This window comes from Monodelphis domestica, chromosome 4 (assembly GCF_027887165.1).
Source record: "Monodelphis domestica isolate mMonDom1 chromosome 4, mMonDom1.pri, whole genome shotgun sequence".
Lineage (NCBI taxonomy): Eukaryota > Metazoa > Chordata > Mammalia > Didelphimorphia > Didelphidae > Monodelphis > Monodelphis domestica.
Window position 1 is genome coordinate 316,632,078 of NC_077230.1, and position 72,089 is coordinate 316,704,166.

At 39.1% G+C, this 72,089-nt stretch overlaps 1 protein-coding gene and 1 non-coding gene across 2 annotated transcripts; both read left to right on the forward strand.

Annotated features, from left to right (window-relative positions):
• Positions 1–568: 568 nt before the first annotated feature.
• Positions 569–40,148, forward strand: TMEM272 (transmembrane protein 272). The gene is made up of 5 exons (XM_056794817.1): positions 569–1,483; positions 13,134–13,215; positions 17,550–17,609; positions 21,742–21,824; positions 36,014–40,148. The coding sequence occupies exons 2-5, from the start codon at positions 13,158–13,160 to the stop codon at positions 36,374–36,376; spliced, it is 564 nt and encodes a 187-aa protein (XP_056650795.1). The 5' UTR covers positions 569–1,483; positions 13,134–13,157; the 3' UTR covers positions 36,377–40,148.
• On the forward strand, positions 16,410–16,517 carry LOC130454099 (U6 spliceosomal RNA). The gene has a single exon (XR_008911783.1). It is a non-coding gene; the product is annotated as a U6 spliceosomal RNA (small nuclear RNA).
• Positions 40,149–72,089: the final 31,941 nt, after the last annotated feature.

Sequence of the window (72,089 nt, forward strand, 5' to 3'; positions counted from 1 at the left end):
AAGGAAGGAAGGAAGGAAGGAAGGAAGGAAGGAAGGAAGGAAGGAAGGAAGGAAGGAAGGAAGGAAGGAAGGAAGGAAGGAAGGAAGGAAGGAAAAGAAAATACATGTAATGATTGATTAGTTATAAAGAACAAGTTGGTGAGGATGACAGGAAATTTGATAATGATTGACAGGAAAAATAATGACATCCTCAACCATGAGAGATCATTCTTTAATATGATGTTACAAAGGAAGTTTGTTCTCAGCTCTTCTCCCACTCTACCTTTCTGTGCCCTTTACTTCCTTCATTTCTTTTTTCCTCACTCCAAGGCAAAATGTTTTCATGATTTCCTTTAGCTGTTAAGAATGGAATAGAATAGCATTCCGGTCTGCCCACCCTTGCAGTGCCCCATATTCTAAAATGATCATTCTTCACCATCAAAACTCCCATTTCCTTCCTTCACTACTTTTCCCCAAAGGATGGCAGTCAAGTTGACTACTTTACACTAATGTGTGAGTGGCTCATATCAGTTTATTCAGAGACTTCCTTTTTTTTATTTTATTTTATTTTATTTTTTAAGAACACCTAGAAGCTCATGCTGGAATGGAAAGAAACTAATCTTTGGAATACGTGAAACTATGTATAGGCTGGTAGAAATGTTGATCAGAAGATTTTCCTTGGTTACCCCAAATTATATCACATAGTGGATCATTATAGTGATATTCTCAGAAGCATGATTCTATTAAGGTTCAAAGCATTTACTATGTTTCAGTTACTCGGGATACAACAATGAAAATTAACCATCTCCTTGCCTTTGTGCAAAGATACCACAGGGATATCAGGATGGATTAAGAAAATGGCACAGTATCAGGGAATGATGAGTCCAAAGATCATTCACCCTTCATTTTATAAATACGGAAATGGACCCAGAAAGGTGAAGGGACTTGCCCAAGGACATGTGGCTAGTAAAACAGAGTCTGGAGAAGAGATTTAGTCCTTGGACTCCAAATCCAATGCCACTGTGCCTAAAGACTCCTGGCCAAGATGAAGAGATCCAATTGAGAACTTCTCTATGTTCTATTTCCAAGGTGTTAGTTTCCCAGTGTAATTCCCAGCCTCCTCTGCTGCCCCCTCCTGGCCCTGTAGATCACTGCTGGGGGCATTAAAACTGAGGGGTTGTGCCACATTCAGAAAAGTGGGAGTGGGAAATGCAGATTATCAGCTCTCCTGGGGACTGGAAGCAGCTGGGTTGCTATCTGTCTGCAGATGAGAGAACTGAAGAACGGAACAGAGAAAGAAAGTGTGTGCCTGGGAGAAAGAACCTGAAGTAAAAGCAGGCTTTCGATGCATGCAGCAGCAGCAGCAGCAGCAGCAGGTGGAGCCCCCGGCTGCAGTGTGGGCAGTAGCTCCTGGGAGATCCTGACTTCGGTGACTTTCTCTTGTTGAAGACAATACTCTTTCACCCAGAGGTTTCTCTGTCTAACTCTTCCATTGGCTCAAAAGGTGAGTGAGGACATCCTTGGACAGTACTTGAGGGCAAAACTAGCGCCTGGAAGCTCATTTCTCCGAAGCCTTAGAGGAGGGATGACAATGTAGGGGCTTCTCCTCTCAGGGCAGAAAGTGACTGCATTGAGGAAGTGGTTTTCATAATAGCGGGGAGAGAAAAGAAAACCTTAACCTTCATTCAGTGGGAGCAAAATGCTTTTTCTGACTAAGCAAATGGCACAGGGGCAGAGAGGTCATGTTGGGCTGTCAGAATCTGTTCGGGATGCCAAAGAGGAGTGAATTGGAATAGGAGAAATCGGCCAAGGGTCTCGTTTGTTGTGAAACTTGGACTTGGCCATCTAAAAAGTGCCTGAGGCACCTAAAGAGAGTGCAGTTGATAGAGATGAGATAATAGAGGCAAGAAGAGGGGAAATGTGTGTTTATGGAGGGGGACAGAGAGGATGGAGAATAAAGAAGAGGCAGAGAACTCCTGGGGCCAGCTGGGTGTATTTGTGCCTGTGTCCTGGAGGGCTGGAGCTGAGGTGTGCTTATGTGCATGTATGCCATAGGAAATGTTCAAGGCTGCCTTCTGTCCAACATTGGTCTATGTAGAGACAGAAATCCTCTAGTTATTATAAGCCAAAACACCATCTCCCTCTTCCTCCTCGTCTCACCCTTCCCACGTGAACTGCTCCCTTTTTCGAGTCAATCACACAATATACATTTGTGAAAGAGAAGCCGTGTTCACCATTAGGTTGAGTGCTTTTACGTGGAACCTTGACCATGCTCGGGCCACCGTTGGACATTGGTTTGTGTGATCAAATATCCAACAGTCAGAGGGAGCTCAGCCAAAAATCAGGGACACCCAAGAGTGGCCTTCCGGTACAGCAGGTAGCTTGCAAGGTAGGCGAGACACTCAAGCCTGTAAAATTCTAACGCTTATCTCTTATGTATGATTTACGTGGATATCTTTATAAAATTATAAAATGGAAAGGGCTTGGCAAGCTTCTTTGGCTTCATTTCTATCATTTTAGAATACTCAGAAGTGCTTTCCTGTGTTTTGGTAGCCCAATACAACTGGAGTTAGAGGAGCATGAGGGCTATTGTACCCTGTTTGAAGATGGGGAAAAATAAGGGCCATGAAGGCATTAAACTGCATCAGTCCCAATAATGCCCCTGTGCTCAGGGCTGCATTTACAAGGCCCCGAGCTAAGGGGAAGGAGCAGCTCTCACTGCCAGGGGCTGTGGGGGTGGCGCTCCATGTACTACTGCTACTCTCTTCATACTTCACAATAGTTCAAAAGGAAAGAGATAAATTATAGTGCAATCAGTCAACCAACTATTTATTAAGCTTTTACTATATACCAGGCAAGCTGTTTTAAGTATTGGAGATAGAAAGCCCCAAATTAAACAGTTCCTGCCTTCAAAGGGAAAGATCGGTGTTTAAATCTTGTCATTGTTGTTGTGCAAGTGTGTCTGACTCTTTGTGACCCCATTTGAGGTTTTCTTGGCAAAGACACTGGAGTGGTATGATATTTCCTTCTCTAGCTCATTTTACAGATGAGGAAACTGAGGCAAATAAAATTAAGTGACTTGCCCAGGGTCTCACAACTAAAAAATATCTAAGGCCAGATTCAAACTCAGGAAGATGAGTCTTTATGACTCCAGACCCAGCATTCTATCCACAGTGCCACACAGCTGCCTGTTCTTTCCTTCTGTAGTGAATGAAGGCAATATTATATATCAGCCTATAAGAATTGTGAAATACCTTACCTCTTTATAATTCCTTCTTTGTTGTTCAGTCATGACCAACTTTGTGACCCCATTTGGGTTTTCTTGGCAAAGAGACCAGAGTGGTTTGCTATTTCCTTCTCTAGCTTATTTTACAGATGAGGAAACTGAGGCAAATAAAATTAAGTGACTTGCCCAAAGTCTCACAACTAATAAGTGTCTGAGGCCAGATTTGAACTCAGGAAGATGAGTCTTTCTGACTCCAGCTGTGTCACCTAGCTGCCCTGTTCTTTCCTTCTCTAAAGGTAATATTTCTAAATCAGCCCATTGGAATTGTGGAATGCCTTACCTCTCCACAATTCCTTCTTTGTTGTTCAGTTGTGACCAACTCCATGACCCCATTTAGGTTTACTTGGCAAAGATACTGGAGTGGTTTACCATTTTATTCTCTAGTTCACTTTACAAATAAGGAAATGGAGGCATATAGGACTCAGTAACTTGTCCAGGGTCACATAGCTAGTAAGTGTCCGAGATCCTATTTGAATTCAGATCTTCCTGACTCGGTGCTCAGAGCTCTATCCATCCAGCCAACTAGCTTTCCAACCTTGACTTAGACACAACATACTAGCTGTGTGGACTCTGGACAACTTCTCAGTGCTCTCAGGCGACTAAGAATATAATTCATAGATTTGTTGCTCATCTACACTGGTGGGACAAATTTATGAACCAGGAATTCTCCACCCTTACAAAATCACTGGTCCGTTTCAGCCCTGACCTCATAAACAAAAGGAAGAACCCTGGTATTTTTATTTTCTTGAGGATCCAAAAGGTCAGAAGTTCTCCCATGGCTTTTTATCACCACCATCTTATTACTCGCCAAATACTGCCAATAGATATCTTGATTCTCTTCTCGATTTATCTTGAATGCCTTTATTTCTATCACTTCCATTTGTCTGTGAGCTCCCTCTTGGCATCCCCTAGCATTTAGCTCAGTGCCCCCCTGGCACTTAGTAAAACCTCGATAAATGTTTGTAGACTGAATCACTGGAGAGCCCCTAGAAAGTATAAGGAAGGTGCAGGGAGTCCCTTCCTGGCTCAGGAAAAGATTCCTGTAGTTAAATGCAGGAAGACGTGTGCTATTGAGTTAAATGGGGCTCTATCTCAAAAGTATAACTTGTTCATCAGTGCTGCTAATGTTAAAGTAAGCTGTCACATGTGGCCTTTGTTACATTGTCATTTTTTTAGCTAAGTGACATCAAATGTCTATTTTGTGGATTTGGAATGAAGCCATATTGACAGAATGTTCAGGGAGGGGAAGGAAATACTTCTGCCCACTTCACATCACCTTTCCCCTCTCTGGGCAGCACCATGGCTGAGGTGAAGACCGACACTTTGGAGATTTTAATTTTGTTGGCCTAGCCAGAGAGTTCTAGCTATTTTTCTCTTGAGAATTGAAAAGAAAATAAAAATCAACAAGCCTTTTTAAAGGGCCCACTATGAGCCAAGTACTATTCTGGGTGCTAGGGCTATAAGGACAAGAAGCAAGGTAATTCCTCCCCTCAAGGAACTTACAGTCTATTGGGAGTGATATGACATATTCTACAATATATAAATAAAAGATACTACAAAACAAGTGCAAGGTAATTAAGGGGGACACTATTAACTGGAGAGATCAAGAAAAGGCTTAATTTGGCCCAAGGTGGCACTTGAGATGAACTTTGAAGGGAACTAGGGGATTCTTCTTTTTCTTAAACCCTTACCTTCTGTCTTGGAATCAGTATTGTTTATTGGTTCCAAGGCAGAAGACTGGTAAGGGCTAGGCAATGGGGGTTAAGGGACTTGCTCAGGGTCACACATCTGGGAAGTACATGAGGCCAGATTTGAACCCAGGACCTCCTGTCTTTAGGCCTGGTTCTCAGGCCACTGAGCTACCCAGCTGCCCCCAGAACTAGGAGATTCTTAATGACAGAGGTAAGGGAGGAAGCATTCCAGGTAGGGGGGCCATCCTAGACAAAGGCCCAGAGAGGGGATAGAATGTCATGGGGGCTGGGGGAGGGAAAGGGTGTATCAAGAGGGCAGTTCAAAAGAAACATAAAGTGTTTGATGGGGAGAAATGTGTCATCAGGCTTGAAACATAGTTTTAGAGCAAAATCAAACCAAACCAAAAACACTTTTGTCTACAAATGAGACTTTGACAAGGAGTTCTGACAGCTCTGAATTCTAACAATGGCCTCCATCCCAGCTCCAGTGACTAATAGATATGAAAGATAATGCTCCCTGTGGTAGAAGTTAGCAGTTCTCACATTTTGGTTCTTCTCAATTACCTTGAACATTAAAGGAAAAATAAATTAAATTATTAAAGAAATAGAAATTACTCACTTTTTTAAAATGGAAACAATGCTGTGACCCACATTGATTTTTTTTTTAAAAACTAGTTGCTATAAGCTGGATGCATCATCCACCATTCTATTTTTTTTATTGTTTTATAAAATATTTCCTTTCCCTGAAGTACTCTTCTGAGTCTTCCTTATGGCACAGAGCTGACACTGGGCCAGTGATCGAGAACCTTAGAGACCAAGTGCCCAAATTACAACCCTTATGCCACATGTGAACTGCCCACTTACCCCAGACAGGGGAGGGAGGAAGTTTTCCCATTGGGCTGCTGGGCAGAGGGGCAGGTGATGGCAGAAATGTTCTTAGGCAGGATGAGGGGAGCATCCCCTTCCAGCATGCTCCAGCATGTGTGCCATAGGTTCACCAACATGGCAGTAGGCTAACCCTTCAGGTTGAACAAATTTAGAAAAAAAGGCTTTGCAGATGCGCTCCTGCCCAAATGGCCACCAGGTCATGGAATTTTCTGTCACAGCAATTTGTGAAAATTGTGTCCTCAATCTGCATTAATGGGAGGAAAGCCACCACCAATGCCAAGTCTTATTTTTTTGAGGTATACAAGTAAGCATAAAACATTTGATCTGTTCACTCACATTGTTACCATTATCCTCATCATCTAACTAAAATATAAAGTCCCTGAGGGGAGGTGCTATTTTGTTTCTGTCTGTATCCCCTCAGTATTTAACATAATGCCTACCTGGTAGTTGGCTTAATAAATGCTTGTTAACTGAACCAATGAATATTATTTTATTGTAAAATTGCAGATGGGGATGGTGTGGGCAGAGGGATTTGGCAAAGGCAGGAGACTGAAAGGAGTATCCTGTTTGGCACTCTGGTTGGGTAAAGGGTGCTCTCATAGGTGAGAAATAAGGCTACAACTCATTGTTCTCCAGGGTTCCCTATGTGTGCACCAGCCCCAAATACACACACTCAAGGTACAAACTAATTGTACTGTTAAGTCAGACACACGCCCAGTGCCATTTAGTCCTAGCCAGCTCTTTAGTAGGTTGTTGTTGTTTGCCTTCTCAATGAGGGGGGAAGAGAGGGAGGAAGGGAGAGAACTTAGAACTCAAAATTAAAAAAAAATGTTAAAAATTATTTTACCTGTAATTGGAAAAAATATTTTTAAAATAGCCAAAAAATAATTTTGGTTATAGAGAAGATAGAAACAACTTGAGCGTAGTGCTTGAAAGCAACTTAGGTGAAAGTTTATCGTCAGAACTGAACACAGTAGTGGGAAGAAACTAAATGCTTAACAAATGTCTTTTTAGGGCAGGTAGGTAGCCCAGTGGATAGAGAGCCAAACCTGGAGACAGGAAGTCCTGGGTTCAAATCTTACTTCAGATACGTCCTAACTCTGTGACTCTGGATAAATTGCTTAATCCCAAGTGCCTAGCCTTTACTGGTCTTCTTCCTTGGAACGCATGCTTACTTAGTATTGGTTCTAAAACAGAAGGTAGGGTTTAAAAAAATGCTTTTTCATTCATTACTAGCCTTGTACAATTTGTAGAGTGCAGTGTTATCTCAGGGACAAACAGAAAATGGTTACCATGGAGAAAAGAGTAATCTGTCTCATAGGCAGAAGAATTGAAGTTTACATCTACTGTGAAAAAAATTCCATTCATCTTTAAAAAAACAAACAAACAAAAAAACCAACTCATACCTTTCATCTTACATTCAAAGCTATTTATTGGTTCCAAGGCAGAAGAACGGTAAGGACTAGGCAATTGGGGTGAAGTGACTTGTCCAGGGTCACACAGCTAGGAAGTGTCTGAGGTCAGATTTGAAGCCAGAACCTCCCATTTCTAGGCCTGGCTCTGAATTCTACTAAGCTACTTAGCTGCCCCCTATTTGTATTTTTAAATCTGCCTATGGATTGTTTAATTGGGGGCATCTAGGTGGCATGCTGTGCCTAAAATAGAGATCTGTATGTGAGTTCATTAGCCTGGGGAAGTCCTACCTCCCTGGTCTTAATCATTACATGTGTTATGGGAGAAATATCTCTTCTCTGAGTTCATGTGATGGGTAACTGCTACCAAATACATATTTATCAAAAAGCAGAAATTATGATGATAAACTCTAACTTTTATTATTATTCTCAAACTTAGGTTCAGACCTCCGAGGAAACATGAACCATCATGAGTATTCTGAAAAGGTTTTTTATAGTCAAAATTATGTCAGAATGACAGAGAAATAATTTGTTTACATATTGTGATTTTGTACATTCCTCTTAGGGCATAAAAGTTAAAGGGGGGGTACAGAGAGGTGGCTCAGTGGATTGAGAGACAGACCTAAAAATTGGGTTCAAATCTGTCCTGAGATACTTCCTAGTTGTATGATCCTGAGTGAGTCATTTAATTCCCATCACCTAGCCCTTACCACTCTTCTGCCCAGGGACTAATAAATATTAATTTTAAGAAGGAAGATAGAAGGTTTTTTTTAAAAGTTAAAGAGAAGGTAGATCTATAATCCCATACTTTCTTCAATGTCATAAAAACTGAACAAACTTAAACAGAGTCAGGATCTCAGACACTTCCTAAGGAAACAAATTTGTCAAGAGTTAAACTAACACAAGGTTCCAGATTAAACTACATTTAGAGTATTTACAATAGACTGATTGAGGAATAAGATTTACATGTTGCCAAAAAGTCAGGAACAGTTGAGATCCTTCCTCTGCCTTCTTATCTAAGGAACATTTAAACCTCATTTTTATATCCCATGGGACAACTTTTGGCCAGGTGAGGTTAATTTTAGCCAAAAGGTACAAGAAGAAATCTTGAAACTCCTGTAATATAAGGCACTTCCATGATAGTAGAAAATCAAAAGATACAAGAAATTAGGATTCTCTGGCCTGATAAAATTGCATGCAGGATTGCTGGAGATCACCACTGCCCAGCCAAGAAAGGCCAAGAGGCCAAGATTACCTGGAAAAGTTTGTATTTTTCTAAGTTATAGACTTGTTCACATCAAAGCAGAAAAAGGAATGTGTGTCTTTACCACCCTTAAGTGTCTCCTGCTGTAGAGAGCATTATACTAGGTGCTACAGGAGAAAAGGAGTTTTGTTAAGATTTGATCCCAAGCAACCTCATGAAATGTGTTTGGTCTAGTAGCAGAATAAGACACCAATACAAATAACTAAATAGTATACAACCAGTGAATTAGAGCGTTTAAAAGGAAAATATAGTGGGAAAGCTAAGCAGAGAGGTGGACAGATGGGTGAGGATGGGAATAAAGGAAGGCTACTTAAAGAAGGGAATATTTAAATGTAAGCTTTAAAAAAAGAACAGGAAGTTAATACATGTGGACATTTGAGGCCAAGAGGTCATTGCCTTAGCAAAGGTAGATAGGTGGGAAGAGTGTAGTGAATAACTGGAGAACCATTTTTTTTCCCTCTACAGTAAAAGAATCATAAAAGAAAGTTAAAAGTGAAGCAGCCTATTCAGAAGACCCAACAAAGTAATCTCTCACTGACCCAAGACCCCACGAGAAAGGACCACATTCTCCTCATTCTTTTAGCCAAAGGTGATTTTCCGTGGGACCCCAGTGAGTTTTTCAGACAACCTTTCTGTTCTTAGAGGCTTTGATTGAAAGGCAGTATCTTTAGTAATCCACCTCATTAAGTGTACACAAGAACAATCAAGCTCCAACCCTCACAATAGCCACCTAGATTTCCCAGCTGGCATCTTTTCTTTTCAAACAAACCACTGGCACCTGCTAACCTCATTACCACTCCCCAGAGGTCTGGCTCTGGTTATACTCTGAACAGTGAGAAAGCAATGGAGGAATAGCTGAGAAGAAAAGACAGACATCCTTTGGAAGGATCTTCTCCTACAATCTCTCACTGACCTAGCTGGGGAAAGTGAAGATTGTGGCAGATATAATAGAAAGGGGGACTTTAAGGATAGTCTGAAAGTGGAGAATTAGCCTTAGAAAAGAGATGGAACAACTCTTAGAAAATAACATCCATGAAAAGTTATAGGCATGATTGATAACTAGCTAGATAAATGGATAGAGGGACAGACGGATACATACATACATATGTACACAAATAGAGAGAGAGAAAGAGAGAGAGATGATGATGATGATGATGATGATGATGATGTATGGATAGATAGATGGATAAATTAATAGATGGATAGATAGATAGATAGATAGATAGATAGATAGATAGATAGATAGATAGATAGATAGATAGATACAGATTATACCCTTATTAAGTGCTTAATATTCTTATATGAGAACAAGAGAGGAAAATTTCATTGATTCAGCATCATTTAATTAATTCCTTTAAAGAGCTATTTGTTTTGTCAAATTGTTTTTCAGTTGTGTCTGCCTCTTCATGACTATTTGGGGTTTTCTTGGCAAAGATAATAGAATAGTTTGCCATTTCCTCTTCCAACTCATTTTACAGATAAGGAAACTGAGGCAAACAGCGTTAAGGGAGTTGCCCATGGTCACACAAGTAGCTAAGTGTCTGAGACCAGATTTGAACTCATAAAGAGGTGTCTTCCTTAGAGCTCCAAGTCAAACACTTTATTCCACTCCACTACCTAGCTACCTATGCTTTTGTTGTTATCTTAACCATTTTGTACAGAAATCTTTATTAAATCCCTTACACATTTCCCTACCCCTTAGAAGGATTATTTGTTCCTACACTAAATGGCTACTTTTTTTGTCCTCTTTTGTTCTATTTTTCAGTTTCTCTGTTTCCTTCTCTATTGCCAGGCTGTGAGATGTCTCTGTTCAATATGGAGCCCTGAGACTTTACCTTCCCTGTTCTAGTATCCTATTGGTTAGGAGGGGTAACAGAAGAATGGCATACTTAGAGTCAGAAGAATTCGTTTAAGGTTTTACTTTGACACTTACTGGTTGTATGACTTCACAGACAAGTTACTTGCCCTTTCTGGGCTTCCGTCTCCCTATTTTTTAAAAGGGAGCTAATAATATTTATTCCCACTTCAAAAGGATATCAGAAGAAAGTAAATGTCAAGTACTGTATAAATGTGAATTATTAATAAATTAGATATAAGGCTTCTGGAATTTGTATGTAAGATTCAAAAGGCTATAAGAGGAGGTACCTAGGTTGTTCAGTAGATTGAGAGCCAGGTCTGAATTCAACTTTGGCCTCAGATACTTCCTAGCTTTGTGACCCTGGACAAGTCACTTAACACAAGTTGCCCAGCCCTTATCACTCTTCTGCCTTGGAACCAATGTTTAGTATAATTTAAAGACAAAGGGTAAAAGTGTAAAATAAAATTTAAAAAGGCTATGGGAGGAATTAAGAGTTTCTCCTGGGAATGTTTGTGAGTTTTATGATATCTAACCTTCTCATTGACTTCTTAGAAGATTGTTGCACTTACTTTCAAGTCTTTATCAAGCTGGATCCCAGGTGGTCAAGGTTTCTGAAAATAGGACATTACTTTTAAAATGCATTACTTTAACTATGATGAGAATAATGCTACAATATTATTATTAATATTAACCTTCTTGTACATATAAGCATGTTCCCCTAGTTCTAGTTTCCTCCCTCTCAGCCTTTAGAGTATAATTCAAGTGCCACCTCCTCCCTGAAGCCTCTCTTGATTTGTTTAACCAGCAGCAACTTCTCCTTCCTCAGCTCTCTCACAGACACACTCCTTGGTACCTATAGTATTGTCATTTATACAATAGACTTTATATACATATCTTACCTACCCTTCTTGTTATTGTTCAGTGCCTCAGTCTTTTCCAACTCCTTGTGATCCTATGGACCATATGGTCCACAAAGTTTTCTTTATCTCCTCTACTAGAATATGGACTCCTTAAAGTCAGGGAGTTTGTCTGTCAAAATCGGACCCTTCTCTGTACCCATTTGATGAAGGTCTCATGGGCAGGAAGACATTCTCACTCTGTGGCTACAAGAATCTTTTCCCCCAGGACTTGTATCCAAATTCTCCTCTTTTCCTCTTAAAACTAATCCATAAAATTTAGTCTATCCCTTCCTTCCTTCCTACAAAAGCGAGTCAGAGAAGAATGAATTGGTTCCAATCACTGTACTCCATCTTTTTTTCTCCACTTGTTCCTGTTTATTTCTCCATCTAGTTGTGTCCTACCCAGCACCACCTAAGCAAAACCTATTTCATGGCATGTATCTTTAGATGCTCCAGTTTAGGGATTTTAAAAATGTCTCCAGTAGATTAGGAAACACAATGTCTTAATCATTCTTTAGTATGGTATAGAACTGATGTTCTGTACAATGGGGGAAAAATGAAAACTTTGGCTGAATTAAGGGAGATATAGCATGAGGGAATGAGGTAGTGACAGTTCAGCTCTGCAGTTTTACGTTTGCTTCTGAAAACCCCACAATAGGAAGAGTATGAATAAGCTGGAGAATGTTGAGAAGAGCCAGTGGCCTCAAGATGGTGAAGAGAAAGGTATGGAGTTCATGCTATATGAAGATCGCATGCTGGAAGTTAAGATGGTGGAATAAAGGATGTTCCACTCCTCTAATCCCTACACACATACCCACGCAAAGGAAATAGATTGCCTCAAAACATATGGAGGAACATATCTCACTGGGATAAGAGAGAAGAGTGGCCCAGGCAGCACAGCATCCTTGAGAAGTGACAGAACTTGGAGAAGCTCAACATGTTGTGGCTCCCCCATTAGCAAAGAAGCTATAGAATGGGGATAAACCCAGCCAGAACCACTCTACATGGGTATAGAAGTCAGAGAAGGCAGGGAACCTGCAAACTCTCAAGTGAGCAGTGGAGTCCTGAGGCTACAAGGAAGCAGAAAGGGGGAATTGGAACTGCAGGAATCTATTCATTCCAACATGGCAGCTGAGTCCTTGGCCTACATGGAAGCAGAGAAGGGGTACTAGAACTATAAGAGCCTTATCACTCCCATATGGCAGCAGAGTACCTGAGGCAGTGGAGTCCAGAATGGTAATTGGTCCAGTCCAGGATACTGAGCAGGAGCTGGTTCATATTTCCTTTAGTCATTGGAAAGATTAAGTGAGGCAAGAGAAGTTAGTTTTCCCAGAGTTATACAAATTCACCATGGAGCAGTGCCCGGGATCCAATTCTCAGTCTTGGACTCCATTCCCATCCTTGATTATATTTCCTCTTTCTTATGATTTATTATGGGCTGCTAGGTAGCATAGTAAATAGAATGCTGGGCATAGTGTCAGTAAAAATATCTTCATGAGTTCAAATCTGGCCTCAGACACTTATCAGATGGGGGACCCTGGGCAAGTCACTTAACTCTATTTACCTTAGTTTCTTCATCTGTCAAATGAGCTGGAGAAGGAAATGGTGAGCCATTCCAGTATCTCTGACAAGAAAAGTCCCCAAAATGGGTCATGAAAAGTTGAACATGACTGGAAATGACTGCACAACAACAATAAATCACATGGTAAGTGACTGGCAAAGTGACTCTTAAAAGACTCCTAAAACTCAAATGACATACTTGCCACTAGTCTACACTACTGCTTTCAGCAAAAATGGTTGATTAAATCACCCAAGACATTCTCCTGGTTATAATGATTTTTTTTTTTAATCCTTAGGTCTACTTTTGAGAAAACTTAACAATGTCTGGTGGTCTGGAGAAGGCTTGTCACCGGTGCATTTCTAAGATCGCAAGTAATGGTAAGGCTCTATTCCTGCAAGGCTCTTCCTCTCCTCATCTCTGTCTTCTGATTTTCTTCTAGTCCCAGCTAAAGTCCTACCTTCTATAAGAAATCGTTCCCCATCCTACTTAATCTTAAGGCTTTCTCTCTAAGACTACCATTCTCCAATTTTACACACATTCTGTTTATAAATAATTTTTTGCATGTTGTCTCTCTTACCCCATTAGACAGTGCACTCCATGAAAACAGGAACTGTTATTTGCCTTTCTATGTAACCCCCAGGGCTTAGCACAGTGCCTGGCACATAGCAAGTGCTTAATAAATGCTGGTTAAAATCCTGCATATTTTTGTATATGTATACCTGTGTATGTCATACAGCCTCCTCTTTCTCCCTTAGGAGCATAAGTTTTTTGAGAGGAAAGATAGTACCTCAGACAGTGCCTTTCACTTAGCAAACACTTTTTTTTTAAAGAAAGATATTTAAAGCTGCTGAGTATTCCTACCACTCTCTAGCCCTCTTTTCTTCTATAGGTGGGACTCCTCTGCTGGCACAAAAGGATTTTTTGAATTTTGAATTTTGTCAAAAATATCTTTAAATATACTCATAAACCCACCTTTTAGATGGAAATTTTAATGAGAAAATAAGTTTTTAAGGAAGTCAACAGCCATTTATGGATGTCAGCCACAGATCCAAAGTCAAAGCCCAGGACCTCTCAGTGACTGTCAGTCCAAACTGAAACAGCATTATGGTTCTTGTGATAGCAGTTCAGATCCACCCCCCATCTTCCAGTTGCCCATTTCTCTCATTTCCCTTCTGCCAAGCAAGAACAGCTATATTCAGTGTGCTTTCCAAACCCCTAGAGGATTTCTTTAATATCTGGGAAGCAATGAAATATTGATAAAGGCATCGGAATGATGTGTGCTTCCTTGTCTAGCCTCTCAGGGATGCCTCAATTAAATCTCATAAATGCACATGGCCATAGCCACATGTTCAGATGAGGGAAGGCTACATTTTGAAGTTGTCAGTAAAGTCCTGAGGAACTTTTCCTTAAATATATATAAAGAGGGAGAGCTGGAGGGTCTATGAATGAAAAGGGCAAAGGAGCCCACATTTCACCTGCAACTATGCCTTACCATTCAATAGCATTTGCAACAAACTTGTGAAGTAGGAGAATGAAGCCCGTGGTTGTACTGAGTAGATAAGGAAATTATGTCCTTGAATAGTTAAAAGAGTGGGTGATAGAGGTAGGTAAGAAAATCTGGAGGCCTTGGAATCTGTGATCACAATATAACTTGTTGGTATCCCAAATTATAAATGACCAAAATGAAACTATCCCAGGAAATTCCCCAGCTCTTCCCCTCAAAAACCAATTCTCTCCTCTTGACTTCTCTTTTTCTGATAATGGCGAAGCTACTCTCCCAGTTATCTACTCTTAAAACCACAAAGTGATGATCTTGGGCAAATTACTAACCATACTGAATCTCAGTTTTACTTTCTGGAAATTGATGGCCTCCAATGTTCTTTATTCATTTGGTATCTCAAGCCATCAGTGTCCTGTGGCCACTAACTGGGCCCCTCAAGGAATAGAAAAAGCACCTTGGCACCTTCCTGTGACTAAACTTCCTATACCCAACTGGTTCTGTAAAGATAATTTTAGTGTTTTGATTTAAAATCTAAATAATTGATCACCAGGGATGATTCCCAAATAATAAAATACCCAAGTCAGCTGGGAATTATGGAGATTTTAATTAATATAGAGAGAAGGAATTAAGGAAGAAAAAAGAAAGAGAGAGAGAGAGAGAGAGAGAGAGAGAGAGAGAGAGAGAGAGAGAGAGAGAGAGAGAGAGAGAGAGAGAGAGAGAGAGAGAGAGAGAGAGAGAGAGAGTTTTCCGGCTCAGGCTGAGCCAGGCAGTAGTTAAAGGCCTTGGCCAAAGTGACCTCCCTGAGCCTAAGTGAAAGGGAGTCAGTCTTATCACTCACCACGAAACCATCTCCAAGGAAGCTCCAGTCCTCCACTGAACTCAATCCCCTGAACTGAGTTCCGAACCATCCTGAACTGACTTTTAGCCTCCTTTTAAAGAGAATTTTCTCTTATGTCACCTTCCCTAAATTTTTATGTCTACCAATCACAGTAGACACTTTTTTCCAGGACTGCCCATTCTTAGTTCTCACCACTCTTTAGTTCTCACCTTCTCTGGTTAGATTATATCTTTTGAGTACTTCACATTTCTTTGTTAAGCTTACCTTTTGTGAGTTACTTGACCTTTTTGTGATTAATTTAAACTTTACAGGTACTTAACACCTTTTTTTATTAGATCTTAAAATAGACTTAGCTTAAGGTTCTAGCTTCACTATAAGGTATGAGTTAAGTAGCTTCATTGTTCAATCAGGAGTTTACAACATTATCTTCCCCTAAAGTATGTCTAAGTATGGGTGGAGTAGTGTAAAGTTCCCAAGACATTCCTAATTCTGTTAGACTAAGTATCTCCATTGTTACAATAAGGAAATAGCTAAATCAAATCTTCTAAAGTACAGTCTGAGTAGTTTTTAAGATTCACAGTTCCTAAGTCCTGGCTGTGCTTCTCTGTAATATCTCTCAAAACCATCTTCTTTCTGTTGCCACTGACATTCCCTTGTTTTCCTGGACTATACCAGAAGCTTTCTAACTTATCTCTTTGTTTCCAATTTTTCTCCTTTTGAATCCATCTTCTATATTCCCAGCAGAGGACCTCTCACTGGATTGGGTGTATCTTCTCATATTTCTTCATTCAAAGTTTGCTTGATCTTGATTATTTTGTTACATTTATTTTTTGACATGGGTTATTCTTTATATGTACGTTGTTGTAGGTATAGTGTATATTATTTTCTTGGTTCTACTTCAGTATGTATCAGTTCATGAAAATCTTTCTAGGCTTCTCTGTATTTATCATGAATGACATTTCTTACTGCATGGTAATATTCCATTATATTCATATGATACAATTTGTTTGGTCATTTCTCAATTGATGGTTTTCTACTTTGTTCCCAATTCTTTGTTATTGAAAAAAATGCTGCTATAAATATTTTAATTTAAATTTATTTGTTTGTTATATTAAAATGCCCAGATAACTCCTTCTCTCTCTCTCCCCTCTTTCTATTAGAAAAGACATCATTTGATAAAAAGATATGCATATTTACATTAAACTATGTCGTATTTCTATTTATCAGTTCTTGTGCTTACTTCAACAGCACATATACTAAAATTTAAACAAAACAGAGAAGATAAGCATGGGCCCTTGTGCAAGGATGACACACAAATTCATGAAGTTATAAATATTTTTATGTAAATGGGGACTTTGTTCTTAGCAATTTCTACCTTTGAATATAAGTTCAATAATGGAATCTCTGGTTTAGTGAATAGGGGCATTTTAGTTGCTTCAATTATGGAATTCCAAATTGTTTTCCAAAATGGTTGTGCCATTTTGCAGCTCTATCAACAATGTATTAGTGTGACTATAATTCCATTTCACAACTTCTCCAACATTGACTATTGACATTTTTGTCATTTTTACTAATTTTCAGTGTCTAAAAGAAGAACTTGGGGTTGTTTCAATGTGTGTTTCTAATATTATTAATGATCTAGAACATTCTTCCATGTAGTTGTGAATACTCTGTGATTCTTTTTTTTTAATAACTGTTCATATCCTTTGACCACTTATCTATTAGGGAAGAACTATTAGTGTTAATATAAATTTTAATATATATTTTTTAATTGCTTCTATCTCTTATTCAAGGATGTACCCATATCTCCATATCTTTGCAAACTATTGGATGTGCTTCCTTGGGGTTTCTTTGGCAGAAGAAAGGTGTATTTATATTAGGACCTCTAGAATTGGCCACAATTATCCCAAATTGCTGTTTTCACTCTCACATAAGAACTAGGCAATTGACTTGAGTTGATTCATATATTCCTAGGTCACAAAGGGAGAGGAAAGGAAAAAGTATTGATGTAACACTTACCACATGCCAGGTACTACACTAAGCACTTTTACAAATATTATCTCATTTGATCCTCACAACAACCCTATGAGGTAGGTGCCATTATTATTTCCATTTTACAAATGAAACTGAGGCAAAGCAAGATTAGATGACTTGCCAAGGATCATATGATTAGTAATTGTTGAAGCAAGATTTGAACTCAGATCTTCTTGCCATCAAGTCCAGAGCTCTATCTATTGTGCCACTTAGCTGTCATTATTATAAAGGGGAAGAAGTCAACTTTTATGTAATACAATGAATGATCAGCAATTTTCAACAGAATGCAGTGATTGCGTGGCCAGCTCAGTAACCTATCATGCTTTCTCTTCCCACAGCCTGCTTCATTTTTGCTCTCCTGGCTTTTCTGGCACTGCCCTTGTCCATGGCTTTCGTAGGTAAGCATGCTGGCTGAATTTCTGGACCATACCTGGAGGTCACATATTTGTCTAACAAGCCTAGAGCATCTTCTCATCCTCCAAACTTCAAAACTAAGGTGCTGAGGGGTCAGGAAAAAGAGCCTCCAAGGGTTCTTTTCAAGCCCTATATTTCTCTCTGAAAACTTGATCTGTATTGGAAGAAAAAGTTAGTCTGCTGATACCCCAACACATAAGTATTCAGTAAATGTTTTTGAATGAGTGAATAAACTGATCCAGAAGTTACTTACTTAACAAATTGAATTGTCTAGAACCAGAGATCCCAACCATATACCTGGTAGGTAATAGAAGCTTATATAAAGAAGTCAGGGAGTATTTTTAAATATAGTTTGATATCTCATTATTATTACACACCAGCTTTTAAATTCTATTTATAATGCCATAATTCATCTCTTTATTTTGTTTCTTATGTAAATATAAATGGTAAACTCCAGAATTTTTTTCCTATCACATTGACTTTATTAAAAGACAAGAGTTGCAGGACTAAAAAATATTGAGTACCTGATCTAGAATACAGTTAAGAACCAACAAAGAAATAAGCCTCCAAAGCAAAAACAAATGGAAAAGTGGAAAAAATAGATGCCTCAAAATCTTTTGTGCATACACCCTGAACTTTTATTCACAGAAAAATCTGTAGGCTTTCTCTGAGAACTTATGTATGCTATACATGTTTAACAAAAAGCTTGGTCATCTTATTTTTTAACCTTCAGCAGATTAAAAGGAGCATATAAAAGTATACAGTGTCTCCCTTTGTTCTTTAGCAGGGGGTGGTGGGTCTAACAGATATGAAAATTCTTTATAGTATTGAATATTTTTCATTAATTGGTATCTGGTTTTTCTGAGTTTTTTTCTCTTCCTCTTTTTTTTCTTTCCTTTAAAAAAAATCTTTAATAATGAGTGACTGGGAGTGAGAAAGGAGAACTATAGGCGTGAATCTAAGCAATATCAAAACCAAAAAATCAATAAAAAATCTATTTTAAAAAATGTTTGAGAAGGGAAGCTGCCACATGGAGGCATTCTGACAGACAAAAATAGGGATAGATGATGGGAGGTGGAAAGGAGATGGAAGAAAGTTCAGAAGAAGAAACTAACCCAGAACATCACAGCCCCTATAAGTCTGGGGCTATTTAGTTCAGGGGCAAATAGGCCCTGCCTCACCAGTCTCTGAGGTTTTTACTTCCTTATAACACAACACAATAATTGATGGTTATAATCATGATGCTCAATCATTTCTATCAGTCCTGATACTGAGTCATTAGGACACTCGATGGCCAGAACCATCTGATTCATTTTAGAAAGGTTTTCAACCAAAATGAAATAACAACAAAGACAACAGTAATGATGATGATGATGATGATGATGATGATGATGTTGATGGCATTGGTTCCTGAAAACACTCAGCTTTGCAGAAAATTCAGTTATGTGAACCAAATCATTACCCAATATTGCCAGATAAATGGGGCTTACAACTTTATGGGTATTTATTAGAATCCTTTTAAACTCTCTAGAAGGGATCTGAATCTCCACTGAACAGTGACTGCTTTTAGTCATTACAAAAAAACAGGCACCAGAGACATTACTCAGTGGTAATCTCACAGCTGGGTTTGGGGTTTGAAAAAGGAAGTTCATATATAACCTAAAATTGACCTTTAACATACTTGAATTTAACCCTTTGTTTAAAAAGTTATGCTGCATTTTAGTATCTATTTTCCTTAGTAGCTTCTTCTGGGGGAATTCATTACAAATTTACAGAATTTAAAGCAATCAGATACTTTGAAGACCATATATGATTCCCTTCCCCTCACTGGAAGTATCTGTCTTTGGATTTGAGTTGAGAATCCTTGGACACATCCCACCTAGATAGCTTTGTGAATGTCACTAGAACACAGTGTTGTCCTAGGACAGTGATAGTGAACCTTTCAGAAACCTTAGAGACCAAATGCCCAAACTGCAACTCTCACATCCCATGTGAGTCTCCTGCCTTACCCCAAACAGAAGAGGGAGGAAATACTCCCATTGGGCTACTGGACAGAGGGGAGGGTGGAGTGAAAAAAATGTCCTCAGGTGCACATGGAGAGGGGGAGGGGAGTAGCTTCTTCTAGTATGCCCTGGCACATGTGCCATAGGTTCACCAACATAGTCCTAGAATAATAGTTTTCTGTGTCTACTTAACTACTAAGGCAGTTAATAAGAAATGAAATGTCATTGCAATGATAATTACACATGCTGGAGACTCTGATCCTGCAATAATTCTCTTTTTGGAGTCCTGTTGGAATAGCCTCACAGTCATTGGACCTTATAAGAAGTGTTATAGGTAAATACCTGGCCTCAAAACCAGGTGGGCTCTAGACCTGAGTCTAACACTACCTGCTGTGGGACCATGGATGATCATTTAACTTGTCATTGCACTAGAAAATAGATGTCTAAGACTATTACTGGTAGAGAAGGTGCCAACCTGCATTGTTTAAAGGAGTTTCCTTATCCTGGCATGCCCTATAGTAATGATGGGGCCACTGAACCATATATAATGATCCCATGGACCTCACATTAGCAAAAAAAAAAAAAACAAGCCCACAGAGTGATCTATGTTTTATTATATTTCTATTTATTTTGTTAACGATTTCCCAATTACATTTTATTCAGGTTTGAGCTGTACTCAGAATGTTTGGGTTCACATGTAGCCCACAGGCTATGTGTTTGATACCTCTGCCTTAAATCAATGATATCACAGTCACCATCCCTTGTATTAAGGTGAAGGAAAGAAAAAAATAATAGTAAGGCAAGACAAGTTACCTTTAGGAAAGGGATGGGAGCCATGAGTGCACTTTGGTTTGTTGTCAGAATAAATCAGATTCACAGGATCAAGGATATAGAACTGGAAGGAGATTTAGAGGTCCTTTATAGATGAGGAAATGGAGGACCAAGGAAGATAAATGATTTACCCAGGGTCTCGCAGATTAGAAACATCAGAAACATGACCTGAACGAGGGTCCTCTAATTCCAGAGTCAAGTGTCTTTTCATTCAGAAATTCAGTCTCTTTTCATTGTACCATGAAACTTCTGGATCACTAGTGTCATAACCTAGATGGACATAGATGGAATGTTGTCAACTCAGTCTTGAGAGAGTTGCCTGTAGTACTGAAAAGGAAAGTAATTTGCAGGAGTCCCTATGGCTCTTGTGCCAGAGGGGGCCTCTCCCCTCCCCTTATCCATGTGTGCCTCTTATCACCTGCTCCTCTGCCCAGCAGCCCAATAGGAGATCTTCCTTCTTCCCCTGTCTAGGGTAAGGGGACAGCTCACATGTGGCATGAGGGTTACAATTTGGGCACTCCATCTCTAAAAGGTTTGCCATCACTGCCCTAGGCAGTTATGTCCCCAACCCATGATTTCCTAGTCTCAGCTCTCCCTACGTTGTACTGTTAACTCCATGTTTCAGTTTACTTGGGCTTTTTAAAGAAATCCTACAGTGAATCTTTCATAAAGCGAACAATTCTAATGATGATCTTCATAAGGTAGATTTGCTTAAAGCAGTTGTTCTTCCTTTGTAACTGCAGGATTGATTGAGCTTTTCTCTACAAGTGAATTTTCCCCTCAATCTCTAAAAAAGCTCACCCTCTAGCTATAGCCCTTTCTTGATACTTGCAGCTTGTGGTAGAAGGGCTAATCAAAGAACCAATTATGCATTCAATCAAGCAACAAGGACTTATTAAACTCCTTCTAAGATATGTGCCAGTCATTGTGCCAGGAGCAAGAAATTCAAAGACCAAAATGAAACTGCCTGACTTCAAGGAGCTTCCACTAGACAGGGAAAGATAACATGCACATACAAATATTTACAAAATGTACAAAAGAGATAAGGCAGTTTTTGTGTGGAGAAAGCATAGAAGCAGCATATTTCTCTCCTCCAACCCTTTCCTATCTCATTTGTTTTAAACATTCAAGGTATAAAGTAGATGGTGTGTATGGTGAAGAATGTAACCCTTGCCTGGCACCTAACTGGTATATACCTCTCCAATTCATTCTTACAAGACTTCCTCCTTTAGGGTGTAACTTTCCATCCTTGCACATTTTCTGCATCTTTTCCCATGTCTAGGAATGAAGTTTTTGGAAGACTGCCCTACTGAGCCACTCATTCCCTTATACTTGCTAGTGGGTGGGATCATCGGCAGCCTGAAGGTAATGTATATTTTTGTATGTTAACTTTTCATTGAAAAGACCTGAGCTGAGGTGGTAGCTGTTGTTCAGTCATTTCAGTTGTATCTGATTCTTCATTACCCCATTTGAGGTTTTCCTGACAGCAATAATGGAGTGCCTTGCCATTTTCTTTTCTAGTTCATTTGACAGATAAGGAAACCAAGGCAAACTGGGTTAAGTGATTTGTCCAGGGTCACACTGCTAGTAAGTGTCTGAGGCTGGATTTGAACTCATGAAGATGTCTTCCTGATTCCAAGTCCAGGTCTCTATTTACTATAATATCTAGCTGCCCCTAAGCTGAGAAGACCCTCTAAAATCTCATTTAAGTGTCTGCTGCTCACAGAGGAGTGTGAACAGCTTTTTACTGCAAAGCTTCAGTTAGCAGAGAAATGCTATTAAAACAGTAGTTGTGACCATGAGACATTGAACCCTCCCTACTGTGCTCTGAATACCAGGGTAGAGTGGAGATATTGATTTTCTAGGCAGAAGCTGGGAATCTGCTATCAAGACTTGGTAAAACCGATTCTTTGCTTGCTTTTTACTCTGCACAGCAGATGTTATCACCTGTTTGGTCTGATAGCTGCTGGAAGCCCTGAAAGCTGATTAGATCTTGAAAGGATGGACAGCAGCCAATAGAGGCACATGCCATTCACATACATCTAGAGCTGGTTCTTTTTGCCTCTTTCTAAAGGGAAAAGAGTCTTCAACTTGGTGAATGAGGTTTTACAATTTACTCTGGCTGGGTCTTCTCTGGCTTATGGACCAGCACACACTTCCCAAGATCTAGTTATCAGCTAAAGCCTAAATTCGGCCCACCTGCTCATTTTATGCACGTGAGGAAGACAGTCAAGTATGGAGGATCCAAACTTTGAATACCAGCTGGTACTCTTGAGCCCAGTTACCATCTTTCTTCCATCCCAGGGTTTGGCTCTCTGGTTCCCTCTGCTGATCATTGCTGTTACCACCCCTCTCAGCTTCCAATATTCCAGGACCCTGCTTCCTCCAGAATCAGCACAGAAACCTCCCAGTTTTGTTTTTATATTTTTATTTGTTTTGTTTTGTTTTTTAAAGGATGAGATTTTACTCTCAATTATTTTTTTAAATTTTATTTATTGGTTAATTAAGAAAAATTTTTCCATGGTTACAAGATTCATGTTCTTTCCCTCCCTTCCTCTCACCCCCTCCCATAGCCAATAAGCAATTCCACTGGATCAAGACCTATTTCCATATTATTGATATTTTCACTAGGGTGATCATTTAGAGTCTATATCCCCAATCATATCCCCTTGACCCATATGATTGAGCAGTTGTTTTTCTTCTGCTTTTCTGCTTTCACAGTTCTTTCTCTGGATGTGGATAGTGTTCTTTCTCGTCTCTCTGCATTGTCCTGGATCATTGTATTGCTTCTAGTAGAGAAGTCCATTGCATTCAATTGTGTCACAGTGTATCAGTCTCTGTGTACAATGTTCTCCTGTTTCTGCTCCTTTCACTCTGCATCAGTTCCTGGAGGTCGTTCCAGTTCACATGGAATCCCTCCAGTTCATTATTCCTTTGAGCACAATAGTATTGTATCACCAACAGATACCACAATTTGTTCAGCCATTCCCCAATTGAAAGGCATCCCCTCATTTTCCAATTCTTTGCCACCACAAAGAGCACTATTCTCAATTATTACAGAGGAATGGTAAGAAATTTAAGTTGACAATAACAAAAATTTATAAAATTGCAAGAAATTGTAGACACTAGATCAGATGTTCTAGGTATAAATATACTGGAAAGGAGGCCTTGATCATTTGTAATGAAATAGAAAAATAAACATTTAGACCTTGAGAGAATCTTAGAGATTATCTAGTTGAATGGTTCTTATCCTTTTCTGTGTCACAGATCCCTTCTTGGAATAATTTGCTGAAATGTATAAAGTAAAATACATAGGACCATAAGGGAATCCAATTACATGGGAAAACAGTTATAAGAATTTTTTAAATTAGGAAACAATAAAATGTAAATGTGATCAGAATAGTAATAAAAAGTAAAAGTTAATTATATTGCAATATAGTTATCATAATATTTTACAAAGTTAGGAAACCAATTATGTTGAAATCTAGTTAGAATATTTTTTAAAACTTAGAAACTAGATGATATTGAAATATAGTTTTATGAATATTTAAGAAACTAAGAAATTGGGAGCATCTGGGTGGCTCAGTGTACTGAAAACCAGGCCTAGAGACAAGAGTTCCTAAATTTAAATCTGACCTCAGCCACTTTCTAGCTGTGTGACCCTGGGCAAGTCATTTAACCCCCATTGCCTAGCTCTTACCACTTTTCTGCCTTGGAACCAATACACAGTATTGATTCCAAGATGGAAGGTAAGGGTTTAATAAAAAGAAGAAACTAAGAAATCAGTTATATTGAAATGCAATTATCAGAAAGTTCATGCACCCTAGAACCCACAATCTAGTGTCCAACATCCTTCATTTTATAGTCAAGGACAAAGTGACTCACTAAAGACTATGGAGGTCTCTGTCCGAGTTCCTTTTTTATTTTGTCTGTAATCAGTACTGCCCAAATGGATGGAAGGTTTTTTAAAATTCACCTCCCCTCATGGCAAAAAAGAATTCTCAACTTCTGCTTATCTCACCTCACTCTATTTACCTGTAAGTGTCCCAGATGGTATTTGCCAAAGTGGGGCAACAAGTAATGGTTTGATAGAAAGAAGCCTGGGCATAATTGCATCTCAAATTAAAAAAAAATTCCTCTAGATTCGTGGTTTTCCAAGTATGGCTTGGGGACCTCTAGGAGTTCCTGGCTCTTTAAATGAATTTAGCAACGTCAAAACTGTTTTTCATAATAATGTTGTTTTAATTTCTAAAAGAATAAACATTGAGAGATGTAGCTCACATAAGCTATCTAGTATAAGATAAAATTTATAAGATAAAATTTATTATCAAAATATTTATTATTCAGTTCCATCTTGGATTCTGTTGGAGCCCAGGAGCCCCTACGGCCCTCATTAGAATGCAGCCTTCCCTATAATGGAGTCCTATGGCCAGAAATATTAAATATAATTCCATAAAGAGACTAACAGGCTCAGAGGAACTTGTTAACTATGGAAGACTCACTTGCTGAGCCATTTGACTGCTGAGTTGGAATTTTCCTTCAGAGGCATTAGAATCTGGGCGGTCTATTCTTTTTAATAACAGCAAAGTTTTCCTTTAGGAAAGAAACCGGAGAAACTGGAGTCATTTCCCTTAATGAACAGCCTAGGACCCTAATAAACAACAGTGATGTTTTCTTGCCTAGCTAAAACCATGCAATAGCAAATTAAATTTTGATACTCATCACCACAAGGTAATTCACAAGAAGTCAATAATCATTAGCTCCAGTAGGGAGTATGTTTTTAAGATGAACCAAATATAGAATTCTATTAGCCATAATAACACAATATTAAGCACCATCAAAGGAATGCATTTGTATTCCCATCATCTCTGTGAAGTGGGGCATTAATCCCATCATGCCATTTTATTGATAGAAAAATGGAGGCAAGATGAGTTTACTTAGTCCAGAGTCACTAAATAAAATATGACTTGGACTTTGTTATCATCAGCATATCAACAAATAAATCATCAATAGGCATGCCCTAAAATTGTGCCAGGCACTGCATTAGGCAATGGCCATATAAGATATGACATCAGAGATACTTCTACCTCGTGACTTGGCCTTTTGAGTGGACTGTGATGCTGGGATAACACAACAATATCCACATTACAAAGGCAGAAATTTCTTTTTCCAGTGATTGCAAAGAGTGGAAGAAGGTAGTGTACCATTTAACATTTTAGGGGTATGATAGAGAAAGAACTCAAACCAAGGTCTCTATTGACTTCTGCTCTGACATATTAGAGTTTGGAGGGGTGGAGGTTAAGAGGGAAAGTCACTAATGAGTTGGCCCTCAAAGTCAGCAAAGTCTTGAGTTCAAATCCTGCCCTTAACACATACTGGTTCTATGAGCTTGAGCAAATTGTTTAATAAATCAACTGTTTCAATTTCAGAGAAAATACTATTCTCCGGCACTGGGGAACACCTTTAGCCCTTGAAAGGGAATTTTTTGGGAATCAGGGAAGTAGGGTGGGAAATCTTGAGTTCTCCATCCCTCCTTGACAAGAAGAAAACCTTACAATCTTCAAAAGGTCAGGATATTTGGACTTCTGTGGGTGGTAATAACAATATCCCAAGAACAGCACTGAGTAAAGATAAATTAGACATACTCAGAAATGACAGCTTCAGGACTCTACCCCTAACTCAGGGACTAGTGGAGAATTACACAAAACTCAGAGGAACTTCATGAGGATTCTAGGAAGGGGAAGGGTAGGAAAGAGAAGGCAACATGCATTTATTAAATGACTACTATATGTCAGGTAATGTGCTGCGCTTTATAAATATTATCTTGTTCAATCCTCACAACAACCCTGGGAGGCAGATGCTATTTTTCTCCTCATTTTATAGTTGTAAAGGTACTCTACATGCCTTATCTCATTTGATCCTCACAACAATCTTGTGAAATAGGTACTATTCTTCCCATTTTACAGATAAAGAAACTGAGAATGAGGAGGTCAATGAAATTGAGGTAGACAAAGGTAAAATGACTTAATAGGGCCATACAACCAGCAAACATCTGACAGTGGTTTTGAACTTAGATCTTCCTGACTCCAAGTCTAATGCTTTTATACACTAACTCTGTCCTTCATCCAGGAGCCAGCCATGAGTTATCCCTTGCCACTAGTGCTCTGCACATTTGAGCCTTGGATTCTGTATCTCCTTATGGGAGACCACATCCCAGAATTGATGGGGAGTGCTTTGTACCCATGACTTTAAGGATGATCTCACCCTCCCAGGGATGGTTTACTGCAAAGGGATGAGTATGCCCCCAGTTTAGAGGCATGTGTTTGTCCTTTATTCCTTGTCATACTATCTCAGTAAATGTCCTTTTATAAAATGATGATGATATCATAGAACCAAACTGCCTACCATGGAGGTTTCTGCCACCCCTGCCACACGGGACAAGGGGTGGATTAGGTTCCTTTGAGTGGCTGCCCATGTCTCTAACTATCAACCAAGGGAATGGCTCTTTTTCCAGCACTCTTTGTAGGCTGGTTCAGTTCCCATAAAGCACAGCCCCAGTTTGGAGTCCAAAATCCTGCTGGGACTCGAGTCCCTGGTATACTGGTTTCTCTGGGCTGACTGTGCCATTTGACCTATAATCCCGACTCTAACGTCCAGTGAGGATAACATGAAGAACCCCAAACTAAGGACCTCAAACCATATAGAACAGAAACATAAACAACCCCAGACCCATTCCTCAGAAAGGGAGTAAAAATGGGGAGCAGAGGAAGGAATGCCTTTACCTCTTAGCTATTCAGTTCTTGGGAAGACTTGGGCACTCAATCAAAGGAAGCCACCCCCACCCATTTGGGAAGAGATGGACACAGAGGTCTCCATGTTAGGCGATCCAGACATGCTCCCCGGACTGCTCCAGGAGGACACTTCTTGGTTAGGCAACACAAGTACTTACATATGGGGTTCATTAAGGTATGACAAATACTCTACATGCCTTATCTTGTCTGATCCTCACAACCACCTTGTGAAACAGATACTATTATTCCCATTTTATAGATAAAGAAACCGAGAGTGAGAGGTTAATGGAATCGCCCAGAATCAATCATACAACCAATAAATGTTTGAGTCAGAATGTGAACTCAAGTTCTCTTGACTCCCAAGTTGAACATTATTCATGATGTCACCCAGCTCCCGATTAATGTATTAATATCAACTGGTTAATTGATATTAGGAGATATAAACTGGTTGGTTGATATTGGGAGATATTATCTGGTTAATTGATATCAGGGCAAAGCAGATAAAACTTAGGGAAGATCATGTTAGAAATCAATCCCAATTCCTCGGGGCTCCGGTGAGAATAATGAGGGGAGAGGGGGATATGTAACCCTCGGGGATGCAATCTGACAGTGGGAGTAGAAGAGCAAGCCCAGCTCCTATGCCAGAGGTACATATATAAGTGTATTTCCCTTGAAAGCCCTATTTTATGTACCTCCAGTGGATTTTGAGTTTATTGGAGAAAGACGGTTTTCTGTTTGTTTTTGGTTTGGTATTTGTATCCCCCATGTCCAGAACAGTGCTTGGCTCATGGAAGTACTTAATGATGTTTATTAATTGATCAGTGGATATTGAATTTCATCCAAGCTCTTAGCTTCCCTAGTTTCTTTCCTGCCTCAGCTCAAATTCCACAGCGCCTCCAGCTGCCCATGCCTTCCTCTCAGAGATTACCTTCCATATGGCTTGTATGTACCTAGTTATTTGTATATCTTCTCTCCCTTAAGATGAACATTTCTTGAGGGCAGGATTCCACCCCTCCCCCCCCCCATCTTTCTTTGTATCCTCAGGATTTAGTACAGCATCAACCCCCATAGTCAGAGCTGAGTAAGTGCTTGTTGAGGGGCAGCAAGGTGGCTCAGCAGATAGAGAGCCAGGTCTGGATATGGGAGGTCCTGGGTCCAAATCTGACCTCAGGCAGACCTGGGCAAATCACTAGCTTCCTAAGATAGAACCTAAGGGTTTAAAAAATATAATGCTTGTTAACTAACTATCTGACTCTCTAGAGTGAGCAAATTTAGAGAAACAAGTTCAACTGGAGCCAAGAGTATAACCTCAGCATCAAAGCCCAGAGCAGCCATAGAACTGCTTTCTTTAGAAGTCTAAAATGCAGTGAATGCTTCTTCCTAACTTAGATATTTCTTACGAGGATACTGGTGAATCATTTTTTTCTAGACTAAAGCAGTGGAGAAAATACAGCTCAATATATAGCCTGTGCTTTAGGGAGAAACATCTGGTTGGCATAGGATGGAATCCTAGATTAGTTAAGGGTTTTCTCTATCCTAAGAGAACATCTGGACATGGGGTTCCTACCCTGTGGAGGTCTGCAAATTTGTCTTTTTTATAAAATTGATAACTATAACAATATAATCGGTTTCCTTTGTAATCCTAGGTATCTTGAAACGTTATTCAGAGAAGGGGTCCATGAGCTTTTCCAGATTGGAGAAGGATATTATTTTTTAAAGGTTAAGAACCTTCCATTTAATTGAAAGGGTGGTTTTAACCTGAACTACTTAGATATTTGCTCATTTTAAGCTCTCGATATTTTAGCTGTAGAGATTAGGCTGATGTGTTAGATAACTTTTAGATTGATTTTGTGGATTTAAGACTACTATGGATCTTGTTGCTGTTATTCAGTCATTTCAGGCAAGTTCGAATTATCACGATTCCATTTTGGGTTTTGTTGGCAAAGATTCTGCAGTTTATTTTACAGTTAAGGAAATTGAGACAAAAAGGGTTAAATGATGTACCGCCTCGCTGCCCAATAGAGACCTTAGAGGTCATTTATTCCAACCCCATCATTTTACAGGTATAAAAAACTGAGATACAGAGAGATTCAGTCACCTGCTAATACAAAATAATAATCAAGTAATCCATATAGCGCTATGTCTCAGGCACTGTGGAGGTGCTTTATAATAATTATCTCATTTGATCCTCACATTAGTATTATTATTATCCCCATTTTATGGATGAAGAAACTGAGACAGAAATTAAGTGCCTTGTTCAGGGTCACCCAGTTCCATAACTTTCCAAGACAGTGTTCCAAAACTGCCAAATAATGGATGCCAGATGCCAAATTGGTAAAAACTTCAGAAGAATCAGGGATTGTGTTGGAAGATTCAAAAAGCCTATCCTTGTTGGGATTGAGGGTTGTCCGGGTTATCAAGCCCAGAGCCTTTCCCATTCTGAATGCCAAAGGATAATTATTGGACATTTCCTGGCATGTGAAGGGAAAAAGAAATCCCATTATGGTCCTGTGCTGGACCATCTCTTCTAGCTAGGATAATTAGATGGATGTCTCTAGACTGAGAGACAAAGGTAGAACTGTACCCAAGATAGATCCGAGTTTGATTTTCACTTACTGTGTAATCCTGGGCAGATTGCTTCACCTCTCTGCTCCTCCTTGCCTAATCACAAAACAAGAATAATCTCCTATCTCCTGTGGCTGTCATGAGGATCTAACAAGATAATGCATTTAAAGCATTTTGCAAACCATAAATCGCTATGTAAATGTAAGCTTTTATGGTTGTTGTTGTTCAATTGTTTTTCAGGCATGCCCAGCTCTTCCTGACCCCAATTGGGGTTTTCTCCAGCAAAAATATAGGAATGGTTTGCCATTTCTTTCTCTGGTTTATTTTGCAAGGCAACTGAGGCAGGCAGGGTTGAATGACTTGAGCAGGGTCACATAACTGATATATGTCTGAAGCCTTATTTGAACCCAAGACCTCCTAACTCCAGAGAAAACACTCTCTCCACTGCACCAGCTATTACTTAAAGCTTCAGGGACAGACTTTCTTGGCAGCTAACGTGCTAGAGTAGTTCTAGAAGAGTTTGTTAAAAAATCAGCTAGGTCCCAAGCTAAAGGGCTAGGCATGGAGGGGAATGCCAAGAAATATAAGACAGTGTCCCCATACCCAGTTAGCTTGAGTCTTGCTAGAGAAGTTCAAGAGATGGTCAACTACTTGACATTGATTAAAAAGCTGACTGATTTATTGATTCATCCATTCTGTTGAAATATCTATCATATATCAATAGATATGAAAATATCTGTTGGAAGCCTACTCTGGCTATGCATAGATAGTAAGACATGTTCTTTGTATTCAAGGTACTGATACTCTTAGAAACTGCCCCATAGACAAAGAATGGTACAACTGTGAGATATTTTGTAAAAGTGGCAGAGCATTAAGCCTAGAGTCAGAAAGACCTGAGTTCAAATCTAGACTCAGACACTGCCTAGATGTGTGACCCTGAAAAAGTCACTTTGCCTCTGTGTTTTCCTTGGTTCCTTCATCTATAAAATGGGTATAATAAAAGCACCTACCTCCCAGGCTTATTGGAAGGATCAGATGAGATAATATCTCTAAGGTATTTTTTAAAGTGCTCTGCAAATGCTAGCTATTAGAAGTAGTATTATAGTTAACATCATCATCATTATTATTATTATCATCTTGTCTAACCCCTTAATTTTATAAATGGGTAATAATCTTATTTGTAGCCAGCCTGCGTCAGGAATCTGTCTCCTAATTCCTCTTTTAGTAAGATAGACTTCAGATAGATTGATAAATTAATCAGCTATATGTCCTCAAAAGGAATGCATTATATGGACATGAACATAATATTGTTCAAATGATTTTTTATAGGAAGAAAATTACTTGATAAGAAGTCAAAAGTTAGGTGGCAAAAATCAAGGGATGCACAAAGGGGCAGATTATTGGATGTTGGGGATTAAAAAAAAACATGTCAAAGGGATCACGGCTGTTCTTTTACAGGGCACTGACTGTCTCTCTGGCAGGTATGAGTTGGATATTCTTAATGAAAAAAATGGCAGGTTCTTGTAAATTACTTCTGCCTGCCCTTGAGGGACTGAACAAAGCCAGGGAAAATGCTTCCATGTTGAAAGAAGAGAGAGAAGTATTGAGAGCCTGTAGCATATGGTAACCAGCTCAGCTTATCTGTCAGCTCTGAGAGGAAATCCAAGAGCATTTAGGATGGTAGGCAGCTCCTACTGTGTCAAGCCATGTTTGCCCTGGCCCCTGTGTCTGCGGGGCTCAGCCAGTATCCAGGACTTGGTCCAGCCACTGGAGGGCAACAGGATTCTGCCTTGGAGGAGACAGATGATGTCACAAATAACACATGAGCCCATTATTCCCTTTCTGTTCTCATCTTTATGATACATTTTTAGGAAACTCTCCCAAGAGCAGGACCTACCAAATGTGGGAGATGTACAAATATGGAAACCAAGTCACAGAACCTGGTTGTAAGGGAAATCTTGCTAGCCAGGAGATTCTCCAGGTTAAGGATTCTCTTAGAAGTCTGGATTTAGTCTCTTTTTCTACTCCATCCCATATCCACCCAGAATTTTCCTGCTCTGAGCCAAACAGCTAGCTGCCTTCTTGAATTATAGAGGAAAGAACCCGCCCCCCTCCTCTCTTTCCTTCCCTCTTTTCTCCTCCCTCTCTTCATGTCCTCTCCCTTCCTGGATTTTCCTGAGGTTGGCAGCTTGTAAAACTTTAGCTCCCCAAATTTTTTTCTAATACTTTAAAAACAGCTCAGGACAAGTCACTCTACCCCAATTGCCTAGCCCCTTGTTGCTCTTAGAACTGTCTTAGAATTGATAATAAGAAAGAGGGTAAGGATGGGTTGTTTGTTTGTTTTAATTAACCCAGGAAAGTGTCAGTTGTAAGGCACAGGAATTACTCCTAGGAGAGTGGAGAGGTAAATCACCATTGTCAGCTAGTGGCAGAGTAGATAGAGGACTGGACCTGTAGTCAGGAAGACCTGAGTTCAAATGTTACTTCATACACTTACTACCTTGAACATGGACAGTCACTTTACTTAGTCCCCTCCACTCTAATTTAGGGATAATAACAATGTGTACCTCCCATGGTTGTTGTGAAGGGCAAACAAGATATTTGTTCAAAGCACTTAGCACATGTTCAATCACATCCAACTCTTTGTGATCACTCGGACCATAGCTATCCATGGGGTTTTCTTGACAGGATGTCGGAGTAGTTTGCCACTTCCTTCTCCAGTGGATCCCTTTAACACATAGTAGGTGCCGTGTATAGATTTCTTCCCTCCCCTCTTGTCCTAAGTAGAGAGCTACGTTTCTTTTCTCAAAACATCTGAGATTGCACATAGTTGATCTCTGGTATCCCGATTATATACAGCTATTTTTATAGTCCAAAACTTGGTTGCAGAAGATGCTAAATTGGAACCAAAGGAGAGATGAGTTCAAATCAAGTTACTTCTCTTGGCCTCAGTTTCCTATTCTAAAAAAGAAAAGAGTAGGAGTAGATGATCTCTGTGGTCCCTTCCATCCCTACGTCTTTATGATCCTATTCTGTCTAGCTTCTTAGAAAGAGGATTTGTACTGAGAATATGGAAATGCTAGCTTCCAAAGCTCTCTGGTTGAGCAAGGGCCAGCTAATAGAGTACGGTTCGTACTCTGACTCATTCACAATGGAAATGCTGCACATTTCTTAGTGAAATGCTGCACATTCCTTGGCCATCATTCTATATTAAATTACCCTCTTTGTGCCTCATCCCATCTCCTCCCCCTACCCTGAGGGACATGCCTCATTTAAAAACTACATAACAGCTAGCCATCAAACTCTGTGGTTCCATCTGGCATGACTGAACAGTACCAGCTCATCTGGGAAGAGACAAACCCTGAATTCTGACATTCCTCTCTCTTCGGCTTAAGGTTTGCTGGGTTCCAGCCGCTTGGATTCCAACCATTACCACATCTTTTCTATGTCATTTCAGGAGAGATATTCCTCATTCAAATTTAGGTCTTTAAATGCTGTAATGACCTGTTCTCCATATTTAAAAACACACACACAGGCCACTTCTGAAATGCCGCTGGTCCGACAAATCAGGGTGGAGTGAGAGACTTTTTTTAGTTATACTTTGTTCTTTCCAGTCATCAAGCAATCATTTTTTTTCTCCCCACCAATCTCCCTCACACCCAGGAAAAAATTAAAAGAAAGATCTTTTAATAAAAATCCATGTCTCATTCTGCATATTTAGTTCATTATCTCTGTCAGAATGAGGATTAACATTCTTCTTCATCGAAGGTCCTCAGGCATTTTGGTTGATAATCATGCTGATAGGCTTTCTTAAGTCTTTCCATTTTTTATTTGAATTTTTTAGAAGACTAGGTTTCCCTACCTCCCCCAGGCTGTCTTGATAGGTAAGATCTCCCTGTCAACTGGCATGATAGCTTGGATCTGTTGCATTTTTTACCTCCTTGGGTAACTCTACAGTCCTGAAGGAGGGTTCCCCATATTGGTCCTATATTTAGAGCAGATACTTAATTGGCATTAGCCCTACTGAAGCTCAGAACTCCCAACTCAAGTAACCCACCAGCCTCAGCCTCAGCCTCGCCCAGCAGCAGGGATTACATAGGTGTATCCACACACCCAGCAAAATAGTTCTCCATGACTTTATGGTATTCATTGTTCTTCTGGTTCTTTTCTCTTCTACGTTTAATTTTAACTACTTCTTCAGGAGAAAGTAGCACACTGAATTCTGACAGGCCCCTGGGGGCTCATAATAAACATACTTTAAGAGCTGAGTATTAGGTGGAACAAAGCTAGGCATGTGCTTTCCAACTGCCCAATTCCCAATTTGGTACAAATCATTTGCAGAGAAAATTACCAGGACAACTTGAGGCAGGAGGAAAGTCAGATGCCAATGATGGTTTCCATCAGAGCTGGCTTTATGAGCAGGCTTCCTCTGTGATTTGAGATACCCACAAATGACTGCATGCCTGCATTTTGTTGAGTCTGAAATTCCAGTTATTAGTCCATAAGGAAGGGCCCCCCTGTTGCAATGGGGAAATAGAGATAACTATTAGCACCTTGACTTGAATTAGCTTTATCAGATTAGCTAACAGAGAGCAGAACCCCAAGGGAACAGGACAGAGAATGGGTCATTTTTGATTGGGGGGGGGGGGTGGAATGGCAGACAGTAGATGGCTCTCACAAACTTATTTCATCTAGAATTGGCTCTGGTTTAAGTCCTTTCCCCTCTGCTATCGTCTTCTCTTCTAGACTAATCTCTCCCTTTCTATCCTCTCCACTCTGCAATCTTATTCTCCTGCTAGGGATAAGCAGAGCCTCTATTAATATAGTCCCCAAACTCTCTTAATTCTAGCACCTTCCCTCTTTTATTTCTTGTTTATCTTATATATAGCTTATTTGCTCATTTTTGTTTCCTTGTTGTCTCCTCCCATGAGGCTGTGAATTCTTTGAGTACTGGGACTGTCTTTTTCCTCTTTTTGTATCTCTAGTGCTTGGCACAGTGCCTGGCATGTGTGACCATAAAAATGTGGGTTCAATGACTGTGAATTGCCAAAACTGTAAAAATAATTTTAGTGTCTTGATTTTATATCAAAAATAAGTGGTCGCCATGGGAAAAATTCCCAAATATGAAATACCCAAGTCAGCTGGGTTTTATGGAGATTTTAATTAATACGAATGAAGGAATTAAGGGAAGGGAGAGAGACAGAGTAAGAGGAAATAGTAAGAAAAGGCCTAGGTCCTAGGCCAAATGGCCTAGTATGGGTGTATGGGTGGAGTAATGTTAAAATTCCCAATACATTCCTGATCAAGTACCTCCATTGTTTAAATGGGGAATAGCCTTAACCAAATGTTCCAAGGTAGAGTCTGAGCAGTTTTAAGATTCACACATGTCAAAGGTGCTTAATAAATGTTTAATGACTCACACACACACACACACACACACACACACACACATACACACGGAGAATAAATATTGCAAAATTACAAAGAACAAGCATAACTCCAAAAAAGAGATATGAGAAGACATCCCCACTCCACTTCTTTACTGAGGTGGATGGTTCACAAGTGTAATAGATTGCATATATTTTCAAACCATTTTGACATATTGCTGAGTTTTTTCCATTTTTTCTTTTCTTTGTCTTTAAAAATATTATTTGTTATATGAAATGGCTTTCTGGGAGGGTGAGGGGAATATAGTTATATAAAAAAGCAAAAGATATTAATACAAATTTGTTTGAAAAATATGAGGGGATTGATGATGTAAAAAATATAAAATTATTTTTAACAAATATGAAATGGGGGGAGACAACTAGGTAGCACAATGGATAGAACACTAGGCCTGTAGTCAGGGGGATCTGGATTCAAATCCAACCTCAGACATTTCCTATTTGTATGATCCTAAGCAAGTCACTTGACCTCAATTGCCTAGCCCTTACTGCTCTACCAATACATAGTATGAATTCTAAGGTAGAAGGCAAGGGTTTAAATTTTTTATTTTTTTTTAATTGGATGACTTTCTGGTAGGGTAAAGGGAAAATATTGGGAGAAATTTTAGTGATGTAAAAGACCAAGAGATATCAATAGATATTTGTTTTGTATAATTAAATGATTTCTATTGATCTATCATCCTCTTCCTCTCTTTCTCCCTCCTCCTTCCCAAATCCTCCTCTGTCTACCTGGGTCTCTCTGCCAATGTCACAGGTTTCCCTTCTGCTCTACGACTCCACGAAGATGAGGCAACTGCTCTCCAAGTCTGTTGTGATTGATGATGATGATGACGATGAATATCCCTGGAGACAGAACGCTCATAAATACTACATCCACCTCATCCTCAGTCTCTTCCTCTTCATCTGGTTCATCCTGGGCAACTATTGGGTCTTTTCCATCTACCTGCCCAATTTTATTCCTCCTTTTCACCAGCCTCAGGATTACTGTGATAAAACCTTATACCTCTTTGCTGTTAGTGTCCTGGTTATAAGTCATTCAGTGCTCTTTTTACTTGTCTTTTGTAGCTGTTGTATATATGTCTTTTCTAGACAAAGATATACTGCAGAGGAAGACTAGGACCTCAGTCATTCAAAAAAATAAAACAATGAAGAAGCCACAGAAATGCCCTTGTGAATGCCTTCCTACAGAGTGGGCTTTCTTAACATGGGGGGTTGTGAACCTGTTTTAAAAAATATTTTGATAACTATTTCAATATCATTGGTTTCCTTTGCAATCCTGCTTATTTTATTTTTTGCATTTGAAAACATTATTCTTAAAAGGAGTCAGTGAGGTGGTGCAGTGAATAGAATACCTGGCCTGGAGTCAGGAAGACCTGAGTTCAAATATTTTACTTATTGTGTGACCCTGGAAAAGTCATTTAACCTTATTTGCCTCAGTTTACTCATCTTTAAATGAACCTAGAGATGGCAAACCACTCTAGTATCTTTGTCAAGAAAACCTCAAATGGGATCAGGGAAAATTGGATGTGACTGAAACAACTGAACAATTTTCCCTAAGCTTTGACAAATTTCCAAAAGGGCCCATCATTCAAAAAAAAAAGTTTAAAACCTCTGTTCTACACAAAACTTACTGATTTTGTAGGGAACTCCGCTTTTTCCTTTTTCATTCATGTGAGACACAGTAGCTTGGTGCTGACAGAGGAAAGTTCAATAAGTCAGCCAATAAGTATTTATTAAATGCTTACTATGTGTCAGACACTCTTCTAAGCCCTGAGATTCCAAGAAAAACAAAAATAGGCGTCTGCCCTCAAGGAGCTTATGTTCTAATAGTGATGGAAAGGAAACATCACAAATGGAAGGGATCCTTTTTTGGAGATTAGTAGCCATGTGGTATTGTAAAACTGTTGTCTTGGCTTTGAGTTTATACTTCTCCCTGCTCTCTGCTCTCCAGCCCCTGTCTAGAATTTAGTTGATGGATATATTGTAGACAGTGATATCAAACTCAATAAGAAATGGTTATCTATCTATCTATCTGTCTGTCTGTCTGTCTTTCTGTCTGCCTATATATCTATCTCTCTTTCTGTCTATCCATCTATATCTGCCTTCCTATCTACCTATATGTCTGTCTGTCTATCATCCATTCATCCATCCATCTATCCATCCACCTACCCACCCACTCATCTGTCCATCCATCTGTCTGTCAACCTATCTATCTGTCCATCCATCCATCTATTTACCTAACTACTTATTACCTATCTATCTATCTTCTGTCTGTCTATCTCTCTGTCTATGTGTCTATGTATGTATGTATGTACCTTTCTCTCTGTCTCTCCATCTGTCAATCTATCTATATATGTAAGAATCTCTGTGGGCACATGCTGACCTATAAAACCACATATTGACATTATCTATGTTTTATTGCATCTTTATTTTCCAAATTATGTTTTTATCTGGTTCGGGCTAATAAGCTACCCGTGGGCCACCTATTTGATACTTTTATTGTAGACAACCAGTCTAAGTGAGCCTGTGGACAACCTGCATGTATTTGAGGCTGCTGTCCCTAAATATACAGTGAAATGAGCACCTTCTTAACCTGGCTGAGGTTGAACATTGAGCTTAGTATACCTTTATCCTTTTTTGGTATCCGAGGTTAGGTTAACCTTCTACCCAAGAGAGTGGCTAAAGGATAGATGTTTCTTCGGAGGCTTGTTTTCTTAATGAATAAGGTCAGAGGGGATGCTAATTTCATAATTTACAGAAATAGATCCTGTATAAACAGAGGGACCCAGATGTATATTACTAGGTGTAAAATGGGATTTTTTTCTTCTTTCCCAATCAGGTACATGTGCTGTACATATGCATGTTTTTATGGTGCCTGTCTCAAAAAAAAAATGCCTTCCAATACATTCTAATCTAAACCAGCAACAGAGTTGCAGTCACTTGGTGGCACACTACCTTTTAGAAGAACTATCTGGGTTATTCAAAAAGCAGATTCCCTTCTATAGTTTCTTCACTGAAAAGCACACATGGTTCTCAGGGAGGCATACTCTTCAGTCTTTCTAATATTGTCATGTATAATGCATTACGAAATCATGGGATTGAGATGTGGAGATGATTTAGTCCAATCCTCATTTTGAAGAGGAAGACTGGTCCATCTGGGCAGCAAGAGCAGTTCACAGAATCACAGACTATTGGTGTCAGTCAACAAATAATTATTAAGCTTCTACTATCAGCTAGATGCTGTGCTAATTAAGCAGTAGGGATATTAAAAAAAAAAAAAGACAAAAGTAAGTCCCTGCCCTCAAGAAGCTTACATTCTAATAAGGAAGATAACATGCAAACATACATGCTACATACAGGTTAAGTAGGAAATAATCAGCAGATGGAAGGTGTTAGATGCTTTCCATCTTCTGTAATGTGGAGTGCCTGGAATTGAACATAGTACTGCAGATGTCATCTAACTAGGGCAGATTATCACCTTCATGCCAGATGCTCTAGACCTCTCCTCATGCAGTCTAAAATGGCATTCCTTTGCTTGATTTCTTTATCACACTGTTGACTTTTAAGTTGACTTTATCACACTGTTTATTTTAAGCTAACAATACCAAAAACTGCCCCAATCTTTTTCAGGTAAATTTCTATCTAGTCTCTCTAGCTTGTACCTGTAGAGGTTGGTTTCTTGAAGCCAAGTGTAAGACCTTTCATTTCTTGCTAGTTTGATCTTACTAGATTCTACCCAAGTTCATTTCTAACCCTAAATTTGCTTCTAACCTTAACTCTAGTTCAGAGACTGGAAAACTCTGGATTGGGCCAAATTTGAATTGTTTCCTTTTTTATATGGCACATGAGCTAGGCATGGATGTACAAAAACAGGGGGTAGGCTGGATTTAGCTCTCACGTGATAACTTTCTGGCCCTTGTACTAGCCCATTGAGCTCTTTTTGGATCCTGACTGTCTTCTTGTGAGGACATCTCATTGATAAAGTTGTCAAGCAGATAAAGCCATGAAGATATATCAAAGGGTTCCCATTTGGAGTTGATCTTGTAAGTTGACATCGAGTCATTCATTAATGGCTAATTTTTTTTTGTTCAGTCCTTCAATTAGTTCGAAATCCACTTAATTGTACTCTATTACCTAGCCCAGCTTTTTCAATCTAATCTATAAGGATAACATGAGAGATTGTAAAAAATGCTTTGGTGAAACTTGAGTAGAGTTTTCATTGCTTAAGGAACAATGCTTAGCAATGCTTTCTTGGTTGGGCAGAGGGGAGAAAGTCCTTGCTTTCTCTTCCTTTAGATTTCATCCATGCATTAAGGAAGTTTCTTGCTGGAGTATATAGCAGTGGCTGTTATGGGATTATGAGATTCTTTCCACTATTTGTAATCCTATTGGTCTTGCTCCCAGAGAGCAAAAGTATGTCTCCTCCTAGGGGAAACTCAGTTCAAATGGGCATCATGTTGATATAAGACTGTTCACATTATCTAGCTAAGTTTCAATGCAATATGGTAGAATTGGAGCCCCTGAAAGTCCTGGTAGTTCCAATTAACACTTGGAAATCTACATCATCACCATCAATGACGAATCTCCTGGAAGGACCAATTTCTGCTATACCTATTGCAGTCATCATAGACTAAAGTGAGGAAGTCACTTGGTGTGTGTAGACCTTACTGTACCAGTAGAGAAATTTGCTGTCAGTCCCATTTACAAGCCCCATGATTTTATGTTACTCCTGTACATTGTGCTATGCGACAATAGGATTATATTTTAGCATGAGATGATGCAGAATGATAATTGATTTATGTATTTTTACAACTGTTGTAAACCTTTGCTATCTTTATTTGTAGGTCTTTTGTTTTTCTAACTTTGAAGAAATAAACTTTGCACAAGCAGTTTGTTTTTCAGGTCTTTCTTTGAAAACAAAATGGTAGTTTTACCACCATTCACAGAGTCCATCATTCAGTCATTTCTTCATTGGCTTAGATAGTACATCTTAGTTCTTGCCCTAAAGACATAAGGCTGTCAAGAGTCTAGCCTGCTCACGAGTTCCTCCACAAATTCATACATGTGTAGTCACCATGTGTCTCAGATTTCCTGGGACAGTACCAATTCCAACATGCTAAAAAGTATACTTTTAAACAAAAGTATTTCTCTTTTCTCCCTCTCACTTAACATCTCCTCAATAGAACAATGGAATAAAACCCCTGAAATTCTCAAAATAAATGTGTAGTACAGCAAAACAAATTCCCACATCAGCCACCTTCAGATTTGCATTCTCGTCCTCAATATTAGTCCATTCTTTCTCTGCCAGAAGGTGAGGGATGATTCATTTTCAATCCTTCGGATTCATGATTTATAAGTGCATTAATAAGTGGTCCAAAGCCTACCAGAGTAGGGTAGCTAGGTGACTCAGTGGAGAGAGCCAAGCTCATAAACAAGAGATACTCAGTTCAAATCTTGACTCACACTTCCTAGCTCTGTGACCTTGGACAAGTTATTTAACCCCCATTGCCCAGCCTTTATTATTCTTTTAACTTGGAACTAATATATAGTATTGATTCTTGAATAGAAGGGGTTTCTTGAATAGAATAGGGTTTTTAAAAAAAAAAAGTTTGTCTACCATAGTTGTTTTTCTCTATATTGTTGTTATTATAGGAATTGTTCTAGTACTGTTCCCTTCACTCTGCCTTAGTTCATACATATCTTCCCAAGTTCCCCTTAAACTACCCATTTCTTCAACTCATTTTGGCACAATAATATTCCATCACAGTCATACCTTCTTTAGCCATTCCCCAGTAGGTGGGCAGTTTCCACTTTGGTATCACAACAAAGAGCTGTTATACATGGTTTTTGTATATATAGACTCTAAAAGTATACTTTTGACAAGCCTTTAGAAGTAGAAAATATTTTGTGGGGCAGCTAGGTGGCTCATTAGATAGAAAGCCAGGCCTGGAGATAGAAAGTCCTGGGTTCAAATGTGACCGTAGATATTTCCTTGCTGTGTGACCCTGGACAAGTCACTTAATCCCATTTGCCTAGCCTTTACGACTTTTGTGCCTTGGAACCAATATTTAATATTGATTCTAAAAGAGAAGGAAGGAAGGAAGGAAGGAAGGAAGGAAGGAAGGAAGGAAGGAAGGAAGGAAGGAAGGAAGGAAGAAAGGAAGGAAGAAGGAGGAGGAGGAGGAGGAGGAGTTAGGTCACATGTCAAATAGTATATAGATATTTTATTTATTAAGCACCTACTATGTACAAGACACTGGGCTCCATGAGCAGGTATTGTTGAAATGATTGAACGGGAAATCTTTTTTTTTACTCTTCTTGTGTGCAGAATTGAAAAGGGAAAAAAGAATCTGTCGTCCAAGATTTTAATTCAAAGGTTAAAATTCTTCTAATTTTACTAGGTATTCTAGCTGTGTGATGTAGAGGATTTTGTGTCACAAGTAGATTTATTGCTACTAGAAGAGGAAGAAAGAAAATTTATTTTCCAAAGAAACATTGTACTGCTCTCTGGCAACCCTCAGATGCTGGCTCAATAAGCTATTTGAGATGAAATATTGGTATATTCAATACATTCAAATAGGTAAATTATGGAACACAGTATGATTGCTTTTCTGCAACTTAATTGAAGTCTAGGCTCAAAATCTAATTGGTCAATTGGAGAACAAGCATTTTTTCTCTTGTTACATGTTTAAATTTTTTTTAATTGTTAATATTTTATTTTTTAATTATATGTAAAAACAATTTTTAACATTTTTTCTTAATTTTGAGATCCAAATTCTCTCCCTTCTTCTCCCCTTCATGAGATGGCAAACAATTTGATATAGGTTATACATGTTCAAATTTTATTTCCATATTAGTTATATCATGAAAGAGAACATTTTTAATGAAAAAAGTGGTGTTTTTTTTTTAAATAAGCTTTGATCTACATTCAGATTCCATCAGTTCCCTCCCTAAGGGTGGAGAGCATTTTTCATCATAATCCTTCAGAACTGTCTTAGACTACTGAAGTAGTGAGAATAGCTAAGTCATTCCCAATTGATCATTGTACTTTATTACTGTTATGATGTAGAATATGCTCCTGGTTCTTCTCATTTCACTTTGCATCACTTCATATAAATTTTTCTAGGTTTTTCTGAAAGTGTCCTTGAGCAAGCATTTTTAAAGCATTTCCTATCGCCAAGTATGGTGGTGTCAAGTACTAGGTAGACAAAAAGAAGAACAATCCCTGCTCTCAAGGAAGTTATAGTTTATCAAGAGAAACAACATGTATACATATAAGTACATAAAAACACTAATAAAATATAAGTTAATTTGCTGCCTTAGTTTAGGTCTTTATCACTTCTTACCTAGATTATTTATTAGAAATGCCTCCTACCTGGTGTCCTTGCCTTGTCTCTCCCCATTCCAGCCCATTGCTTCCAAAATAATTTTCCTTAATTGCATATCTGGCCGCGTGACCCCCTTACTCAATTCCCATTGGATTAGCTTATATAGTTCTGCAATTGTATGGGGCAACTAGATGGTGAGTGAACAGAGTATTGAATCTGAAAGAAAGATTTGAGTTCAAATCCAGATTCAGACACTTTCTAGCTGTGTGATTCTGGACAAGTCACTTCATCTCTGTCTGCCTCAGTCTCCTTAACTGTAAAATGAGGTTAATAATAGCACCTACCTGCTAGGGTTGCTGTGAAAATCAAATGAGATTATTTACAAAGTGCCTGGCACATAGAAGCCATTTAATGAATACTTATTCCTCTCCTGCACAATTTAGCCCCAACCTATTTTCCCACCTTCATTTCTCCTCTTCTTGCTTTCTGTGATTCAACCAAATTGGGCTTTTCTCCATTCCTAACACATAAGACTCCATCTTTTGTCTTTGTGTTTTTATCCTAGCTCTCCTCCATATGTCCAGTCAACTCGTATTTATTAAGCAGCTATTACATGCCAGGCCCTGTGGACTAAGTACCCAATATACAAAATAAAGGCAACAACTATCCCTACTATCAGGGAACTCACAATCTAATGGTATGTGAGTGTGGGTGTGGGTGTGTGCATGTGTGTGAGTGTGATGTGCTTCCCTCTCCTGATAGAATTTGTAAGGGGAAAAAAAGGGGGATTAATTATATAAAAAGTTTGGACTGGGTATATTTAAAAATAGGGTAATCAGGAATTTATATTAATTCCAAGGTGATTTATTTACAAAATATGGTAAGAGTGAAGTAAGAAAATCAGAGAGAGGACAGGGTAAGATATCTAGCCTAAGCACTAAATAATTTACTCCCAGCCCCTGGCTCAACCCAGTAGGGAGAGTTAATCCTTAGGCCGGCCTTGGCAAAGCCAAGGACCTGGGGAAGTCTCTCTCAAGAGGTAAGTCTTTCCTAAGGCTAGTTTTTTCAAAAAATCCAGCAGTTAAGAGTCAGCTTTTCACTCACCATGTGTCAGTCCAAAGGAAGAGACTTTAGAACAGCCTCACAAGGAATAGGGTCTCAGGTCCAGTCAGCAGATTTTCCACCAGCCTCCACTCCAAAGAATGAAGAACTGACTCTCACAGGAAGTTGTAATTCCTTTTAAAGACACTTTCTTTTGGGTCACTTCCTGTGCCTTCTTCCACTTTTAATGTAGACAAATCATAGTCTAAAGCCTTGCTTAGGACTGCCTAGGAGGCAGGCAGTCAATTCTGATTCATCACCCACTATTGTACATGTGGGTCACAGAACTCCCACTTAATGATTAAGTGGGATATTTATACTTTTGGTGATTAGATCTAAAAACGGGCTAGGGGTTACAATTTAATCTTCACAATCAGGAGAGAGTTAATTAATTTCATTTTCACAGTCAGAGGAGAGTTCAATTTAATCCTCACAAATGTAAGTTTCTTGTGAGAGGAGACATGAGGTCGTCCATCACTGAAGGCTTCAATATTTTCAGTAAAGCAGAGAGGTAGAGGCTATCTTCTGAGAGAGAGAAGAGATGGGATGTTGTTGAAAGGCACGGGAAAGGAAGAGGTTTAGAACATTAGCTATGTGTATTGTGATAGAGAGTCAATAAGAAATGAATAAAAGGATTGCCATGTGATCACTGAGTCTGTTGTATGACTATTTCCATTCCAAACCACTTGTCTACCACTACCTTTCTTTTTTCCCCTTTTTATTGTTTATTTATTTATTCATTCATTTTAACTTTTTTTATTTTAAGTTCCAAATTCTTTTCCTACATCTCTCCCAACATCTTTCCCTTTATCTGTCCCCTCCTCCACCAATTGAGAACATAAGCAATATGATGTTAATTATACATGTGAAGTCATGTAAAACATATTTCCATATTAGCCATGTTGCCAAAAAAAAAAACCCAAAAAGCAAGGAATATAAAGAAAGTGAAAAAGTATGTTTTTGTGTCTTTGCTTTTCAATTGTTCTTAACTGCTCTTTTGAAATCTATTCAATTATTTGCAATACTCTCTTCCATCCTTATTAGTCACCTATTGATCTCCAACTTTTTAAATAAGATTCGTACCTGGATTGTGGTCTGCTCTGACACCTCATCCTCTGCCATCATCCTTGAGGACCTCAATACATTCATGTTGTTAATCACTCTAGCAAACTGACGCCTCAGTTCCTCAACCTTGGAATTACCTTTGAGAAATAGTATGAAGCAGTGGACTTGGAGGTAAGAATCTCAGACTTCAAGTCCTTCGGATACTAATTATGTGACTTTTGTCAAGTCACTTAAATTCTCTATCTTAGATTCTTCAAATGCAAAATGACGTGGGGTAGGGTGGAGGGACAAGGTTTGATCTTGTTGGCCTCTTAGTTTCCTTCCAACTCTAACTCCAAGATCCTATGTCTTCCCTCTACCTTACTTTTTGCATTCGGTTACTAGAAATTCCATTTCTCTAGCATTTGTCTCCTTATTCACATCTAGAGCCAGGATCTGGTTTTAGGCACTTCTTTGTTATCCTCCTAGGCACTAGATGGTGCAATGGATAGACCACTAAGATTGGAATCTACCTAAATTCAGAAAGACATCCTCCTGAGTTCAAATCTGGCCTCATATCCTTACTAGCAGTATAATATTAATCAAGTCACTTAACCCTATTTGCCTCCATGTCCTCATCTGTCAAGTGAGCTGGAAAAGGAAATGGCAACCCATTCCAGGAACTTTGCCAAGAAAACTCCAAATGGGTCATGAAGAGTCTGACATGACTTAAATGAATGGACAATAAATTGCCATCCCTCTAGACTATTACAATAAGACCAGGAGTGTTACCACACCCACTCTTTTTCTACCTCAAATGCTTCCTTCATATAGCTGCCAAAATAGTCTTTTCTGAGCATAAATCATGTCATACTTCTGCTCAAAAACCCTCAGTGGCTCCCCATTATCTCCAAAGTAAAGTTCAGGCCCTTTTAAATGTGGGTGCAGTCTAGTAATACCAAATGGCCAATCTAAACTAAATAACTCTCTGCTCCTAGAGCACACTTATATATCTGCTTTTGTTCAGGCATTTCCCATTCATCAAAGGCTCCATCTCATAGACTTCCTGATGATTCTATAGACTTTTTTTCTGGAGATTTTACTTCTTTCATCTGAGGATAGGCCTCCCCAGACCCTCCTTGTCTCCTGATTGGTGACTGCCTTTCCTAGCCTAAGACCACAGCCACTTCACTTCATTCCTTACTCCTTGGCCATCTTCTCCACAAGCTTGACAGCTTCCTTACCTATAGCTACCATATATATTCCTCATTAAATTCCATAGCCATAATCAAATCAACCACCATTATTCTTGGAAGGGATGTGTTAATTGTTTCCCACTCACCATTAACTTTCCCCAACCCCTTTATAGGTATTGTTTCCCTGTCATTAGGATGTAAATAAACTCCATGAAGGTTGGAACCATCTTTGCTTTTACATTTTAATTCCTAGCACTAATGCATTTAACATGTAATAATGTATATTATGGCTGTGTTGGAGTCTTTTCCCCTTCTTTGTTTGTGAGCTCCTTGAGAAGCAGCTAGGTAGTGTCTTTGATGGAGTTGGGAAGATGAATTCAAATCTGACCTCAGACCCTTACTGTGTAACCCTAGTTGAGTCAACTAACCCTTTTAGCCTCAGTTTCCTCATCTGTAAAATGAGCTGGAGAAGGAAATAGGAAAACATTCCAATATCTGTCCCAAGAAAAGCCCAATAGAGTACATAAAGAATTGGACATGACTGAAATGAGTGAGGAGAAGAAGTGTATGGATATGAACACAGAAGAAAATTGTTGATTGATTAATAGTGGATTGAAGTCATCACCAGGGTGAGGGATTGGGGAAAATGGAAGGTCAGGATACTGGTTGAAGTAAAGGTGAGGGAAGACTATGAGCAGGAAGGGGAATTTCAAGGCTAGGATCTTTGAGGTGGAGTAGCTTCAGATGAAGTATAAATGTAACCACCTTTGTGTCTGAGGTAGAGTTGGAATGGAGGTCATGGGAATCGAGGTTGCTAAACAAGAAAGATGTGGTATTAAGAGAGTTAGTGATGTAAACATAGAAATGATTCCCTGTTACTTCCAGGATCAAATATAAATCCTCTCTTGGCTTTCAAAGCCCTCCATGACCTATCATTTGAGCCCTTCCTACCTTTCCAGTTTTCTTACATCCTATTTGTCCCCTCATACTCTGTGATCCTGTATGAGCATGAAGGAGAGTTTGAGGCTAATGAAAAGTTCATTATTGTTGTTTTTATTATATGGGGAATTGTATACATGGATGTGATGGGATGTTACTGTGCCATAAGGTACAACATATATGAAGCATTTTTTAAAAGGGTACCTACATGAACTATTGGTGCAGAGTGAATTAACCAAAAGCAGGAAAATGATATACATAATGATTACTACAATGAAAATGGAAAGAACAATAAAACTAAATGGAATGGCTATGTAATGATAATAACAAATAGCTAGCATTTATAGAACACCTCCTAAGTGCCAGACACTGTGCTAGAAACTTCATAAATATTATCTCATTCGATCCTCACAACAACCCTGAAAGATAGATGCTATTAATTTCCCCATTGTACAGTTAAGGAAACTGAGGCAAAAATAGAAGTTAGGTGACTTGCCCAAGATCACACAGCTAATAAGTATTTTAGATTATTTAATTAATTAATTTAGAATATTTTTCCATGGTTACATGATTCATGTTCTTTCCCTCCCCTCCTCCTACCCCCTCCCATAGCCAACAAGCAATTCCACTGGGTTTTACCTGTCATTGATCAAGACCTATTTCCATATTATTGATATTTGTACTATGGTGATCATTTAGAGTACTAGTAAATATTCTGAGGGCAGATGTTGTGTAATTATAAGACCTAGGAAAATAGTTGAGAAAATCTATTTCTTTCCATGTACCTTTGGGGGACTGTGCATATGGAATACTGTATATATTGTCAGATACTATAAATGGGTTGGTTGCTTTTACTGAACTGCTCCCTTCTTTCTTAGTCACACTGCACCTTAAGGGCCAAGGGAATTTTCTATCTATCTTGCAGCTGAAATCCTCCCCATTAGAATGTGAGTTACTTGATATTTGGAACTAAGTTCCCGGGTAGTTTCGTGACTCAGTGGATAGAACACTGATTTGGATTCAGAAATGTGCTTTGAAACTCAGCTAATTGCTCTCATGGAGGAAGGAACTTTTCCCAGTGCAGGTCAGCTTCCTCTCTTTATCAAGTCTTAGTTGGAGCACCAAGGACCCTTGCTTAGGGTGATCAAGCAAGTCTGTGCCAAAGGCTGGTCTTGAACTCAGGTCTTCCTGGCTCTACAACTGACTGTCTATTATGTCACTGTGCTAGGGTTGCAAAAATGAAAATGAGACAGTATAGATTCTGAAAGAATGATCTCTACTCAGGGTAGGTGGTAGGGTAGGTCTATCCAAGGATATAGGCATCCCCAGAGCCCAGCACATAGTAGGTGCTTAATTAATGTTTGACAATTGATTGATCAATACAAGCTAAATAGTTTGGGTTGAGCCTTACAAGGAAGATAGAGATTTTAAAAGTTGAAGAGGGAATACATTCCAGACTTGAGGAACACTCATGTGTTCCTTTCAGGAGCTTCTTCCTCTCTATACCTCTTTGGTTTCTTTAAGGTTCTCTTCAAATTCTACTTCCTCTCAGAAGCATTTCCTGAGTCTGCCCTAGTTGGTAATGGCCTTTCCTTTGCAGGACTTCACATAATACTTTGCTTTGAACTTCTCTAATAAACTCATATTACTTTGTATTTTAGTTGTTTGTGTATGTAATAATAAGTAGTTAGCCAGCACAGATATAGCACCTACTATGTGCCAGGCATTGTGCTAAGCACTTTACAATTGTTTTCTTATTTGATACTCACAACCCCAGTAGACAGGTGCTATTATTATACTTGTTTTCTAGATGGGGGCACTGAGGAAAACAGAAGTGCTATTATTATTCCCATTTTACATATGGGGAAACTGAGGCAGACAGCCTTTTTTTTTTTTAAGTGACTTGCCCACTACATCCTGGGCTATCACTGGTTGACCTTGATTTTGTCTTGCCACTGGATTTTAGTGACTCTGGAAGAGAAGTTGACAACTTCGTACAATTCTGTCTCACAAATCCATTTCATTCAAAAGTCAAGATATCACTCTGTGACATCATTGGTCCTCTTCAAAAATGAAGGACAAACAACAAAGACACTGAATTCTTCCACTTCTCTACCAGTGTGACCTTGGATAAATCACTTCACCTCTGGGGCTACCACTTTCCATCTATAAAATAAAAAGGTTCCATCTATTAAAAAAAAAGACACTCCAAGTGGAGTGTCTATGGCTTTCCTGCAATATGGAGATTCTCTGACAATAGCACAGCATATCAATTAAATAAATATACACAGTAGCATAAATGATATTGCTAAATAATATATAACAGAGTCATAGAATACCTAGGTATATCTCCTCTTTAATTGGGTCTCCCAGGAGGAAAGCCATTTCCACTCTTACTGATTTATTTACTGTTACTAGTCAATCAACACTATTAATCCAAAACAAAAGTCATATAAGTATTTAATGATAACATAGTCAGAAAACTAGCAATGATACATTTCTTACACAGACCTAGGAACACATTCTTCCACAGACACACATACCAAAGTGGGAGGAGTAGACCTACTAAGGGAAAATTGTCAAGAAGCACATAGAGGGAATGCATGTGTTCAGGGGGGCACATGTGGGGAGGACCATATGTTTAAAGAAGATGTGGCCAGAGCACCTATGAGGGAGAAGCAACTCACATCTCTGAGGTTGCAGAGTAGCCAATATCTTCTCTTGATGTCATCACACTGCTCCCTATGCATGTCTCGTGTGGCACGTACTTTTTCTGGGCGGTTCTCAGTCTGTCTCGTTGTTGCTAGTAGGCATTGTTCCACTAGGCACATAGTTGTGGAACTGGTCTGCTCTGAGTTTTTGGCTCAGATGGAGTCTTCAGCTGAAGTGCTCCTTCTTTCCCACAAAAGGAAGAGTGGGCTCTGCCAATTTTCTTTTAGCTTTGAGCCCATATGTGTAAGTTTTAACTCTATTAGTGAGGGAAGCCGGTCTTTCTCACACTCAGTATGGGATTAGGGCAACACTTTCAGCTATTTAGTCTCTATAAGAAGTTTACCTATAAGTTCCCAGTGTCTTAGCTGTGAATGTTTGTTTTTTTCTCTTTACTTCCAGGGACAAAACATTTTTGGAACTCAAAACAGTCTCCTAGCTAGTCTGAGACCACAAGTACTTTCATTCATCTTTTATTCTGACTTATTCCTGCTCACCATCACTATCCCAAACCTCTAAGGATCAAAAAGTCTTTTCAAACATCCATCAGTTTCTGACTGCCAACCTGTACCTTTTCACAAACATTTCTAGAGACTGTCTTTCAGCAAAATTCCCAGAGTATGCTGAGCCTCAGGCTCCATGACTTTTTCACTCTCAAGATTCTTTGGATCGCCCATTCAAACTAAAAGGAGAGGGAAGAGTAAGAACATTAAACAGCCAAGATGAGCATCAAAGTTTAGCCAACAGTTCTTTGCTCCAAGTGTTATCATGGTAGGTGCCTTTATCATGGGTAGATGACTATGAACAAGCTTTTCGGACTTTGACTAGCCTTCTGTATGTATAGCACAGTAATATTTGATATATAGGGAATCTTCAATGTGTTCATGAAGTTTATTTAAGCTTACTAAAAATGAAAACCACACTAAAACTTTGAAGATGCCCTATGTATGCACACATGTGCTACAAGCAACAAAACTAAATTGATATCATTCTTTTTTTAATTAAAAATTTATTTAATTAGTTAATTTAGAATATTTTTCCATGGTTACATGACTCATGTTCTTTCCCTCCCCTTCTTCCCCCTCCCCCCAGAGCCAACAAGAAATTCCACTGGATTTTACATGTCATTGATCAAGACCTATTTCCATATGTAAAAATTAAAATTAAATATCAATAAAGTAGAATGTTATATTAATTATACATATATTATTGATATTTGCATTAGGGTGACCATTTAGCATCTACATCCCCAATCATATCCCCCTCAACCCATGTGATCAAGCAGTTGTTTTTCTTCTGTGTTTCTACTCCCACAGTTCTTTCTCTGAATGTGAATAGTGTTCTGTCTCATAAGTCCCTCAGATGTTTTCCTGGTTCTGCTCCTCTCACTCTGCATCAATTCCTGGAGGTCTTTCCAGCTTACATGGAATTCCTCTAGTTTATTATTCCTTTTAGCACAATAGTATTCCATCACCAACATATACCACAATTTGTTCAGCCATTCCCCAATTGAAGGGCATCCCCTCATTTTCCATAAATTGAGATAGTTCTTGAAGTAATGTCTTACATAGAATAAAAATTGAGGTTTCAAAGAATCCACAAATTCTGAGTCTCTTCATGGCTTCCTATTCAATCAGCTTCTCAAAGCCACATCAGTTTGCCAGTAGGTTCTATAATGCAAAAGTACCAGGACCTTACTTTGGACTTAGTATATGTCTCCTGTATCTATAACACCTTCCTCAAAGAAATAGAATTCTGGAAGGATCTGATCAGTTATATCTTGAGAAGATAATAGATGGATGGATGGATGGATGGATGGATGGATGGATGGATGGATGAATAGAAGGATAGATAGATATGTAGACAGATATACATATATATGGATGGATGGATAGATAGATAGATAGATAGATAGATAGATAGATAGATAGATAGATAGATAGACAGACATCAATTCATAGATAAATAGATGAATGTATGTATGTATGGATGGATGGATATAAACAAATATGATAATATTTGTGAATGACTTAGCACAGTGCCTGGCACATAAGTCCTATATAAATGCTCACTATTATTATTGTCATTTTCTTATGTTTATATGTATATGTACATATATACAAACATAATATATATACCTTTTTAGGAAAAAGAATGCTGAATGTAAACTTTATTCAAAAAGGAAAAACAAAACAATCTTGTCAATTTTAAGTAATGACTAAGAAAGACAAAAAGGGGAGAATAGAAGTAAAGCATAGGAAAACCAATGCAGTTTCTTAAATGTTTACTTGAGATTATATATATATATGTACATGTATATACATATGGACACATACCTATACACACAGAGAAAGAGAAATGTGTGTATATATAAATATCATACACACATACACTCTCAGATGAAAATGTGAAATGAAAATCCATTAAAACATTTTTTAAAAGTCTTTGAACTAGAGAAAGGTGGAAGGGAACCAGGTAAGATGGTTTATAGCTAACATGTTGGCTCTGGATTTAAAAAACAAACAAACAAACCCAACACCACATGACTGAAGGAAAAGGCTAAGAACAGAGACAGAGGAAAAACCCTGATATGTAAAGAACATTGGTTATCCAGTCAGAGGACCTGGGCCCTAATCCTATCTCTGACGTTTACTACCTGTGCAACCTTAGAAAAGTCATTTAACCTACTAGACACCTTGGTTTCCTCACATGACAAACAAGAATTAGACTAATTGGCCTTTGATGACTCTTTCAGCTCTAGGACCTACTCCTTCCCAGTAATACAAGTAGCATTCTCCTTGCCTTTGAGCCCCCATCAGGGATAATTCACTTCCACAGTTGCTATCAGAACAAATCATAAAGATGGCAGTGAAACAATATAACTTTCTTAAAGTGTGATTAAAGAAAAGAGAACATAGAATCTTGGAATCATATTTTTAGAGCTAGAAAGGGACTAGAGAAGTCATTTTGTACAACTTGTTTATTTTTCTGTTGAGTAAACTGATGTTTACAGAAGTCACACAAATATTAAATGAAACTCATAGTGGTAGTCTCTCGGTGACCGAGAATGACAATTGTCTTTGTGCATTATCATCTATTGATGTACCCTCATGTGGCTTTGAAGTCCAAAGACTGAGGCGCAGAGTTTGTGGCACATGGAGCATGGGACGCCAGTTGTTATGGGAGGTGCAGTTGTGGCCTGGTGTTGGCGTTCACGCGCAGCGGCAAGACGTCGACGTCGTTCATCTTCAAAGGTGGTGGCGGCATGGCTAATGTGGGTTCGCCAGCTGCTTCTGTCACAGGCAGCAAGTTCTAGTTGCTTTGGTGTAATGCCAGCCCACTTCAAGTTGGACTTTAGCTGATCCTTGGAGCTAGAAAGGGACTAGAGAAGTCATCTTGTACAACTTGTTTATTTTTCTGTTGAGTAAACTGATGTTTACAGAAGTCACACAAGTATTAAATGAAACTCATATTTTTATTTCTATGACTCCTATGCAGATTTAATACTCACAATTAACATGATTATTTAGAAACTAATTAATAATAATAATAAACTGACTAATAAAACATTTTCTATAACATTTTATAAAGCACTTTCACATCCATTGCTGTATTTGGTGTTCATAGCCCTGCAACATAGGCAAGTATTAATATTCTCATTTATTGGATGTGAAAACTGAGCCTTAGAGAAGTTTAACTCTACTGGAGGTCCAGCAGTGAGTGGCACAAAGTGTACATGTCTCTGTCCTCTGACCATCATTCAGTGCCCTTTCAAGTGCCTCTTTTTTTTTTTACTGTTATGTGATTATTTGCTCATTTTTTAGCAGGAGAATCATAGAAAGGAGAATTTTAGACCACTTCATTTCCCTCCTTCTTAGCTTGATTAAATGTGACAACTGGACAGAAATATCCTCGATTTAGTTATCCACTTAAAAATTTTCACTGTTGGGCATCAGGGAAATTCAAATGACTGCCTAGAAAAAACAAATCAACCCAAAACATTTGCCGGACTGGAATTTCCTGACCATGTGTGTCTGTCTGACTGTATGAGTCACTTTCACTCTGTGTGTGTGTGTGTGTGTGTGTGTGTGTGTGTGTGTGTGTGTGTGTACTTTAAAAACGTATCAGTGGTATTATTATCTGTGCCTCCTCTTTTCCATTAGAATGGGTAATGGAAAGCAATCAATTTGTGTATCTCTTGAGTCAAGCTTGGCAGGCACCATCACTGGCACTTCCTGCCCAGACTAAAAAGACCTGCCACTCTATTCAGTCACAAGGGAGAACTTGTGAATTTATTTGCATATTATACTCGGAGAATTACTCAAGGCATCTTCCTCCTCCTTCTCCTCCTTTTCCTCCTCCTCCTCCTCCATCTTTCCCTTTTTGTTCTATTGCATTCCCTCTTTTTCCCCCCTTCCTTTTTTTTTGCACCCTTCACTCTCACTTACATTCCCTTTATATACTAAATCCCCAAGACTAATAATGCCTGGTTTCCTATGGAATTGTGCTTTCTGGTAAATTCTCTTACTGACTGAATAAGGAGCTTATACTAAGTAAAACATATAACAGCATTACCATTATGACCCCATCTCCAATGATCTCACAAGCAGCTGGTGTTGCCATGACAACTTTGCAGGAGAAAATTGTGCTGTGTTCCATGATGTCAATGAAGCATTTGTGGGGTACCAAAGGGAACCATCTTTTCCCATCATGTGTGTCAATTGTTAGGAGGTCATAAGCTATATCTTACTTTAGACCTTCTGTGTTTCTGTCAAGTCTGGTCAAGACTGAAACAAGAAATCAACAATTGACCAATCAACAAACATTTATTAGTTGCTTACTATGAGCTAGGCACACTGAGCATAAAAAAGAATGGCAAAGTAGTCAAGAGCAGAAACATTTTTTCTTTCTTTTTTCTTTTTTTTTTTGGCTTGGGAATGAGAGGACACACAAATATTTTAACAGTCTTCAAGACAGGAAACGCCCATCATCTGATCTCCTTCAAGCACGTTCAGGCTACACCATGTTCCTTGGGACTTATTCAAAGATCATATTAATTAGTTCTGGAATTGTTTTAGGGTTGTGTGTGTGATTAGTCTTTCCAGTGAAACAATAGATCCTTGATGGCATGACTTCTGTGTCAAAAGCTTCTTTTTTTTTTCATTCTTCTTGAAAGTTATAGCACAGTACTGAGCCCTACTCAGCTCAAAAAATGTTCATTGAACTGTCATGATTATTTTAAAAAGGAAGAAGGGGTTCATTTACCAAGCATTTTCTTATAATTGCATGTTTAGCTAAGCCTTCCAAAAAATATCCACACTTCACATCTTATTCTGAACTTTTCCCCATTTCCCCTTAGTCTTAGTTGTAGCAAGATGCCCATAAAGCCCTGAGATTCTGCTTATTTTGCAGTTACCTAAAGGTAAAGGGACACGGGCAAGTATATTTCTTCTCAGGACAGGGAAGGTTAGGTACTTAACAATCAGTGATATGATCTTATACTTACTACAATACTTTAAAGTTTAAATTAAATTTCTTTTTTTTATTTAGAATATTTTTCCTAGGTTCCACCCCTTTTCCCTCCCCCCTCCCGAAGCTGACAAGCAGTTCCACTGGATTTTATATGTATCATCGTTCAAAACCTATTTCCATGTTATTCATATCTGCAATAGTGTGATCTTTTAATGCCAAAACCCCAATCATATCCCCATAGATCAATTATATGTTTTTCTACTCCCACAGTTCTTTCTTTGGATTTGGATAGAGTTCTTTCTCATTAGTCCCTTAGAATTGTCCTGGATCATTGCATTGCTGCTAGTAGAGAAGTCCATTACGTTTGATTATACCACAGTGTATTAGTCTCTGTGTACAATGTTCTCCTGGTTCTGCTCCTCTCGCTCTGCATCACTTCCTGGAGGTCTTTCCAGTTCACATGGGATTCCTCCAGTTAAATGAACTTTCTTGACAAAGATCCTTAGATAAAGGGCAGCTAGGTGTCACAGTGGATGGCACCAGGCCTGGAGTCAGGGAGATCTGAGTTCAAATCCAGTCTCAGACACTGACTAGCTGTGTGATCTTAGTCAAGTCACTAAAAAAAAAAAAAAAGCCAAATCTCTGTTTGCCTGTTTTCTTTTCTGAAAAATAGGAATAATAATTATAACAACACCTACCTCCTAGGGTTCTTGTGATGATTAAATAAGATAACAATAACTTTGTACCCTGTCACATAATAAACACTATGCAAACATTAGCGATTATTATGTATTATTAATCTCATTGATGAGGAAACTGAAACTGATTTGGCCACAACCACCCAACTAAGAAGTATTAGGGGCCGTCTTCAAAGGCAGGTATTTAGTTCAATATGCTTCCCTTACATAATAAGCATAGTGGCAGCCTCAGCAAAAGGGTCCATGGCCTGTTTAGGTTGAGAAACTGAGAGGGATGTGTATTGACTGGTCCAGAGACCTTTCCCCAAACCTTCTTCAGGTAGCTTCTTTTGACACATTCAATTCCACTTGATTAAAAACATCATCCCCACCATCAACATCATGGCTGACATTTACATAGCACTTACTATGTGCCCAGGAACTGTGCTATAGTGGTAGTCTCTCGGTGACAGAGAATGACCATTGGAACTGTGCTAAGCACTTTACAATTATTATCTCATTTGATCTCTCAACAATACTGGGAGGTAAGTCCTATTGTTGTCCCCATTTTACAGCTGAGGAAGCTGAGGTAGATAGAAGTTATCTGGTCTAGGATCACACAGCTAGTAAGTGTCTGAGGGCAGATTTAAACTCAGGTATTCCTGACACCAAAAAAGGTCGATTGTGTGCAAGGCAATATGATGTAAGGTAAGCATTGTCAGAGATAAGGGTCTTCCTGGAGAGTCCTGCAGGTTTCCCTGGTGAAATGAGACAGATGCAGATAATTCCATAGTGCCAGGGCATTCCTTAAAATGCCTGCCACTTGTTGCTGAAAACCTCTAGTAGCATACTGGCAAGAATGTGAGCAATGCAGTTGAACTTTGCAGTTATTTTATGGATAGCTTTGTACTCAAATTTCAAAGGTTGTTCTGAAGTAATCAGCAGCCTTTTGGAAGGAAATGAACATCTTGATGATTAGCTACTATGTCAACTTAATTGGCCAGCCTGAGTAGATCTGAAATGATCCCCATGAGAACGTCTCAGTTCCCATACCAATCTCGGGGGAAAGGAGATGATATGAATGTACTGTGTTATCACACCCTTCTCCATGAGGAACCAGGAGGACATATTGCTAATACCAAAGTTCTTCATTTTTTTTTAAATATCAGAGACCCCTTTGGCAGGCTAACATAGCTCCCAGACCTCTTTTCAGATTAATCTTTTTAATTGCATAAAAAAATACATAGGATTCCCAAAGAAACTGAAGATTGATGAAAATAAAAATTATTTTCCCCCTATCCAAGTTCCCAGAATCAGAAATCTTCCTACTAACCTGTGGTTTAGTCTATGGACTCCCCTAGGTTGAAAACCTCTCCACTAATATAATGCATCATGAAATACCCAAGCCAAATGCCCCATCACAAATAACACTCTAATAAAAACCTCTGTATAACTTTTTTTAAAATCTTCTGCTTTTAAAAAATCTTCTGGTTCAGTACAACCAAATTTCAGCACATAAGCTGGCCATATATAAGCTTTTCCTTTCCTTAAACACATACCATGCACCTTTGGCACATGGGTCAGCAAGACTGGGCACACAGGCATTCAATAAATTCATAGAGCTGCATATATATCTGTGTATATATATAGTCATTTGAGCCTCAGAACAACCCTTTGAGGTAGGATACTGCAGGCATTATTATCCCCGTTTACAGATGAGGAAACTGACATGTTAAAAACCTTGCCTAAAGTCTCACAGCTACTAAATTTCAGTTAGAATTTTGAACTCAGGTCTTCTTGACTCCAAATCGTCCCTGGGCTCCTGACTGTCTGAATAAATGAAGAGTCCACTGTATTCATTCATTGAGATGGAAGATGATCAGGACGTGACTGGTACCAACGAAGGGTACTTTCAGGAGAGACTCGGTTTTGGGGGGATAAACTAGCTCTTGGTTGCTTTCCCAATCAGGAGGCTCTCTAAAATGGAGAAACCTAAAGAGTGGACCAAGTTGAGTCTGGCTCACGCGGCTGACAATCCGGCTTCATTTCCCTTCAGAACACCACGGGGAGGCTGAGCTTCTTATATAATGTCGAGTGATGTAATGCGCTGCTCCAGGGGGATGGATGCGGGAGAGAGGCAGAGGAGCCGCCAGCCAGCCCACCCGCTGCTGCAGCTCCTGCCGCCCCGGCCTCTGCAGGCTCCAGGGCTGGATCAATGACTCCTCTAAGCACCCCAGGGAGATAGCTCGTACCATCATCACCCCCGCCCCCCAATCTCCAGCACCCAGCAGCACTGGCAGCTCTGGATGCAGGAGGAGATGGGGAACTCAATAGGAACTGAGGCTTTTGCAACATCTCAGCCCAGGAGGTGGTTTGCTTGGTGGGGGTGGAAGACTTCAGAACATCAGAGAGTTAAAGCTGGAAGGAGAAGTTAAAACTCAGAGACCACTTAGTTGAATCCCTCATTTTGCCAGAGAAGAAACTGAGACTGACATTAACTGCAACGAGATTGTGTGTGACCCGGGACAAGTCTGGTAACCTCTTTCGGCCTAGGTTTCCTAAATATAGGTATAGCAGTAACGTTCACCTTCCTGGAGTTGTCTATCTGCCTCAGTTCCCCAAATGGGAATAACGGGAGACCCGCTTTCCTGCGGGAGTTGGGGACATCAGCAGCTATTAGAAAGCTCAAAGCGCTGCATAAATGCTGTTATTTGTTAAGTAGCTTGCTATCAGTAGCAGCGTTTGAACCCTCCTTTTCTGCCTCCAGATCCAGGTTTGTCCCTCTTTGCTGCGCTGTCGCTGTCCTTGCCTCGCGCTTAGCGCAAGTCCCACCCGGCCCTGGAAGGAGCTTGTAAGCCAAGTAACAAGTGGCTCTTCCCGGGGCCGGAGGGAGGCAGGAAGGGAGGAGGAGGAAGGCGGTTCTGTATGGTTGATGCCTTTTGTGAGCACTAACTGTTTAGGGCTTAACAGGTCCCAGTGTGACTTCCAGGCGTTCCTAAGGCAGTTTCATCACAAAACCCCCAGCCCAGAGAAGCGAACAAAAGAAACAGCCAAGTGGGAGAGAGAGGTTCTTTGTCCTTGACTTCTTCTCCCCGCGTTGGGCTTATGTAAGGTGGGAGCGATCCTCCTCCCTCCTTCCCCGCTGCCTTCTGCAGGGTGCTGCCGAAACTCTGTTTCTTGGCTTCCTTGGGAACGAGCATGTGCAGCTCCCTCACTCACTCCGTGCATTTCAGCTTACGTAAAGTTCACTCCCTCTTTCTGCAGTGAGGTGGCCTCCAGTTCGCCTGCCTTTGGACACGCCAGTTTTCGACTTTGGCACTTGTCCTCAGTCCTGAGCGCGGGAGCTCTGGCTAGTGCAGATTTAGGGCTGGGGAGAAATGTTAGCTAACCACCATTAACCATCATTCCCATTTCCAGTCTTTTGCCTTCTTGCTTTCGCTACCATGTCCCTTGTCTTCCATCTGTGCTGTCTGTGCTTCTCACACTGAAACCCGGGGGTTAGTCCTACTCAGGCTTACCCGGAAATAGAGAATTTGCTATCAGGGAGCATCCCTTCCTCATCCCTTCTCATTCCCCCTAACCCTCTTCCCCCCCCTCCCTTTTTTTTAATGGTTTAAGAGTTGGTTGGTATGAAGAGGAGAGAAGAGAAGGGTTTAATGGCTTGGGGCATGAATGGTGCAGCCCTGTCATCAGCATCCCAAATAACTAGGCACATTCTTGTTTTTCATCATCCCTTACTATGCCCTCACACAAGGGGGAAACTGAATCACCAGGGAAGCACTCACTGAGTTTCCCTTCATTGGAGAAACTTGACATTGCCTTGTTGATCATGTGGAAAATGTCAGCTTTGGAGTTCCTTCCAGATGAGAGACCGATTCTGTGAATGGTGTGAAATTTATCCCTTTTCTTTCCACATAATATTGATTCTCTAGCATTACTCCTTAGACCCCTAGACATGCTTTTTTATCCAACTAGACAAAAAAATTATAAGCATTCTCTGACATGTTCCCTACTCTGGGGAACATGGAGTGGAACATGGAGTATGAAATAACCAGGTATCGATGGTTGGATGTGAGCCTAATATGGTGTCATATTTTATTTTATTGATTAATTAAGAATATTTTTCCATGGCTGCATGATTCATGTTCTTTCCCTCCCCTCCTCCCACCCTGCTCCCATAACCAATGAGCAATTCCACTGGGTTTTACATGTGTCATTCATCAAGACCTATTTCCATATTATTGATTTTTGCACTAGAGTGATTGTTTAGAGTCTACATTGCCCAGTCATATCCTCATCAACCCATGAGATCAAGCAGTTGTTTTTCTTCTGTGTTTCTGCTCCCACAGTTCTTTCTCTGGGTATGGATAGTGTTCTTTCTCACAAGTCTCAGTGGCATTCTTTTAAAAAGATGCATTGTCTTTATACTAGAACTAGATCTTAAAAATGTCCCTGAACATTTCCAAAGTCTACCTTCTTTAAAAGAAGACCTTACTAGTAAGAGTTTAATAAATGCCTCTTGATTAATTGCTTGTTTCATTATCAGAGAAGTACCATTCTTAGAAGAGAGCTTTAGAGTGAAGACCTGGATTCATATTCTAAGTCTGGTTAACAAATTATTTGTGTGACTTTGGGCAAGCCACTTATCTTCTCTGGGTCTCAGATTTCTCATCTGCAAAATGAGGGAGTTAGATTGGATGGCCTCTAGGATCTCTGAAATCAATGATCCTATGACCTATTCCTCTGAATTGTAGATGTTTATGACCTAAGAAGAAACCTAAGAGCTATTCATTCCTCCATTGAAGGGGGAATGGAGGAATGAATAGCTCTTAGGTTTCTTCAGTGGAGTGCATTCTGAGCTTCTATAGGGAGTACTTTGGGATGATGGGAAGAAGAAAGAAGAAAAGGCAGCATGTTAGACAGTATTACCTAGGACTCTGAGAGTAGTTTTTGTCAAAAGCTAAAAGGGGTTTCTGGAACAAACAAGTAGGCTCAGTTAATGAAATGGGATGAATTAAGTATGTATAGCTATATTCTTATGGATTTAAACTTCAGAATCTAGTGCAGTGATTTTACAGATAAACTGAGGCTACTCAATAATACTCTGACTCATTAAAGTAGCAAAGTGGCAGGACTTTGGCTTGAACACAGATTCTCTTCCTTCAAAACCAGAGCTCTTTCCCATTAGAGAGCATCTAACCTAAGCCCTAATTTGGCAGACGAGGAAACTGAGGCCTAGACAGGTGAGGTTACTTATCTATGGTCATACAGCCAGAGTCAGAATTTTAACTCATAGTTGTTTCTGCTGTACTATGCTGACTCTCCTAAACCAGTGTTTCTTTTTTCTTTTTTAAAAACTTTTTTTATAATTACATGTAAAAACAATTTTTAATATTTGTTTTTTTTTTAATCTTGGATCCCAAATTCTCTCCCTTTCCTCCTGCCCCTCCTCTCTCACTGAGAATGCAAGCAATTTGATAAAGGTTATACATGTGCAGTCAAGCAAATTATATTTCCCTGTTAGTTGTGTTGTGAAAGAAAACACAGACCAAAAAAAAAAACAACACCACAACAATAAAAATGAAGAAAGTAAAAATAAAAGTATGCTTCAGACTGTATTCAGACTCAATCATTTCTTTCTCTGGAGGTGGAAAGCATTTTTCACCATAAGTGCTTCGGAATTGTCTCGGAACACTGTATTGCTAGGAATAGCTAAATCAGTTAAAAATATTGCAGTTGCTATCTACAAGGTTTTTCTGATTCTGCTCACCTCACTTGCATCAGTTCATGTAAGTCTTTTCAGGTACTTCTGAAAGCATTCTGTTAATCATTTCTTATAGCACAATACTTTTCCATCACAATCATATGCTACAACTTCTTCAGCTATTCCCCAATTGATGGGTTTCCCCTCAGTTTCTAATTCTTTGCCACCACAAAAACAATTGCTATAAATACAGGTCCTTTTCTTCTCTTTTTGTAAAATCTCTTTGAGATATAAATAGGGATATAGTAGTGGTATTGCTGAGTCAAAGAACAAGTACTCTGTTATAATCCTTTGGGAGTAGTTCCAAACTGCTCTCAAGAATGTTTGGCATTCTAAAGGACTTTAAAAGAATGCCTACCCTTTGACCCAGCCATACCACTGCTGGGTTTGTACCCCAAAGAGATAATAAGGAAAAAGACATGTACAAGAATATTCATAGTTGCAAAAAATTAGAAAATGAGGGGATGCCCTTCAATTGGGGAATGACTGAGCAAATTGTGGTATCTGTTGGTGATGGAATACTATTGTGCTCAAAGGAATAATAAAGTAGAGGAATCCCATGGGGACTGGAACAACCTCCAGGAAGTGATGCAGAGTGAAAGGAGCAGAACCAGGAGAACCTTATATACAGAGACTGAAATATTATGGCACAATTGAATGTAATAGACTTCTCTACTAGCAGCAATGCAATGACCCAGGACAATTCTGAGGGACTTAGGAGAAAGAACACTATCCACATTCAGATGAAGAATTGTGGGAGCAGAAACACAGAAGAAAAACATATGATCGATCACATGGTTCAATGGAGATATGATTGGGGTTTTGATGTTAAAGGATCATTCTATTACAAATATGAATAACATGGAAATAGATTTTGAACAATGATCCATGTAGAACCCAGTGGAACTGCTTGTCAGTTTCTGGAGGGGGAGGAAAGAGAGGGTAAGGGGGATCATGAATCCCGTAACCATGGAAAAATATTCTAAATACAAAATTAATTTTAAAAAATTTTAAAGAATATTTAGCATTCTCAATTCCACAAAGAGTGTTTTAGTGTCTCTATTTTCCCACATTCCCGCTAACATTTGTCATTTTCCTTTTCTGTCATATTAGTCAATCTGATATGTATGAGGTAGTATCTCAGGGATGTTTGAATTTGCATTTCTTTAATCAATAGTGATTTAAAGCATTTTTTTCATATGACTAGAAATTTTTTATTTCCTTTCTGAAAATTACCTGTGCATACATATCCTTTGAGCATTTTTCATTTGGGGAATGATTTGTAGTGTTATAAACATGACAGTTCTCTATATATTTGAAAAATGAGACCTTTATCAGAGAAACCTATTGTAAAAATTTTTTTAACATTTAGGATTACTGTGTATTTCCCTCCATCCTATTTCCTACTCCCCCTCCTCCCACCTTTATTTATCCTATTGTCTCTCTCCTTTCACCCTGGCCCTCCTCAAAAATGTTTTGCTTCTGACTACCACCTTCAAACTGCCCTTTCTTTTTCCCTTTCCCTCCTACTTCTCTGTAGGGTAATATAGATTTCTATATACAACTGTATTATAGGTTATTCCCACTTTGAGCCAACTCCAATGAGAGTAAGATTCAAGTCCTGTCCACCCCACCCCATCTTTCTTCCACTGTAGAAGCTTTCGAGCCTCTTTTGTGTGAGATAACCTCTATTCTCCTGATGCATCTCTTTTTCTCACCCTTTAATTTAAATTTTTTGAATATCATGTCATCATAGTCAACTTATGCCAGTGCTTTCTATCTATGTATACTCCTTCTAACTGTCCTAATTAAGTTCTTAGGAATTGCAAGTACCATCTTCTCATTTTGGAATGTAAATAGCCTAACCTTATTAAATCTCTTATGATTTCTTTTTCCAGTTTACCTTTTTATACCTCTCTTGAGTCTTATATTTGAAATCAAGTTTTATATTCAGCTCTGATATTTTCATCAGGAATACTTGAAAGTCCTCTTTTTCACCAAATATCTATTTTTTTTCCCTCTGAAGGATTATAATCAGTTTTGCTGGGTAGTTATTCACAGTTGTAATCCTAAATCCTTTTCCCTCTGGACTATCATATCCCAAGTCCTCTAATCGTTTAATGTAGAAGCTGCTAAATCTTGTGTGATCCTGACTATGGTTGTACAATAATTTAATTGTTCCTTTCTGGATGCTTGCAATATTTTCTCCTTAACCTGAGAGCTCTGGAATTAAGCTATAATATTCTTGGGAATTTTCATTTGGGGATCTCTTTTAGGAAGTGATCAATGGATTCTTTCAGTTTTTATTTTTCCTTCTGTTTGTAGAATATCAGGGAAGTTTTCCTTGATAATTTCTTGAAAAAATGATGCTTACACTCTCTTTTTGATCACAACTTTCAGGTAATCTTAAATTATCTTTCCTGGATCTATTTTAATGCAGGTCAGGTTTTTTTGTTGGTTTATTTGTTTTTCCGCTCCAAAATTCATTTTGAGGAGATGTTTTATTTTATTTTTAAACTTTACTTTCTATCTTAGAATCAATATCATCTTAGAATCATTACTACACATTGGTTTTAAGGCAGAAGAATGGTAAGGGCTAGGCAATGGAGGTTAAGTAACTTGCCCAGGGTCACATAGCTAGGCAGTATCTGAGACCAGACCCTGGGCAAGTCACTTAATCCCCATTGCCCAGTTCTTACCACTCTTCTGCCTTGGAACCAAAATACAGTATGCTTCTAAGATGGAAGGTACGGGTTTAAAATAAAGAAAATAGTATCATTAAAAATCAAATCAATCAAGCAATAGGCATTTATTAATAATTTACTATCTGCCAAGCACCATACTTAGTGCTAGGGATATAAGAACAAGAATGAAACAGTCCCTGCTCTTAAGGAAATTATATTCAATTTGAGGAGATAATATATAAGACATATACACATATAAGTAAGTGCAAAATAAATATGAAGGAATATTCCATTAGTGTGCTTTGTAGTTTTCAGGCACATTAATATGATCATGGAATTACAGAATCTCAGTGCTGGTAGGGAACTCTAAGTCCATCTAGTGCAAAGTATTAAGAATAATAGATATGAAGCATTTCTGAGGCTTTCAGAGTTCCTTTCATTCATTCATTATCTCATTTGATCATCACAACAACCCTGTGAGGTAAGTATTGCTACTAGTATTATTGTCTCTATTTTACAGATAAGGAAACTGAGTCAGTGTGAGATTAAGTAGCTTGTCTTGGCTCACACAGGTTTTAAGTGTCTGAGTTGGGATTCAAACCCAAATATTTCTGACTTCCTGGTGCCCTTCCATCCCCCTCTACCATGTGCTTATTGAGTAGTCATCCAGTCTTTGTCTGAAGACTTCTTAAGAAGGATCAGAGAATCAATAGATCCATCTGGTGGGGGGTAGTGGGAGGAAGAGGCAGAAAATCTGAATCACAAATATCAGAAAATTACTGTTAAAAAAATTGTTTTTACATGTAATTTAAAATAAAATAATGTTTTTAAAAAGATCATAAAGATCTGGAAAGCTCTTTAGAGACTTTCTAATCCAACTTCATTTTATAGATGAGGAATGATGATTATAGCACATATAGTGCTTTAAGGTTTGCAAAATGCTTAACAAATGTTAGCTTTTCCTCCCAACGATCCTGGAAGGTCGGTGCTATTTTTGTATTGTCCTCATTTTACAAATGAAGCAGACCAAGATTAAATGAATTATTCAGAGTCCAAGCTGAGACTGACTTTGAACTCCAGTCCTCCTAACTCCATGTCCTGCTCTGGATCCACTAAGCGAGAGAGTTTAGTGACTTGCCCAAGGTCACACTCAGAACCTCTGACTCCAAGTTGAGTGCCATTTCTGCTGTACTGTTTCCTACTATCTCCAAAATGGCCCATTCCACTTTTGGACAGCTTTAATTATTTGAGAGCTTTTCCTCACAAGAAGCTGAAATCTGCTTCTTTGTATCTTTCTTGTATCGCCTTCTTTTTTTTTTTTTGATAATGGGAACATTATACCTGATCTTGCCAGCTGGGGCCAAGCAGAACAAGTCAGATAGATTTGGGCAGCCTGGAAAAACTCAACCCAGACTTTATTTCAAGCCTACAATTCTGTATTTGAGTCAAAAGACCACCATGACCCCCTCACTCTGCTGGAGCCCAGTTTTCTCAGAACATCTGATTATTTTATCAAATTCCACCAGGTGGCACAATTTACCTGGCCTGCCCAAATCCAGAGAGCACTAAAAAAGATAAGGTGTACTTGAAGGGGAGAGAAGCAAGTAAATCTGATACTTTATCTCCTCTCTGCTTGATGTTTCTTGTCTCCTTCCTCAGCTCTAAAGAGACCGGGATCCTTCCTTACTCTATCAATTCTCATTTGCTGTTTTTTGGGGTTTCCACTCTGGAAGCAACATCAGAAAATGAAAGCCTCCATGCAGTCATTTTTAACCATCCAGTTGGACACAACATAATTCAGCCAGCTGTGGTTTGAGAGACTTCCCAGGCACTGCTGCAAAAGAAGCCTGGGAGCAAGAGCTGTCTGCGGCTGCTGATGCTATTACACTTTAAAAATGGATATGCTTGGGCTCCTTGCACTCCTTTCTGTGGAGGGCATGAGTGCCAGCCTTTGTCCACTTGCTCCCCATATTGCTTAAGCCCTTCCTTGAAGTATCAGAATCCTGCCTGCCAGCCTTTGCCCATCAATAATCGGCTGGATGGTAGTCTTCATTTCAAATATTCTTTTTAAAAAAGAAATAGACTTTCTTTCTCTAGACATGAGTTTTTTCACATCTCACAAGCTTTCTGGCAGTCTTCTAATTTTGTATCATGAAGCCTTTCTTACAATTGAGAGAAGGCAAGCTCTGCACTAGGCAGCAAGTCCTCGATCTCTCATTTAATGTCTCTGATGAACCCTGGGAATGGCCTGCCACTGGTCAACGTCAGGTGTCTGGGTTCCCACCCCCTTAAAAGCTGCCAATTTTCCCTGGGCTTCTTGCTGCCTCTTTCTTCTCTCTGCGGCTGCTTCTTCCCAGAACTCCCTGTGGCTCTGGTGAATTGTGCCTTACTAATTGCTCAGGAGGGCCTTCTTTGGGGATGGGGCAATTTGTGTTTTCTCTTCCTTGGCTTCCAAAACTATTGCTTAACCTGTGGGTCAAAGAGAAAACACAACTTAGAATGGAATATTTCACATCTGTTGCAACAGATTTTAAAAACTCTTTTTTGAATAACAGACAGGACTTTGAAGCAAATGAATTATTTTTCTTTTACTTTTCACAAGACGAATGATCAGCTTTTGTCTCATTCCACGAGATGGTGAATATTAGCAGCCAGTGATGGGGAAGGATTCTGGGAGGGAAGATTTCTGAGTCTGAGACATGCCCAGGCTGTCTGTTGTCGGCTGCTTTAAGACTGAGAGCTGGCTGTCTGTGGCTGATAACTTTTCCTTCTGCTACTACAGGATGCAACAGGAATACAAATCTTGGATTTCAAGCTCTGAACAGACTAGAGATTTGCCTGTATCATAGGTTGCTTTGGTTGGGGTGACACATATTTTTCAGGGAGCCTGGGTGGGAAAACTGAAAATATGGTTTGATTTATAAAGTTGAGCCTGGTTCTTCCCACCCTCTTTTGGACAAAGTTCAGGCGTACATAGCCTACCCTTTTTCATATATACTGGATTGCTACTAGCTTGAGAAACAAATATTTGATGATGTGACAATGAGTTCCAAGGGATCAATTGGTTACTCCCTTCTAACAAAGTCATTTATATCTTAAGAGAAGGTTTCCCTGCATCAATGCCTTAATCCAAGGTATTCGGGAAGGTGAATAAAGAAGGAATTTAGGAAGAAAGAAGTCTTTCCCTATATTGTGTTCATGGGGGAAAGGGAGTGGTGGTAAAAAGTGTCTGGTTCTTGAGCCAAGGGAGTTATTTGCTTTTGGCTGGCCTTTACCCTCTTTCCTAGCTCCTTCTTTCAGGTATGACTTTCTCTTTAATTAGTACCCTTAGTTCTGGAATGATTTTCTTTCTTTCTTTTTTCTTTGCTTTTATATATTTTTATTATCAATTCCATGTAATAAATTTCCACACAAGTTTTCCTAAGTTATATGATAGAACTTATCTTCCTCCCTCCCTTCCTTTCCCCTTACTGATGCTGGCAGGTGATTCAGATCTGGGTTATATATGTATTATCATGCAAAACATATTTCCATATTGTTCATTTTTGTGAGTAATTTTGTAAAACCAAAATCTCAAAACACATAAAACCAAATAAGCAATTGACAAATCACATGATTTCATCTGCATTCTGATTCCCAACAATTCTTTCTCTGGAGGTAGATAACATTCTTTGTCATAAGTTCCCCGATAAGGATGGGGGGAGGGGGGCAGCTGGGTAGCTCAGTGGATTGAGAGCCAGGTCCAGAAACCAATAACCAGTATTGATTCTAAGAAGGAAGGTAAGGGTTTAAAAAAAAAAAGCATTCTGTATAACCCAGATATTATTTCTGATAATAACTAAGTCTATCACAGCTGATTATTCTACAATATTGCTATTATAGTGTGTAATGATCTCCTGGCTCTGCTTATTTCACTCTGCATTCATTCATGTAGATCTTTCCAGCTCTTTCTGAAATCATCCTGTTTATCAAGGAATGATTTTCCTTGATAAGGATAAGTATAAGGAATAGGAAATATTTGAAGCTATCTTGGAAATCTAACTCCCTCTCACTTACAAACCTCCCCCCAACAGGGTCTCCACTGTATTCATTTGTATCTTGGTATGGTTCTGGATTCCTTTGTTCATCCTAGCTTTGGCAAAGTGATAAAAAATAAAAATCAAGGGGCAGCTAGGTGGCTTAGTGGATAGAGAGGCAAACGTAGAGAGAGGAGGTCTTGGGTTCAGATCTGACCCCAGACACTTCCTAGCTGTGTGACCCTGGACAAGTCACTTAACCCTCATTGCCTAACACTTACTACTCTTCTGTCTTGGAACCAATGCCAAGTATCAATTTTTAATTTTTAAAATGGATCAGTTTTTAAACTTCACTTTTATTCAATTCAAGCTCCTAACTGGGGATGTTGAGCAATTGGGCAATTTCTGTCAAATCTATATCATCATTTAAAATCTACCCATTTTTCTCTTGTAGTTTATCATCCATGGTCTCATTTACTCCACAAACACATACAAATTACTCATGCAATGAATGATCACATTACCCTAAAGAAATTAGTTTCTTTTTAAAACCCCAAGAGTGAAACAGAAAGCAAGAAATAGACAGAAAAAGAGACTTAAAGAACAAAGATTGGGGAAATAGGATAGACCTCTTCTCCCCTGCCCCTGGATGAATGTTTCTTTCAAGCCATGGCATTGTTGGTGGAGGTGGATTTTTCTGTGGCTGCTGCCATCCACACTCTCCCCTCAGGATGTCCACTCACATCATTCTCATGTTTGCACACAGCTTATCTCCCAGGAGGCTTCTACAGGCTCCTATTCTTTATGCTGGGAGAGAGGCAAGCCTTTCAGATATTGTTTTGACCCATTTAGTTACAGGGTCAGGGCATACTGGGAATTTCCATCCTGATCAGCAGGTAATTATCTGTGGTATTGGCTCTATCTCCTTGGCAACACCCAAAGGGTTCTACAATAGGATCATAGAATTAGAGCTGGAAGGAGGAACCTTAGAAATCAAAACCAATCCACTTATTTAATTTTATTTTGAAGGCTGGATCTCCTATGTGACAGTGCCTTTCCCACTGAGCATGGGAGTTTAGACCTGTTCCATTTCCACCTTGGGCCAGGTCACCTGTCCTCAGGCAACCTGGTATCTCCACTCTCATGAGTGCTTACTATATTAATGCAGAAAGTGCAGACACTGGATCAGCTTAGCCCATTGGAGCTCAGCAATCCTGAGGGGAAGGAGGGGCTGAGATTATGGGTGTGCTTTATTCAACCTGGTCTAACGCCCTTATTTTACAGATAAGGAAACTATGTACCAATGAGATAGCATGATTTGCCCAGGGTCACTCATGGGAGTTGGGATTCAATCCCACCTGCTATGAAGTGAATACTTTCTTGTTTCTAACATCCAAGAATGTTAAAGAGTTTCTCTCTGCCTGATTCCCTCATTGCTTTCCTGTTCTTCCTCCTGTTCCCAAGGACCTTGGATAACACCATTCATCTCCATGGGCTTATCAACTACATATGCTCAAATGAAGTGCATATCCATCCATTCACCCTTGGCAACAGCTCAATTCCAAAGCACACTCTACATGGCAAGCTTATTTGTCTCATTACCAACTCAAGCTGTGTATGTGGAGGCTCCTTTTTGAATTCCCACGACATCCCCTTCTGCCTTCTCAGTCTTCCCATTGCAGGGGGACACAGTACCAGAGCAATAACTTGCCAAGAGATTCCTTTTTTTTTTCTAGGCTAAGATATTGTTACCTAAAGTGTTAGCTCCCTTAGCTCACCCAATCCTTTCCTCTTCTCTTGTTCTAAAAGATTCTCCAAGACACACTTCCCAGCTGTGTGACTCTGGACAAGTCTCTTGAGCCCCACTGCCTATCCCTTACCATTCTTCTGCCTTGGAACCAATACATAGTACTGATTCCAAGACAGAAGGTAAGGGTTAGAAAAAATAAAAAAATAAAAGATTCTCCAATTCCCCCAGCATGCTTTCCCTGACTGATGGGAAGTGAGGCAATGAATTCTCCTTAACTCTTCTTGGTTTAGCCATGAGACTTCTATATCTTCTCTTGCCTTACACAAAACACTTGCCTCTTTGCTTATATATAAAGGTAATTATATTATACTAATTAAAAGAATATTATAAAGATTATTCACCTATAAAAATAAGTAATATGAAAATGTGTTTTGCTTGATACACATGTATAACCCAGACTGAATTGCTTATCAACTCCAGGAGGGGGGAGGGAAGGAGGAAGGGAGACAATATGGATCATATAATTTTGGAAAACCTATGTGGAAATTTGTTATTAAAATAAAGAAAATAAATATTATAATTACTATAAAGTTTATTCATGATCAAAAAGGATACTCACCACCATGGAAGGAACAAATGGAGGTCAAATAAAGATTGAAACATACCATTCTTCCCTTTATTTCCTCCATGAATTTTCTCTAGTGTTAGCAATGTGTGTCTTGTTTCCCAAAATGATGAACAGGGATAGAAGTATTACATGAAAATATATGTACAACCTAAATCATATTACTTGCTTTCTTGGGGAGAGGGAAGGAAAGAGAGGGAAAGGAAGAAAAAGAATAAGGCATAGATTTTTGGACATAGCTAACATGAGACTATTTCTCTTGGAGAAACACATTTGTTATAATTTATTATATATTCATAACAGATCATACATATTACACTATTGTTATATAAAAATAAATGGTAACAGTTAATAAAAACAGACAATATGGTATAGTGATAGTGAGTTAGCCTTGGATTAAGATCTGAATTCAAATCCTGCCTGATACATACTGCTCCTGTGATCCTTCCATCTCCCAAACCTAATGTCTAAGTCTCTCAGGATAAAGGTCAGTATTGCAGCTACACACACAATATCCATGGGACCAGGCTCACATAATCATTTCTCAACTGTTTCAATAACCTTTCAGAGAGACATTGGGTTGTTTTGATTATGTTTTTGCATTTTCATTTCATTTGCTTGAATGCTAGAAAATATTTCAAAGTGTAATAGTTCTAATCTGAACTCTGATTCTCTTGGCACCCTTTTTCTTGGGGTGTTAATCATAAGGCTTTGTTAGTATTGACTCTTACAACTCCTTCTCAACTTCTCCAGCCTGTAAGAGGACATGTTTTCCAAAGACCTTTCCTTCTTCTTGATCTAAAAAAAGTCTTAGACATTAGGGAGATAATGCCTGGTTTATATCTTGATTAGTAAAGCCCTATTTGACAATTCAAGAGATCCTCTGGGTATCAACATTCATAAAATACGGGTTTCAGGGTAGAAAAAGGTAGGGGCTTGGGACGAACTCAAGATATCCTCTAGGGTCTAATTAGAGCAGAAATGTGGAATTTGGCCAAATAGAGAACTGAGGCCAAATCATGGCAGGACTGTCCAAGGTATTCAATCAGCACTAACAATGAGCCCAGTCAAAACCTTTGTGGGGTAGAGAGATGGAAAGCTACTAGGACATGAGGTAATGAAGTTCAGAGAGCAATGAGGTCAAAAAAGAGACTGATCCCAGAAGACTGGTATTTGGGTGGAATTAATAATCAACAAAGCAGAATTTTAATATATGAGCCGATGACAGAAAGAACCCGGCAGCGGGCTCTATGCTGTACAAAGATTTGTTGAAGACAAGTGAATGGGTACTAGAATTTGTCATTTACAAATATCATTTCTTTTGAAATAATTTCAGTAACATTTATTAAGAACCTATAATGTGCCAGACGTTGTGCTCGGTAGAGACCAGGTTACAGGTTAGGAATAGAGGATAGAGGACAACTAGGTAGTTTAGTAGATTGAGAGCCAGCCTAGAGATGGAAGGTCCTTAATTCAAATCTAGCCTTAGATACTTCCTAGGCAAGTCTCTTAACTCCAATTGCCT

Bases quoted from the DNA above. Each gene is read 5' to 3' on its own strand.
- TMEM272 (XM_056794817.1), top strand. From the start codon at position 13,158: ATGTCTGGTGGTCTGGAGAAGGCTTGTCACCGGTGCATTTCTAAGATC. The intron at 13,216-17,549 runs GTAAGGCTCTAT...CTCTTCCCACAG, and splicing joins TTCTAAGATCGCAAGTAATG to CCTGCTTCATTTTTGCTCTC. The intron at 17,610-21,741 runs GTAAGCATGCTG...TCCCATGTCTAG, and splicing joins CTTGTCCATGGCTTTCGTAG to GAATGAAGTTTTTGGAAGAC.